This window comes from Panthera uncia, chromosome A2 (genome assembly GCF_023721935.1).
Source record: "Panthera uncia isolate 11264 chromosome A2, Puncia_PCG_1.0, whole genome shotgun sequence".
NCBI classification, from domain to species: domain Eukaryota; kingdom Metazoa; phylum Chordata; class Mammalia; order Carnivora; family Felidae; genus Panthera; species Panthera uncia.
The window spans coordinates 150,873,739-150,945,319 of record NC_064816.1 but is presented as its reverse complement, the minus strand read 5'-3'; the positions used below and the strand labels follow the sequence as shown (position 1 = coordinate 150,945,319).

The window sequence follows — 71,581 nt, the reverse complement described above, 5'->3', positions numbered from 1 at the left end:
CCCCAATATCATCCCTGCTCCTTAGGATACCCTCCTGGAACCAAGGCTGTGCAATTAAGCTGGGCCTTGGAAGACAGGAAAAGGTTCACAACAGTATAGTAATTAATTCCAAGTCCACACTGGCTGAAAAACTGAGAACTAGCTCTCTATTCTCTCTTCCCTCCCCAATCCGTCTTGCCGTATTTCCCATGATGCCACAATGAAATGACATCGTAATGAACTACCAGTAATAAAATCCCAGAGATGCCCTGAATCTGATATGTATTACTTTCATTATACAATTCCTTATAAGGGACCAGGAAAGTCCAATCCAGTTTTTTTTTTTTTTTCATCAGCTGACTCTCTTGTTCAAATATGGAATGTTCCAGGATCTGATTCGTATTTATTTCCATTACACCTTTTTATTGCTACAAGAACGATACAAATGTAATCATTTTATTTCCCTCGGCTCTTACCTAATCCTGTAAGAAAGATTGGGTTGAATTTCCAGGAGTTTAAAATGCTTTGAAAATTCATCCTGTTCCTTCTCAAACACAGTGATGTTAGTAATAATCACTGGAATTGAATATGTTTTCAAAATTCTATGTTTGCATCCTGGTCCAAGTCATAAATCTTTCTAATATAATCTTGATGTTATCTCTGTGATCCTTCCTAATGAGATCTGTGACATTAACAACGTCTGGGTCTTCTAAGACAAGCACCATTAAAACAAATATTGCATATCTTCAATTTCCTCTGCTGAGTAATCCTATCTACAAGGTATTCTCATGTTTTGCCTGTTTCCTTTGTAATATGCCCCATTTTTCCTAAGACTTTGCTAAGATTCATAATTTTATATTTATAATATGTTTTTTAAATTATTTATATATTTTATACATAATAGACATGTCTTTTAGGCCAGACTATAGCTGGGACTCACAGAATAATTTTAGTGTTTTCAACTGATCTTTTAGGCCTCCCTGTCAGAACTATCCAGATCATATGTAGCCATTCTTTTTTTTTTTTTTTTTTTTTTTACGTTTTATTTATTTTTGATAGAGAGACAGGGCACAAGTGGGGGAGGGGCAGAGAGAGAGAGACTGAGACACAGAATCTGAAGTAGGCTCCAGGCTCTGAGTTATCAGCACAGAGACTGATCCGGGGCTCGAACTCACAAACCACGAGATCATGACCTGAGCTGAAGTCAGACGCTTAACTGACTGAGCCACCCAGGCGCCCCCATATGTAGCCATTCTTACAGGTATGGTTCTGAAGGTCATCCTGTCTTTTGGGGAGACATTCCAATGTGTCCCCTGAGGTCCTGTACTATTTCCTCTATTAGGATTCTTTGGGCCCAATTATCTGATCTGCCTCAGAAACAAGAACTCCTTTGAGAGCAACTGAACCCCAATGCCTTCCCTTTTCCCCTTAAATCTGTCTTTCCTAGCCCTCCAGACTCCCTTTTCATTTCACACGAGAATACGAAGTCTCCTAAGATTTTAGCACTTCTCCCAAGAAAATCGCTTTCTTTCTCTAGTTGAGTAAATCTGGATTTTTAATTTTGTTTGCAGTAGTTTGAAAGTGGTTAAAAAGAATTTGATGCCAAATTTCTTGTGTTTGAATCTCCCTTCCATCATTTCTTAGCTGTATGACTTTTGGAAAATCACATTTCTTCCTCAATTTTCTTGTCTGTAAAATGGAATGTACTAATTGACTGTTTTCAGCTTCTAGAGGGATGCCCAACATATATTAAGAACCATATAAGAACTTTCTACTGTAAATAGTCTTCCTTTGTTCCTATCCTGGTGGCAAAGAGGAAAGACATGTAATGTTTCATCGAGGCTCTTAGCAAATTAAACTCCCTGTGACATTGTTCCGGCCACGAGAGTCCTTTTTAAAAAAAAAATTTTTTTAATGTTTATTTATTTTTGAGAGACACAGAGACAGAATGCGAGTGGGTTAGGGGCAGAGAGAGAGGGAGACACAGAATCCGAAGCAGGCTGTAGGCTCTGAGCTGTCAGCACAGAGCCCGAGGTGGGGCTCGAACTCAAGAACCGCGCGATCACGACCTCGACCGACTGAGCCACCCAGGTGCCCCACAAGAGTCCTTTTAATTGTCCTCTAAACTTTTGCTATAATTATGTTGATTGATTTGGGGTCTTTGTGTATACGTGATCTAACTTATTTCTCCCAGAGTGTCCTCCTAATTACTTTTTCTTTGAGAGAGAGGGTCTGGCCAGTTATGCTTCCTATTGCATATGACAAAGTATTTCTGTCTGAGAGTTCACCGGTTACTGGTAGTTCACTCTCTCTGACTTTCAAGAAGGTCCTTGGAAATATAAATTCTCCCATGACAAGCCACCTAATGAGGCTATTTCAATAGGTACCTTCTCACTGTCTAAAAGACTTAGTATTAGATTTGACCTTGTATTTTTAATCTCTCAACAGTAAATGGGGAGTTTGTCATCAACCAGGATCTCAGAAAATATCCAGACAAGAGTTCTTGCCATTTTATAGCTTTTTGTGTAATGGAGAGCCCGGAGCCTGGAACTGTGTCATCCAAAATACAGATTCTGCACTTGATTTGAGGAGTAGGGAAGAGAAGAGTTCTATTACTAAACCCAAATAAATCTGTTGGATGTTATTAATACATAAATTCAAATAATCTACATGGAAAACTAAAAGAGCATGACTTTTTACATGTGAAGGCAAATAGTCCTTTGTATTGCGTTTTTTGGAAAAAGATTATTGTTGAATTTGTAACTACGTGTCAAAGAATTACCAGGGATGATGAACTGTCTCAGTAAAAGATGATGGCCACACTTAGGCATGACTCAGAGACACTAGAAATAGTTCATAAGATTTGATACACAAGCAGGAACTACAGAGACCACGGTCTATTCAACTCCTAATGAGATATATCTCTGATCACTAACATTGGACACATCGCAACATTTGGCCACTTAGTTTTAAATAGAGATAAATAGGGGTGCCTGGGTGGCTCAGTCGGTTGAGCGTCTGACTTCAGCTCAGGTCATGATCTCACGGTTTGTGGGTTCAAGCCCCACATCGGGCTCTGTGCTGACAGCTCGGAGCCTGGAGCCTGCTTCTGATTCTGTATCTCCCTCTCTCTCTGCCCCTCTCCTGCTCATGCTCTCTGTGTCTCAAAAATAAATAAATGTAAAAAAAAATTTTTTTAAAGAGATAAATAATGGCAAAAAAAAATTAAGCCTCTCTTTACCACCCCCCTGGGTTCTTTCTTTTTCTCCATTGTGTAGCCATTATTTGGAGGTCAGTAAGTCTATCTCCATCTTTTTCTTTTACATTTTTTTTTTTGCATATGGGTTTTTATCCAAAGCCAACAGTCAGAATAAATGGCTATAGGTGTTGAAAGCTTTTATGTACTTTTCATGGATTAATTTATCTCTTAAAAAACACCACAAGGCACTTATCACAATTATTCCTGCTTTAAAGATGAAAACATTGAAACGATGAGACATGGAGTAATTGTGCACATGGTGACATACTTATTAAATATATAAATCATGTATGTGATGACTAAGTCACCAAGACTGACAACAGGCTTTGTGGTAGAGCGAACAGAAGGGGAAGGAAAGGGCTGATGGCAAAGAAGTCAGTGCAACACTCAAGAGTGATATTCTAATGCTATATTGTGTAAAGGAGCCGAGTTTTAGGGCAGATGAAGAAAATAGTCTGGGAGCAGCAGGGAAGGGCCAGAAGAATAAAGAACACATGAAATCAGACACGGAAACAGATTCTGTGTCAGTGTAAACACAATAGAAACGGAATTTACTTTTTCATGGTTTCCATCATAGAAGTCAGGACCCTGGAGGAGCAAAAAGTGGGACAGCGACAAGTGGAATTTGGCTGTATATGCAGAACTCATTCATGTAACCCTGAATTTCCTTGGGCAGTCAAAATATAGTCATCTTTGCACCAGTTGCCAAAGATGCTTTAATAAGGGGTGAGAAAGGATCAGTACATAAAATAAGACCATAGAAGAAAGTAATCATGACCATGCAGAATAGAATGGGAGTTTCTGGCATAAATCAGAAGAAAAATATAGGTTTGGGTGTTCAGGATGTATGATCAGGGAGGAAAGCAGGCAAAAAAGTGTGTACGGGTCAGCACACTTTTAGATATTCGGTGTGGACTCCATATTTATTGTTCCAGAGCAGGGCAGCTGAACAGGCCCCACCCAGCCTCCAGCTGGCACTGGCCTCTGCTGTCTATCCTCCGTCAGGCCTGGGCTCTCTTTTGGCAGGACAGAGACAAATAAATCCCAAGATTCCAGGAGTGGTAGCTTGAATCTCATGTATGAACCTGGCTGCTTTACCTATATTTGTGATGTTCTTTGAATGCAATGAAAAGGCCCCACATAAATGTTAAGTTGTATTAACACTAAGGAATGTCTACAATCACAGTAAAGAGGTTTCTGTCACCATCAGGAGAACTTGTGGTGGGTGGCAAAATTCTAGAAAAGAATGAAGAAGACTGAGTAGCTCTGAAGACACCCATTGGCAGGAGTGCCCACCATTCAGATGGGGATGGCCAAGGCAGGAAGGCAGGGAAGTCTACCGGGTGGGTAATTAAAGTTTATCTTACATGTGTGGTGAGTTTTGAGCTCACAATTTGAGAGGAATCCCTGAAACCCATTTCCTATGTCATTTCCTACGTAAGATTTTCTACGTTGATACCTTATCACTTTCTGTCCTTGTCGTGCCTCAAACCCACTCATTTCTTTCGTGAAGGAGGAGCAGGAAAGACCTTTACTCAGGAGGGAGAAGGGGAAGCGAGGGTTTCTGCACAGTTTGGGGACGACTCTACAGCACTGTGTCTAAACTGCTGGCACACAGGTATGTGGCCGAGTCTCCAGGTTCTGTGCGTTGGATCTCCAGGGTGGAGGATGATTTCTCAGGCATCTTGGCTGAGAAGCGGTCGCTGGGCATTCCCGAGTCATCTATAGAAACTTGATTGTTGAAGTAAACCAGCTGCTTCAGTCCTTGCCCTGAGGTCTGTCTGTACCAGTAAAGGGAAGCATGGCCTGAAATAGGCTCACATCTCAGAGTTACTGTTTGTCCCTTCGTTGTCACCTGGTGCCTGGGTGTCTGGGTGACTCCAGCATCTGTGGGCTCTGTGGAAGGGCACAGAATAAGAAAAATATTGGAGTCACAACAGAGAAACCCAGAATGAGGATGCTAAATTTTCTGGGGACTCACCGACCCCTAGGAGACAAAAGACCCCAAGGAGACAGATGGCCGGAATGTTCATGGCAGGGTGACAAACACATGTGGAACAGCCCAGACCAGGGCCCTTGTGAGCATGAGTGGAGCAGTGAGTTTGGGGACAATCTATCTCCACAAGATGTGTCTGTCAGTGACATCACTAAATAAGCCACCCCCCCCTCCAAGTCAGAAGCTCGCTTGAAGTGAATCGGATATACCTGGACCCAATTACGATCGATGCGAGAGACAGATTCACACATCCAGAAGCTACTCACAGGTTTGTTTTGAAACTATCAATTCATAATGCCCTCTCTATACTATGTCTTCATTAGAGTCTGCCAACTATTCCCATTTGAACCTACACTCCACGTATTTAAAGATAACTGCATGGTCTCCCTGCAAGCTAGCTTCTCTGCAAACTCTCATATTCCCCTCACTGGTGGCTAAAGGCTCCTGGTCATATGACCAGGATATATATACACACACGCTCAAAACCATCCATCAGTTAGGAGCTGGGCTCTGAGCTCCCCAGGAAGAACAAGAATACTAACTGCATGGTTAGGGCTCCAGGGGCTGAATTGATGCTCCCAGAACTGATTGAATTTGAAAGCTCTTATTTGCAGTGAAAAACTGAGTTTATTCATCCTTGAGCTCTATTAAATTCTCAAAGCCCATAGGATAGAATCTCCCGTATTGCTGTCTGCCCACCATGAAATAAGTGAAGGATTTTCTTGTTCTTCAAGACTTGCAAATAAAATTCTCTAGAGTTTATTTAAATATTATTCTTGGGAGTGTGTATGGAAATTTTCAGGTGTGCCCAACAGAATCACAAGGGTCCCAACAAGAGGAAGAAGGAGTCAGATCAGGGTGATGTAGTGTGAGAACAGACTCGACCGGTCATCGCTGGCTTAAAAGATGGAAAGTGGCTATGAGCCAAGGAATGGCAGTGGCTTAGAGGCTGAAACAGGCAAGGGAACAGAGTGTCTCTAGAGCCTCTAGAACCCTGCTGACTCCTTGATTTTAACCCAGTTAAATCCATTTTGGACTTCTGACTTTCAAAACTGTACGATAATGAATCTTTATTCTTTCAAGCCACAAAATGTGTGGTCGTTTGTTAGAGCAGCCTAGGAATGGAATACATTACAGTGTCCATGAGCCTTGGGCAGAAGAGGCAGTGGCTGGATACAAGATACGGGCAGGGGAGAGACTGACACACAATCACACAGAAAGAACTTGAAATCAGGCCGAGGGAAGTCCAGGCAAAGCCTTCTTATCTCTCATCCCCAGACATCATTTGCTTTCAAGGGACACATGGGAGTCTGGGGCAAATGGCAAAGTCAGCACTACATTGTGGCCTCTTCCTGGTGAGAATGAAAGACCCTGGGGAGAAATTCTGTTGTTCTGGCCCACCCCAGTCCCTGCTTGAAAAGTGGATCTGCTGGTGGCATCCCTGTGACTGCCAGCTCCATGGGGCGCGGGTCCCTCTGATGTGGTACAAAGTAGCACCTGCAGGTCTCCCTGCTTTATCCTCTGCAGAACCACAGAGCAGGTGGGCTGGCCGGGGCTGGTTTGGGTCAGGCTCGCTAAGACTCCTCTGACACTCAGCTTTTCCCAGAGCCCAGAACATGCAAGCCTCACCACCCCCAGCTCTGTGAGCCGCCACATCGTCAGCAAACCACTGCAGGCATGCTTTCTGTTCAGAGCCCAATTCAGAGCAAAAGTCATCTCCACAAAATAGAGGAAGAAGTCTTGGTCTCTAGTTCCTTCATTCTTAGCCAGCATTCAGGGCATCTGCAGCTCCCTGAATCTAAACCCAGCCCCCTGGTTTAACTCTTAAGCCCCCTCCTTCCAGGGAGCTTGTTCAGCCCCTCCAGACTCTAGATGACAGCGAAGCCACAGTGCCTCCTAGTGGCCAATGGACGGAAACAGCACCGATGTGCTCTCTTGCCAGGACGTAAGGGGAGTTGTGCTTTGTGTCACTGAGTACAGGGAGTATGGGTGTTCTCATTTGCTTGCCTTAGAGGGTCAACAAATAATATAGTCTTATAACCACCTGAGAGTTAGACACTGGAGTCACACAGGTGGAGATGATAATGCCTTTTCTGATTTGGTAAATAATGGGACTCAGATGTGAAACCCAATGGGCTGGCTAGCAGTATACCGAATCAGAATTTAACCCATTTTCTCTTCCCTCCACACTGCAGGCTACCGTGTATGGAAAAGAAAGTTCTCCACTAATCTTAGTGCATGTTGAGAAACCACCAAGGAATTGATCTCTTCCCTAGGTACTAGGAGGAAGCCACAAAGATGAAGAGAGACTAAAGAAAGATGAGGAAATTAAACAAGATCATTCATTTCCCTTCCCATAGAGAAAGCTTGGTAAGGAATAGGAAGATTAGAATGGGAGAATTACTTTAGGGAAGCGTCCCAAAATGGGGAATGTGGAATAAAGTGTTGTCCCAGGAGACTGGTTTAAGTGGGGAAGACAGAGTCACTTATCAGTTATTCTCTCAATTCCAACCACTGCTCCTGGGAGTACTCATGAAAAAACAGCTCAAAAGTGTCACGACAGCACCTCAGTTAAATGAATTCCAAGTCCACTTTGTGCTGTCTGACCAAATCTAAATATTCACTCCCTATTTTGTTTTCCATCCTGCCACATGGTTCAAAGGCATGTCAGAGATTATGCGATAAAAGTAAAAAAGAACATAAAAATACTCCAATAATAAAATGACAAAAACCAAATGTCTCAACTTGATTGTAAATACTCTTTAAGTTCTTTTTTCTTAAAAAATTTTTTTAATGTGTATTTATTTTTGAGACAGAGACAGAGCGTGAGCAGGGGAGGGGCAGAGAGATAGAGAGGGAGACACAGAATCTGAAACAGCTCTGTGCTGACAGCTCAGAGCCTGACTCAGGGCACGAACCCACGAACTATGAGATCATGACCCGAGCAGAAGTCGGATGCTTAACTGACTGAGCCACCCAGGTTCCCCAATACTCTTTAAGTTCTTAAAAAATTCTCTGATTGAAATTAAAGTTTAAGTGTTACATCTCTATGCCACGTAAGTCAAATACAAAGAAATTACAGACTGAGAATCTAACATGAATGAATTTTTATTTGAAATTCCTTGACCTCAATCCTGTAATTACAAGTAAGAGTGCTCAAATCAATCCTTCTGTTGTTATCTAAACAGATGAGACAAATAACAATATCAAAAACCTCAGTTAATTAATGTCCCCCCAATATAGTGAGAGACACAAGGCTGGAGCCTTGCAGAAAGTGAACAGCTGAAGAGGAGAACATAATAACTTCTTTGCCTCTGGGGTCACTTGCCTACCCTCACTCAAGACTCACGAAGCTGACTCACAGGCCAGGAGAAGTCAAAGTCCAGAATGTATCAAATGTGGAACATTAACAGAGTCAATGTAAAGATGAGCGAGAGAGGAATCTGTTCTCTAGGTGATCCAGGCCACCTCGGGCCTTGACTTCTGAATCAGCAGCCCCAGGTTGTTTATACCCACATGCAATGGGCAGAAGCAAAATGAAATTCTCTCTGGAGGAAGATCCATCCATCCTAGACAAGAATTTATTTCTACAAATCTAGTGTCTGGCACAGAGCCAAAGAGAATCAGGTTCATAAGGAAAAATACAAACATCATGGCTTGGGAAGCAGCAGAAAAAATCAACAAAAACAGCCCGACAAAGACGTTAGATGTGAAAATTATCAGGCAGACTCTGGAGCAACTAGATTTCCCAGGTGTGAGGAGACAAAAGACATGTTATTAGGGTAATCGTAACCATAAAATATAGCAAACGAACAAAGAAAAGAAGAGACCAACAAAAAACCAGACTCTCAAATATAGAGAACAACCTGGCGGTCACCAGAGAGGAGGTGGGTGGGGCGGTGGGTGAAAGAGGTGGAGGGTAGTGAGAGTACACTTATTAAGATAAGCACTGAGTAGTGTGTAGAATTGTTGAATCACTGTTGTATGCCTGAAACAAATATAACACTATATGGTAACTATATATATATATATATATATATATGATTTACACACTTTTATATATAAATAAGTTGATATATTAAATATTTATAATATAAATATACATAAATATATAGACAATAAATTTATAAATACAAATATATAAAACAGCAGACTAGAAAAAGAACCAAATAAAAATTCTGGCAAGGATATGGTGGATAGTGGCATTCATCAATGACTGAGGTTTTCTCAGCCACGTAAATTGGATGAAGATACGGGCAGAGGAGGTGATACGGGCAGAGGAGGTGATATAGGCAGAGGAGGTGAAGGGATATGCAGCAGTTAAACGGACATAACTGATGAGTTGCCTCTTGGTTGGATAAAGAAGGAAGGGAAGCCAGCAGGGGCTGAGGGGCAGGGAATTTCAGGGAAATCTCAATTAACTGCTTTCCCGACAGTTCCAACCAATGGTTCAGAAAGCTATCCAGTACTATCTTAGAGAATCCAGCAGAATTTGTAGTAGAGGATATGAATCTCAACACAAAGGGCATTAATTAGAGAGTTCATCAGAGGGCGTAAGTGGGCAACTGTTTCAGAAGTTCTCACTAAGGAATATTGAATGCACGGTGGAGCTATTTTAATGTACTAAGGCAGACAGCTGGCAATGCCCTCAAAGCCCCTGAGCTGACTGGCTCAAGCCTGGGCACAGTGCTGAACTGTGTTGGTCACTTTGAAAAGTTACAGCACTCTGGAGAAAGAATCCGTTTTAGAGCTAAGATTTGGGACCAGATGCCAGGATATCCGTTTGTGTGTGTTCGTTTCAAGTTGGGAAAGGGCTGAAAAGAACAGCTGAAATCATCATCATTACCATCATCATTAACAACATCAGGAAAACAGGAAAAAGATGCTTTCCAAGCACACGCTGCGTTGAGACTTCGATGCAGAAAACTTCCCACAGCAGAGGAGAAGCTGGAGAGCAATTCGAATCATTTAGACGGTTTTAAGAACCACAGAGGGAGAGCCTGCTACTCACTCCTCTCGAAGACCCTCCATCTGTATTATTAAAGTTTATTGTACGTGTTTGGTGATTACATATTTTATAGGGGAACAGTCATCACTGGCCCCTGGTGGCTGAGTGTGTGACTAGTCACTTTTAGTTTGGGATCCTTGAGTTGTCACCAAGAGGTGCTTCTGAACCCTGAGTCATAATTATTTTCGCACAACATTTTCAGTCCTTATGTCTCAAATAAGCCATGTCTTCCCTTTATATGAATCATAACTTATCTCTGCAAAGCTGCTTCTATCCCTTGCATAATGAGGAATAAGGTAAGGCCTCTGTTCAGAGCCTCCAGGAGCTGAATAGAGAGAAGAATCATAATGTTTTGTGCACAGAAGGGAAGGGCCTCTGTGATGCCATGGCCAAGGTGCTGGCACAGAAATACACAGCCGAGAAGCCCAGCTCAGAGGCCAGATCTCGAGAATAAAGTCTATTCCTTTGGGCCACTCTGTAGAAAATCGATTCTCAGGCAACTGTGAATCATCTAACATGGCCTCATCCCCAAACTGAATCAGGAGCTCCAGGCCCTGTCCCAAGGTCTGTCAATACCAGTAAAGGGTTCTGTGGCCAGAAATAGGATCATACCACAAAGCGACAGCCTGTCTTTTTTTCTGTGATCTTACGTCTGGGAAACTTCTCCATCCAACCCTCGATGTGCGTCCTGACCACCGCTGGTTCAGGGCCGCTGGGCTGAGGTCTTTCATCCACGGCTCAGGGAGCCTAGTGTAACTACACCACCTGCACTAGAATCAGGCTAGTATTGGACGGTGCTCATGAGGTGACAGTGTTCATGAGGGACAGCATTTGTGAGGGACACTTCTCATGAGGGTAAATCCTTTCAGTTCCGTCTGATTCTCTTGTCCCTCCCATATTAGGCAGATGCATGCTGTTCAACCACAAGTTGGGGACACGCTTCTTTTCTTCGGTCTACAGTCAATGAACTTCCCACTTTGTGAGTTTTTCACTAACCTTCAGGATGCTTGGACTCCCTTGGCACAGAGAAGCCTATACATTTGCTGAAAGGCCTCTTGGCATTCACCACTGGCTAAATTTTGTGCTCATCTCAGAGACATAGAGCTGTTTGTCCTCAAACTATGAACTGTCTTGTCTTTCAGGACGTCTTTTCAATCATAGCCTGTCTCCTGTGGGGAAAGTGCGCTATAGGGCTGTAAGAGGTCTTCTCTTACACTTTTATTTTATGGTCACTATAGGATATAATAGAGATTAAAAATGAATATGGGGCGCCCAGGTGGCTCAGTCAGCTAAGCGTCTGACTCCTGGTTTCAGCTCAGGTCATGATCTCACGGTTCATGAGATCAAGCCCTACATCAGGCTCTGTGCTGACGGTGAGGCGCCTGCTTGGGGATTCTCTCTCTCCCTCTCTCCCCCTATCTCCCCCCCAAATAAATACATAAATCAATGAATATAATAAATACCTACCATCACACTAAAATAATGCCAATATTATGGGATCTTAAGATTTTTCCTCCCACTTTTCACCTGTGGGAAAGTTGAAAGAATAGTAAAACAAACAGAATAATAAATGGAACAACAATACCAGTTGTTGACATGTTGTAACATTCGTTTTATCTCTTTGTATATATTTTACCTTTAACTTCCGGAACATTTTATCCTTAATAATTCAATTGGCCTCTCCTATAAAAAGATGGCATCGTCCTACATAATCACAAATGCCATCATTACAATTAAAACAGTTAACATTCACATAATATCATTATCTAATATACACTTCACATTCAGCTTTCTCTAGCTGTCCCCAAAGTGTCCTATTTTATAGATTTTGACTTTTTTCCTGGGACAAAAATCAAAGATCAGTTATTTCACTTGATTGCCAGGTCTCTTTAGTCACTTTTAAAATAGGCATGTCTGTCCTCAACTTTTTTGTTTTTTATGACCTTGAGATTTTGAAGAGTCCAGGCCAGCTGACTGGTAAAATGATCCACAATCAGAATTCCTCCATTGTTAGATATTGTTAAATATCTATCTATTGTTAAATATCTTGGCAAGTACACACTATAGATGATCTGTAGATGATGCTCCCGGTACTTTTCCTGCCCTAGATCTGGAAGAATCAATTTCAGCTCTGTTCTTTCTATTGGGGAATAACATTTAGAGATCAAATATTTGGCAACAGTGTTGCTCATTGGTGCTGGAAGCACAACCACGAGGAAAATAAAACAATTAGCCAGTTGGCTTTTGAGTTGTTTCCTAGACCCTTCCATGGATAGAATTAGGAACTATATCATCTTTTTTTTTTTTAATGTTTATTTTATTTTTGAGAGAGAGAGTGTGAGCAGGGGAAGAGGCAGAGAGAGAGAGAGAGAGAGAGAGAGAGAGAGGATCCAAAACAGGTTCTGCACTGACAGCAGCAAGGCCCACAGGGGGTCGAACTCACAAACCGAGAGATCATGACTTGAACTGAAGTTGGTGCTTAACTGACTGAGCCGCCCAGGCGCTTCAGGAACTATATCATCTTTAAAATCATAAGTTCATACCGGGGGCACCTGGGTGGCTCAGGTCACGATCTCACAGTTTGTGAGTTCAAACCCCTCATTGGGCTCTCTATTCTAAGTGCAGAGTCTGCTTTGAATCCTCTGTCCCCACCTCTCTCTGCCCTTCCCCTGCTGGTGCTGTCTCTCTCAAAAATAAACATAAAAAATAAAATCGTAAGTTCATGGGGCGCCTGGGTGGCGCAGTCGGTTAAGCGTCCGACTTCAGCCAGGTCACGATCTCGCGGTCGGTGAGTTCAAGCCCCGCGTCAGGCTCTGGGCTGATGGCTCGGAGCCTGGAGCCTGTTTCCGATTCTGTGTCTCCCTCTCTCTCTGCCCCTCCCCTGTTCATGCTCTGTCTCTCTCTGTCCCCAAAATAAATTTAAAAAAAAAATCGTAAGTTCATACCAATACCTCCAATTCAAATCAGAACAGATTTCTTCCTCATCTTTCCCTGTTTTTTTGTTTTTTTTTTTTTCATTATAGCTCCCTTCTCTTAGTAGGAATCCTGGTTTCCCACAATATCAGTAAATTTACTCTTCTGTGTCTTCCACAGTATACTACAAATATTTCAGAAGTACCACGTGCACTAAAAACATTGGGAACAAATCTCCCAAGTGAACTTCATCGTCAATCTCATTTAGCCTCATCACAGTAAAAGTGCTAACATATAAAGACAAAGAGAAACTCTGAAATGAAAGACAACCAGACAAAAAAGACATCACTTCCAAAGATTTACAAATGGCCAATAAGTACATGAAAAGATGCTTAGTCATCAGGGAAATGCAAATCAAAACCACAGTGAGATTCTGCTTCTCACCTACTAGGATGGCTGTGGAAGGAGAGGAGGAGGACGAGGACGGGGAGGAAGAGAAAAACAAGTGTTGGTGAGTATGTAGAGAAATTGGAACACTTGTACGTTGCTGATGAGAATGTAAATGGTGCAGTTACTGAGAAAAACAGCTTGTCAGTTACTCAAAAAGTTAAACATAGAATGACCATATAACCCAGAAATTCTACCTCTAGGTGTATGCCCCAAAGAATCAAAAACAGGAATTCCAACAGATACTCGTAGGCCAATGTTCATTGCAGAATCACTCACAATAGCCAAAAGGTGGAAACACTCCAAATATCCATCAGCTGATGAGTGGATATACAAATGTGGTCTATCTATACACCGGAATATTATTTGGCCGTAAAAAGAAATGAAGTTCTGATACAACATGGACAAACCTTGAAAGCGTTATGCTGAATGAAAAAAGCCAAACACGAAAGGAAGGATATTGTATGTTTCGACATTATATGAACTATCTAGAACAAGCAAATTCATACAGACAGAAACTAGATTAGAGGTTACTAGGGCTTGGTAGGAGGGAGAAGTGAATGGGTAGCTATTGCTTAATGAGCACAGAGTTTCTGTTTGAGGTGATAAAAAGTTTTGGAAAAATATAGTGGTAGTGGTTGCACAATATTGTGAACGCATCTAGTGTAGAGTAAGAGGGTTTCCACTAATCTATATTTTTACTTGAATTTAAGACTGTTAGTCTTTTAAAAATTTTCCAGTCTGATAAGTTTGAAGTCATAACTTATTTCAGTTTGTGATACTTTGATTCTAAGCAAGGTTGAGAATCTATCCACATGTTTAGTGGTAATTCATGTTTACTCTTCTGTGAATTACCTAGATTTTTTTCTAAGTTTATTTTGAGAGAGAGAGAGAGAGAGAGCATGCACACTCATGCACAGGAGTGGGGGAGGGGCAGAGAGCGAGGGAGAGAGAGGATCCCAAGCAGGCTCCATGCTGTCAACACAGAGCCTGACATGGGGCTCAGTCTCACAAACCATGAGATCTCGACCTGAGCTGAAATCAAGAGTTGGACACTCAACCAACTGAGCCACCTGGGTGCCCCTGCGAATTACCTAGATTAAGTATTGCCATTTTTATTGGGTTTTCTTTTTTATTAAGTAATAAGAATTCTTCATTCTTTCTGGATACTATTAGACAAAGTCAACTATGCTACAGAAAACGAAAGAGATCCTAACATTTCAGTTGTTTAACTCTATGAAGTTGTATTTCCCATGACTGTAAAGCCCAGTGTGCCATGGGCAGCTTTCTTCAGTGATTGTCCACCAAATTATGATCGAGTGAGCCAAACTGCTTCTAATATTATCATTAGACAATCTATAACTTGTGCCTTTCAAGTTCACCATGGCATGGGAAAGAGACACGAAGAACTGCGCAGAAAGCAGTTAACACAGCCTGAGACGGTCATGCTCAGAAAGCCTTATAAGATGGGCCTTTGGCTGGCATCCGGGAACTTAGCAGGTAGACAGTTATCTGTACTGATACCGACTTTTCCCAGCTGAGAAGGATGCCTAGACTGTTAATGGAAACACACAGTTTATGCTGAACACCATAAACTTCTGGGAAACCACATTTTTAGTATGTGGTGGGCAGTGGGTGCCTATATAAACAGCCCCCAATAAAAACTTGGGCGGGAGAACCTGGGTAGCTCAGTTGGTTAGGTGTCCAACCCTTGATTTCAGCTCAGGTCATGATCCCAGGGTCCTGGGATTGAGCCCCTCCTCAGGTTCTGCGATAGAGGTGGAGCCTTCCTGAGATTCTCTCTCTCTCTCTCTCTCTCTCTCTCTGTCCCTCCCCTGCTCATGAGCATGTGCACGCACTCTCAAAAAAATGTTTTTTAAGATTAAAAAAGACAGTAAGCAAGCAAACAAACAAACTTGGGTATCAAGTCCCTAAGGGGCTCCTGTGGCAGAAACATTACTGCCTTTTTGTTGGGGGAAAGTGTGGGCTCTGTGTGACGTCTCCAAGGAGGAAGAGAGCATAAGAAAATTTGCCTGTGGATTCCTTCAAACTCTGCCTGTGTCTTTTCCCCTTGTGATCTGCCACTGACTATTTACTGTGTCACCAATAACTCTTAGCCTTGACTACAACTACATACAGCTCTTGTGAATCCTCTTAGTGAATCTCCAAACATGGGTGTATACTTGGAGACTCCCAACACAGAGCCGCAGGATATTTTACAAGGCAAGCCCTGGAATTGACTTAAGGCATTTTTATACACATCTCCTTGTTCAGAACATGGTTGTAGGTCCCCAACCCCTCAAGTGCAAGTGAGGCCGGGAATCCCAGTGGTGAGGCTGGGAATCACCGGGGAGCGGGAATGGTGTCTGTCATATGGATTCCTCATCATTTGTTTGTACTTCTCCGGTCTTTTCCCAGGCTGTGCCTTACCTTTTCATTTTTATGGTGTTTTTTGATGGAAAAGAGTTTAATTTAATGCAACTGAAATTATAGTTTTCTTTGTGGCTTGTGTTCTTTTGTGTCTCCACTTTAAAAAAAAAAAAAGATCTTTCCTCAAATAAATGCCTAAAAATGTCTTTCTTAATCTCTTCTAGTAAAATTTAAGTCTTACTTTTCGTAGTTAAAAGTAGACCTGAAATATATTTTCATATGAGGGATGAAGTAGAGATCCAGGAATAAGAGGGAGGGACATATGTTTCGTGAAGAAATAGCCTGTAAAAAACAGATCCCTACGGTGGAGAAGAACATGGCGTGTATGAGGAAACAACTGAATGTACATGAGTGTGGACTGGGCAGAGAGAAAGCCGGGGGAAAATCGTCCAAGCTGATGGTGGAGAGGCAGGGGCAGGACAGACATTATAGGACCTTGTAGTGCTATCTATCGCCTCACAGAAGAAAGGCAGCCAGGAGCAGAGACCATATGAGTGAAGGTCTATAACTGTAAGCTGAAGGGTAGTAGAGGGTGGGGAAAAGAGTGAGGAAGTCCCTGAAACCCGTAGCGGGAGAGAGGAATGTGGGGGCTCTGAGATTGTCGAGAGACTCTTCATGTACCTCAACTCAAGGTGTATTTTTCTTTCTGCCAGCAGAAAGAGAGACCAGCAGGAGAGAGAAAGAACAAACCAAGGATGTTAGGGTGACTTCCAGTCGGGGTGAGACTGGCCGAGGGATGGACGGCAACACTGGATGCTGGGGTCTGGGCCAGGCCTTGCGAGCTCAGGGTAACTCAGTGCTTCTAACCACTCTTTATGTGCAGAGAGGAGGCAGCTGTGTGTCACTGTGGAGTAACTATTGGCACAGAAGTACACAGATGTTTGGGAGGAAGTGGCCGATTCCAGTACGAGGGGGAAATTCTCCATATTTTTTCTAGAGACAGTGTACCCATCAGGGACATCTCCTCTGTTAATGCTGTCAAAACCGTTTGAATAGTAGATCAGCTTCAGCCCGTGCCCCGGGTCTTGTCGATACCAGTACATATAATCATAGTTCTCAGTCTGGTCACATTTTAGAGTCACCCTCTTTCCTGTCCCTGTGACCTTGTATCTCGGGTTCTGGGTGATTTCAGCATCCATGGGTCCTGTAAAGGAGAGTGATACAGACTGAAGTCATCTCTGGAGGAAGGCTTGTGTTGGGTGTCGGGGACTCCAGGGAATGGAGCCGTCCCGTACTCACCTGCCCACAGGAGACAAAGAACAGCCCCAAAGAAGAGCCTGGTGGCCATTTCTGGTGGAGGGCAAGATCTCCTGTCTCCCAGTTTTGTTTTGGGGAAATAGAACTGGGGTTCTCGGTCACTCCGTGACATCACTGTCCTTGACAAATGCTCAAGTTGCAGAGCTACCCTGCCCCACCCCTTCCCCACAGGAGCAAATCATTAACATATACGAAGTTGAATGTCTCAGAAAGGGAAGGATTTGTAAGTGTGCTTTTTGAAGAAGTCTCACAGGTGTATATGCTTTTCCTCTGCCTTTTAGTAAGGAAACTCGTTCTTCTATGAATAATGATATAATTCCTTACTTGTATATTGTAGCAATTTTTCATACAATTTCTGTAGACTAAGAAATAGTATTATAATGCTCTTGGTACTTTTGTGACTTTTCTGCTCAAAATTTGCCTCCAAACACCTTTCACTAGTCTTTCTCTTTGCCTTAACTCTGGATAATTGGGTGTCAGCCTATGGTGTTTGTTTGTTTGTTTTGTTTTGTTGTTTTTGTTTTGTTTTTTGGTTTTGTTTTGTTTAAAATAACCCTGCCCGGAAAGTTTCCAAAGTATCAAGGTCAGGGTCGTTGGAATTTGAAGAATTATTTTATGTTGTCTCACAGATCACTGATCGATGGGAGCCCTGCCATCTGTATCTAGGTCTTTGTGCTGTCATGAGTAGGATTCCTCCTTTGTTTCAGAGGAGGCCACGGGGCACTGGACCACTTCAGTTCCATGGCTGTGCTTTCTTTGAAAAAAAGAGGGAGCTCATTAGCCGCATGGATGAGATACTCATCGAGCAGTACACACTCTTGCTTGATGTTTTGTCTCCATTCAGGAGGTCTTGCACCCACCACATGGGTGAATATTGATCCTAAATTTGCTGTAGTGTAAAACTTATAGGTAGTCAACACCAGTATGTAGTGTTATTTCGTATGTCGGTTGTTTCTCGGTGTGAAGCTTCCCTATTTCTGTGACTGCATGTCTTACATACTCTTGGTGGGTAATTCCTACAGTCACACAGTAACGAGAAAGGACATGGAATAAGAAATCAGACACGGGTGGAGGCTGTGTAGTACCACACAGAAAGGCTTGTGGCTGGGGCCTGGCAAACCCAGGAAGGACTTTCCCCTCTATGCCCAGGACTCAGTCCCATTAGCCTAAGAACCACACAGCAAAGAAACTTACTTCCCATGGCTAGGTCAGTGCAAAAAGGGGGAGTTTTTCCATTAGGACTCACATTCTTGGGCGTAGGGTACATGGAATCCCATAGATCTAAGGATTGTTCTTACGATAAAGTATGGTCCACCCAGAATATCGGTATTCTCAATGATACCTAATTTCTTTAGGGAGTTAAGCATTTACCATGAATATTTCTTCTCAAATTTATTTTTAGATTAGTTAAATATTGAGTCACGAATTCATCACAAAATTTGCTAAAAATATAGACCTCATCTCGAAGCTTTGTCTGTGTTTTTGTTTTGTTTTGCACTTGTGTTTCCCAAACACTGGAACACTTCATACACATGGTGAACAGTCAAGGGTGGGCTGTCTGTGAAGTTAATGAATAACTTCGGGCCCTTCTCATTTGCCCAGGACCTTTCTAAGACTTAAAATAAAAATTTCTATCCTCTTTTGCAAAGAGCACCCTGAAATGTATAAGGTTTAGGCTCTATAAAACCTGGATCTGCTTTGCACTGGCATTCAATAAGTATTTGTTGAATTCATGAAGAAAGTCCAGGCAGACTCTCCTCCTATAAACATAACCCTAGTCTATTCAGTTTCTGATAGCTTTGGAGCTTCAAGGGAGCAGAGACCCATATGAGTCTGTTGGGAGTTCAAAATAAACCGAAATGAACTGGGAAAAGATTCATTCCTATATGTTACTATAAGACTTTGAACGGATGGATGGCAATATGAATGAAAGAAAAATGGCCGTCTCTTCCAAAGGGAAAGGTCTTGTGATGGTCACTTCATTCCATCACTGTCAGAGAGAAGGAGGATGAAACAGGAGAAAGGTACAATATTGAGGATGTGTTGGGGCAAGAGGAGACGGATTGCACTGGGACCTTCTGAGAAGCCCATGAAATGCCTCCCTAAATTTTCCCCCTGAATGCGGACACTGGAGCTTTCATGTCTGGGCTCGTGTTGCTTCAGGAGTATCGGCACCCCTGCGGCTCTGGCTGCCCTTCTGTACGGGCTAAGCGGGCTCCTGTGATGTCAGACGGCCTTGGGGCAGAAAGCAGAGGGATCCCGGGATGCGTATGAGGGGTGCCGTCAGCACAAGGTGAACAGAGGCAGACTTGCATGAACGTACTGTGCACAGCAGTGGAGGCTGAAATCAGAGGCGGGGCAGAAGGCACTACAGGCTCCACCATACCGGACTCTCTTGAATGAAACTGTCCCTTTCTTTTTTAACGTTTATTCATTTTTGAGAGACAGAGAGAGACAGAGCACAAGTGGGGGAGGGGCAGAGAGACAGAGAGAGAGGGAGACACAGGATGCGAAGCAGGTTCCAGGCTCTGAGCTGTCAGCACAGAGCTCAACGTGGGGGTCCAACTCACGTCCGGAGCCGAAGTTGGACGCTTAGCCGACTGAGCCACCAGGGCACCCCTGGAAACTGTCGAAACCGTCCCTTCTATCAGACCTTTTATGTGGCCACCGAAGCCACAGCCTTTTGGAAGCACCATAGCTTCCTGCATATCAGACTTAATATCAAACGCCAAGTGCCGTCATAGGCCTCATTCTTGCATTCCCTTAAGTGGCACCTTTTTGCAGTGAATTTCACATAATAATGTTCCGACGACTGTATTTACGTTTCAGATGACTTTGTGTCTGGAACACAGGTGAGTCAGGCAAGAGTAATCCGTGCCTGCCTTATGATCCCACAATTGCACCCAGTAAATAATTGTGCCAGACCAGAGATTTATCAGAGTTAGCAGAGGAACTAAGACTTCTTGGACCTACACTTTGTCTTGGGGAATTTGTTTTATTTTTTTCCTTGCATAAAGTCTCTGCAAGACACATATTATTGGCGTCAGTTTACAAGTGGGAAAACCCAGCCAAATATTTTCCCGGGTCGCCCGTCCAAGGCAGGTCAGAATACGAACAGACAGAAAGTAATAAGCATCCGAAGTCCTCCTCGGCAGGTAGCCTCCCAGCTGAAAGGTGAGTCAAGGACTGTGTCAGCGCCGGTGTTTCTGAAAGGCACTTTTGGGCCAATGTTCCAGTCGTGAAGATGTCTCCCTCTACCAAAATGCAGAAGGGGCAGCGGTAGGGTCGGCGTGGCCTAGGCTTGTGTGCTCATCTGCCATCTGCGTGCTGTGCCTCCTTCAGCAAATCACCTGAACTCTAACAACCGGCATTTTCACCTGCAATGTGGGTAAATGGTTCTATCTCACATGGGTCTTAAGCAAAATAATTGAAATAATGTACTTAAGTATAGGGCACCTTGGGGCACCTGGGTGGCTCAGTCGGTTAAGCAGCCAGCCTCTGCTCAGGTCATGAGCTCACGATTCGTGAGTTCGAGCTCTGCACTGATGCAGGATGCACTGATGCACTTTCTCCACAGAAAGTGCGCACGTAGCCTGCTTGGGATTCTCTCTCTCCGCCCACTCTCTGCCCCTGCCCCACTCGTACTTTCTGGTTTCTGCAGGTACCGACCTGGGCAGAAGTCACAGTTTCAGCTTTTCTGACCGAAAGGGCTAGGTGTGGGAGCGAGCGGCAGCCTCCGGAGACCTCCCCGCCTTCCAGAACTCCCAATGGCTTAAAAGCACTCCTCCCGTGTTAGCTCTCGTTCTGCTTAAAATTCCCAGAGAGCTCTTGTTTCCTTGGCTGAATCCTCTGATAGGCTGGGAGCCCCCTAGTCACTTAGCTCCTGTACTGAGGGATACCCTGGCCCCACTCTAGTGGAACTAAGACAGGACTAACACAGGACAAACACACACTCTGGCTGGAAGCTAGTCCTAGAAGGGGGGAGGCAATAGCCACGGTCACCACACATCATGACGTGCGACCTCCCCACCACGGCTCAGCTGGTCCTGAAGTGGAAGAGACGGTGCTCTGCTACGTCATAGTGACCAAGGCCCAGGAGACGCCATGGAATTTTAGGGAAATGTTGATTTCAGAGGCACAGAGACATAGATTTGAAATACAAAATCTTTGGAAAGCCCACGAGCTACTGTTTCTTTCTTATCTCTAATAGGGCATCCGGAGAATTTCCTCATCTGTGAAACGGACACACTAACGTCTATCTTGCATTAAAACACGTATCGTACGCAGACACTGTAGCACAAACGCAGCAGCTCCTCACACTGGCTAGAGACCGTGAGAATATTCACAGAATCTGGGCCCCAAAATGTTCAGGAGTGCTCCGGCTGAGCTCAGCAAGGCAGAGTGCTGGGAAAAAACTGGAAGCATCCCTGGAAGTTGGCTGGGGCCCCCTTCCCCTCTCTCTCCCTCTTACATCCTCAGCTGGGACAGGAAAGTTTGAGTACGGAGAGCCAGTCATGCTGCAGGGCTGTGCCTAAGCTGCTGGCACACAGATACGAGGCTGAGTCTCCCAGCTCCAAGGAGCTCATGTTCAGCTGGGAGCTGTAGTCACTGAACTGTTCAACAGAGAAGCGACTGGGGAGGTTTCCTTTCTCTCTCGTCTCCTGGTCGAAGAGCTCAATGAGGAACTGGGGGCCCTGCCCCGGGGCCTGCTGGTACCAGCTCACACTTCTGTGTCCAGACATAGGACGGCATTTCAGGACGGCCTTCCCTCCGCTGCCTTTGACCAGGTGTCTGGGGGACTGGGTGACTCCAGCACCCGCTGGACCTGTGGAGGAAGGAGATAGCGGCTGACAACGTGGCCCAGGAAGGAGTCTGAAGATTCTAGCAGCAGTTCAGGGGGTGTCCCACCTGAGCTCAAGACTCACCTGTCCCCAGGAGACAGAGGGCCACACAGCAGAACAGCTGGATGCCCCTGGCTGACTCAGGCAGGACAGGACCCGCCATCTTCCTACTCAGGGCTCCGGTCTCCTCCCTTTTCTCTGTTTGGAGGGCTTGCCTGTGACGTCACTGTTCTGACGTCACTGTCCTTGTGTAGGCTCTGGCAGGCACCCTGCACTGCCTGGACGGGCTCAGCGGATGCACGGCCCCCTCCGTCTTGTCCAGAGGCCTACTGGGCAGGCGTGCTGGCCGTGCTAAGCCGGGCCGGGCAGGGTCGGGCCAGGTGGCCATCCCCCGCAGCTTCTCTGTTTTCCTCTGTGCTCCTCTCTCTGCACCTGGCTTGGATTATGCAGGCTGCCTCCCTGAAACCGGTCACACTGCACCAGTGGAGGCTCCAAGAGATGCCTTTACACCAAGAAACGTGGAGTTCGTAGCTCCCTGTTGTGGCATCAGTTCACGTGGGAAGATTCTGATCAGCCCTTCCCGTTCCAGCACTAACTCCAATTCACCCGCTGTCTCCTGATGCCCACCAGGGCACCGCTTCTCCTCAATCCTCCCTCTCCCAGCTGCTGCCGTCAGTGGCTCCCTCAGTGGACCCGCAGCGCCCCCAAGTGGCCCAAGCAGGCCACGTACTGTCAGAATTGGGCCCCAGGATCCGCTAGGGCAGCACAGCTCTGGGGGATTGGACGTTCACCTGTATCAAGCTCACCCTTTGCACGTGTCCACGTGGGAGGCATGAAGCAAACCTTTTTCCAAGAAAAGAATAAATATTCTAAATCTCATCAGTTAGTGTTCTAGGAAAGGGGATACCAGCCAGTCATTGGATGCCCGCTGCCCTGGAGAGGGATAGGACTTTGGGCAAAGTGCTGTCTTTAACCAAAGAGAATTCCTGCAAGTGGCTGACGGTAGAGTTCTAGCAGCCAAAAAATCTAAGCAGCTGGGGAAATAAACCCATCAATCCCATGAAGAGGGAAGTGCCTATATATATACTCTCTCTCTCTCTCTCTCTCTCTCTCTCGAGTATATATATACACTATATATACTATAGTATATATATATACTCTCTCTCTATATAGAGTATATATATATACTCTCTATATATACGTATATACATATATATACACATATATACGTATATATATGTATATACATATATATGATATATATATACGATATATATATATAGAGAGAGTATATATATATATACTATATATATAGTATATATATATACTATATATAGAGAGAGTATATATGTAGAGTATATATATATATAGTATATATATATAGTGTGTGTGTATATATATATATATAGTGTGTATATATATATAGTGTGTGTGTGTATATATATATATATATATATTAAATACCCTGTTCACATCTTTTGCTATTTTTTAAAAATTGAATGACTTGTCTTTTCATATTATTGGCTTCTAGGAATTCTATACATTGTGGATACCTGTCCTCTCTCAGATAGCCATCTATCTATCTTAATATCTTTTGATGAACAGAAGTTTTAACTTTTTGATAAAGAAAAATTTACTTTTTCAAGAAGAGAACATTTTTTTGTCCTCTTCAAGAAATCTCTGCCCACTTCAGGGTCAGGGAGCGAATGTGCTATGTTTTCTTTCAGAAGCTGTATCGTTCGGAAGCTGTAGAGATCATTGAGGATATTGACCCGGCTCATCATAATTTTCCTTTACGGCAAGGCCAGTAAGCTTTTTCTGTAAGGGGTCAGAGAGCACATGGCGTGAGTGTGGTGCACTAAGGTCCCCGTTCTCACCACTCAGCTCCACCGTCTTACTGCAAAAACAGGCAGAGACGATCTGTAAAGGAAAGGGCATGGCTGGTCCTCCAACAAAACTTGCCTTATGGATACTGAAATATGAATTCCATGAATTATTGTCTGTCACAAAATATCATTCTTTTTATTCTTTTTAACCATTAAAAAAATGCAGAGACCATTATTGGCTTTGGGGTCACATAAAAGCAGGCAGACAGGGCACCTGGGGGGCTCAGCTGGTTGAGTGTCTGACTATGGCTCAGGTCATGATCTCACGGTCCCTGAGTTCAAGCCCCTCTTTCAAATATAAATAAACATTAAAAAAAAGTTTAAAAAAAAATGGTAGGCAAAGGCCATGTTTGGGTTGTGGGCCTTAGTTTACCCACTCCGAATTTATGGTGTGGCAAGAGTGTTGAGATTCATCCTTTTTCCATGTGGATTTACAGTGTCTCTAGCACCATTTGTTGGAAAGACTGTTTTCCTCTCTGTGCTACTTTTAGTGTTTGGTCTGGGGATCACAGAAGGCCATCTTTAACTTATCATAGTCTACCTGCAAAAGCAGTAATTGTTTTCTTTTTATTCATACCCTTTATTAGGGGAAGGAAGTTTCTAATTCTCCTTATTTGCAAAGACTCTTTATCAGCAATGGATGTTGGATTTTTCAACTATTTTTTGAATATCTATAGAGGTGATCAGATGATTGTCCTTTTTTAGTATTTGATATGGTAAAGCACAATGATAGTTTTCTTAATTTTTATTTATTTATTTATTTTTAGAGAGATAAAGAGAGTGAAAACTTTAGAGAGGGGCAGAGAGAGAGAGAGACAATCGTAAGAAGGCTCCATGTTTAGCACAGAGCCCTGTGCAGGGCTTGATCCCATGACCCTGGGATCATGACCTGAGCCAAAATCAAGAGTCAGGCACTCAACCAACTAATCCACCCAGGATCCCCCATTGATAATTTTTTAAATGTTTAGCCAACTGCACATTACTGAGACAAACTCCACTTGGTCATGATGTGTTACCCTTCTTAGATATTGTTGGATTCCTTATACTAAAATGTAAAAGGATTGTTAATCTGTGATCATGAGGGATATGGGCCTGTAGTTTTCTTGCAGTGTTTTTGTCTCATTTTGGTATCAGAGTAGCGCTGGCCTCAGAATGAGTACAGGAGGGTTCCCTATCCTTCCATTGTCCCCCCAAGGACGACTTTAGTATTTTATAATTTATAAACACTTTATAGTTTCCCTTTTCTTTCACTCTTTGCCCCATGGTCAGAGAACATACTTTGTATGACTTAGATTCTTGTAAACATATTGACACTTATTTCAAGCCCAGAGTTTATAGTCCATCTGGGTACATGCATTTGCAAAAAAGATATATTCTGCTGCTGCTGTTGTGTGAAGTATTCTATTAATGCCAGTTCGGTCAAGTTGGTTCAGAGCGTTGACCTTACTGACATGCGCGTGTGTTAACTTGTTTAGTCAGTTACTGAAAAGTATTACAATGATGGTCTTAGTTGTGGACCTGCAGCCCTACCCATTTGCTTCAGGATTTTGAAGCTCTGTTTTTAGGAGCATAAACATTTATGGTTGTTACGTCCTCTTAAGAGATGGCCCCTTGGTCATTATGATATGAAGCTGCTTTATTCCAGAGGATCTTCTGTGCTCTTAAATTTACTTTGTCTGATATCAGTATTGCTTTCCAGCTTTCTTTTGATTAGTGTTATCATGGTACACCTTTTCTATCCTTTTACTTTTTACATTCTGAGTCTTTATTGTGCATTTCTGGAAGGTAGCATATGGGTTTTTTCATTCAATATCACAATTTATTCTTTCTAATTAGGGCCTTTAGACTATTTAGATTTGATGTGATTACTGATCTGGTTATGATCATGTCAATCATGTTGCTATTTATTTTTATTAGTCTTGTCTCTTCTTTGTTCCTTTATCCTTTTTTAAACATCTTATAGATTAATTGAGCATTTTCAAAATTATTTTATTTTTGTTTTTATTTTTTATTTAAATCCAAGTTAGTTAACATATAGTGTAATAATGATTTCAGGAATAGAATCTAGTGATTCACCACTTACAAAGAATACCCAGTGCTCAGCCCAACAAGTGCCCTCCTCAATGCCCATTGTTTAGCCCAACACCCCACCAGTAACCCTCACTTTGTCCCCTGTATTTAATAAGAGTCTCTTATGGTTTATTAACTGGGCATTTTTATAATAATTCCATTTTATCTTTTTTGTTGCCTTTTTAGCTATGTGTTTTGTCATTTTAGTGGCCCTAGGGGTTGTGGTATACAGTATTCAAGTGCTATTATACCACTTCACATAGATTATGAAAACCTGGCAATAATGTGACAATTATGCATTTTCTCCCTCCCTATCTTTATGGTATGTTACCATGTATTTTACTTTCATATATATTATAACTCCCCCCACGTTGGAATTATTTTGGCATATACACCCAATTGTTCTTTAAAGACATTTACGTTTTTAAAACCTTGCCTTTGGGTCATTACGCATTGGACTCCTTGAAGTTTCCCGGTAGCTCACCAGTTCCCTTCTCTCTCCATTTCATTATGAATCATTTACGATTACGCCTTCGAGACCATTCATCTTCTCTTCCATCATGTCTAATTTGCTACTAATTCCATCGATTGTGTTTTTCATCACAGAAATATATTTTTATCTCCAGAAATTTGATTTGGATTTTGACTTAATTTTGAACACATAGGATATAGTTATAGCAACTGTTTTAATATCTTTGTCTACCAATTTGTCATAAGGGGGTTTGTTTCTGTTCGCTGATTTTCCTCCCCATCATGGGTCATATTTTCTTGCCTCTTTGCATTCCTATAATCTTTGATTAGATGCCAAACATTGTGTATTTAACATTTTTAGGTGCTAGATGTTTCTATACTTCCATGGCATTCTTAGCTTTATTCTGTGATTCAGTTAAGTTACTTGGAAACAAAAAGCAAATAATTCCTAGCAGGCATTTACTCTTGAAGAATTTGGCAAGATTATTCTAAACATGTATGAAAACTACACAAGGGTAAGAGTGGTCAAGAACTCTTACTAAAAAGGAACAAATCTTGAGAAATTAGACCTCAAGATATCGAGCACTATTATAAAGCTATAGTAATCAAGACAGTGTGTTATTTGCGCAGGAACCGACAAAACAGACCAACGTAACAGATTAGAGATGTAAGAAAACAGACCCACACATATACAATGACTGATTTATGACAAAAGCGGTATTACAGAGTAGTGAGGAAAGTGTTCTTCAACAAACAGTATTGGGTCAGTTGGAAAAAACATATGGAAAAACATACTGACTCCTTCCCCATTTCATACACAAAGAATTAATCCCAGTTGGGCTGCAGATCTAAATGTAAAAGGTATGAAATAGAAAGAATTTAGAAGAAAATATAAGAAAGCATGATCATTCTGAAGTAGGCAAAGATTTCCTAAACTGGACACCAGAATACAAAATGGAATGATTTTTGATTAAAATTTTTTGTTTATCAAAAGATACCATTAAGAGAGTGGCAGAGCAACCCACAGGGTGTGTGCATATGTGCACGTGTGTGCATGTGCACATGCATGGGTGAGCATGAGTGTGCATGAGTGGGTGCATGTGCATGTGTGCACCAGCTGGAACCCTCCGATAGCCCTGGTGGGGGCATCATGTGGCAAAGCTACTTTGGAAACCTCAGAGTCCCAAATGGCTGATAAAACTGTCATTCAGATCTTCTCTGAATCACTTCCTTTTACCACCTTCTCAAGTGGAGTTATATTTTATGAAAACCAAGCTGGGCTTCTATTAAAAAAAAACTAGAGAAGAAAGAAATTAAACACAGAATCGTCAAGAAATAAAAAAGGAACATAGGAACATATGTTAATGTGCATTGTTGCGGCTGACGGTTGTTCTGGACAAATGATATCAGTGGCAATAGTTACTAAGGATTCTAATGTGTTTATCTTTATGGGTGGTAGCTACATATGGCCTTAGCGGTGTTCCATATTGGCTGGCCCACCCCTGGGCAGAGCATGGCCTGAATTAGTGACACTGAGTAATAGTTTATTATAAAAGTGCTGAAACTTCATCGTTTTACAAAAGACTATGTCACTATACCTGAGTCTAAGCTCTGACATTCTATCCCAATTATAGAATCTGTTTTTAAAAAGTTTATTTATTTATTTTGAGAGAGAGAGAGAGTGCTAGTGGAGGAGGGGGCAGAGAGAGAGAGAGAGAGAGCGAGAGAAAGAATCCAAAGCAGGCTCCTCACCGTCAGCACAGAGCCGGTGCGGGGCTTGAACTCACGAACTGTGAGAACATGACCTGAGCTGAAATCAAGAGTCGGATGCCTAACTGACCGAGCCACCCCAGCGCCCCTAGAATCTTGAACTGTATGAAGGAATCCCAGAAGCACAGGAGCCAAAATTATTATTACCCAATAGATGTTCCGGTATTTTGAAGGTTATTTCTTGACATTTTACTATCAGAAGAAGAGCCTAAGTCCCAAATCCACATGTTGCCCCTGATGAAGAAGAAGCAGGCAACTCCTTTGTGCGGGGATTCTGTGAACTACGAGAAGCAAGCACATGAGGTTGGTGAAGAGGAAGGAGGTGGCTGTGCCCCACTGTGGTAGGGCTGCTGGCACACAGGTACACAGCTGAGTCCCCCGGCTCTGCACGCTGGATCTGCAGAATGGAGTAGGACCCCTCGGGCCTGTCCACCTGGAACCGATCGTTGCTGGGCATCCCCGAGGAGTCTACTTTGTCCTTGTTTCGGAAGGAAATGAGAAACTCCGGGCCTCGCCCCACAGCCTGTCGGTACCAGTAGAGGCCAGCATGACCAGAAATTGGGTCACACCTGAGGTCCACGTCCCGGCCCCTCTTTGTGACCTTGTGCCGGGGGGACTGGAGGACACCAGCTCCTGTGTGACCTGTGGAGACAAAGTTGGGAACGGCGAGGAGGAAATCGACTGCAATCATTGCATGTATTTATCCCTCACGCTCACACACATGCGCTCACTCGGTTTTCTGAGGACTCACCTGCCCCCAGGAGACAGAGGGCCACGCAGCAGAGGAGTCTGGTGCCCATGGCAGGGTCAGGACAGGGCTAGGATGTTCACCACATCAGGTTCTCCTGAGCACGAGCGAGGAGGAGGGAGGCCCCTCATCCACACAAGGGAGTTGGCTTAGTGACATCACTGAACCTCACGTTCAGCTGCTATCAATGAGTTAAATCTAAGGTTCCAGCCACCTCGAGATGCACCATTCTATCCTGACCATTAAGGAAGAAAAAAGATGAGTGTCGCTCATATTCAGAAATGTTAAAAGGGAAAAAACTGTGAGGCATAGAATGAATGGAAACTGGTCATTTGAAAGTAGATGGACAGATACGCGGATTCCGTTCAGTCCACTGGTCGTGAGCCCTCTGGCCACAGCGCTCAGCTGCTGGTACCCCCACCGGGTGTGTGGCCTTCCCCTTGTCTTGTGACTTCTCCGTGTGTATGTGTGTGTGTGTGCATGGCACCTCCAACCTGAGGGCTGGAATGATGGCCTTATCACCTCCCTCCGCATGCTTCTATTTCGACCTCAGCCCTGTGTTTGCCTGGTCGAATCCACGGTTTGGGTACGGGACTTGTGGGGGCTGGGGCGGCCACATCTTTGTCCAGAAAACATTTCCAATTCACAGTTCAGAGCTGCGTGATGTCAGGCTCCACAGATCTTCCTAGCACTGCGTCCAGTCTGAAGATGGTCCTCCCAGTGACCTTGTGGTTCCTGCCCCTCCTCCCACACAAAGACGAACAGACTGTCCTGCATAATCTGGTTCCAGCATGTGTTAGCTCAGCCTGTGCACAAGGCCATCAACCCCCGCAAACCTGAGCCTCTTCATCTGTAAAGTGGGTTAACACCCCCTCACAATGTCTTATGAGGAGGAACTGAGAGATAGTGTAGTTTCTAGCAAGTACCCACCCCTTTCTCCCTCCGGTCTTGTCTTGTGAGGGGGTGTGGCTGGGGCTTTCAGACCTCCAGGACTATGAGTGATGGAAACACTGTATTCATCAAGAAGGAGTTGGAGTCGAGAACGTGGGAGCATCAAGAGGCTATTCCGTTCCCGGTCAGGGAAGCTTTTCTTCTGGGGCGTCTGGGTGGCTCAGTTGGTTAAGCAGCTGGCTCTTGGTTTCTGTTCAGGTCAAGATCTCGTGGTTAGTGAGTTCGAGCCCTGCCTGAGGCTCTGCACTGACAGCCCGGAGCCGGCCTGGGATTCTCTCTCTCTGGCCCCCACCTAAACATAACAAGTAAATAAACTTTTTTGTTTTTTAAAGGGGCTGTCCGATCACTTTGGGAAAGATAAATCAGGAAAGGTGTGAGACAATGATGACAGAGTCAACGTATCTGTCACCCCATCGTGCAATCTGAAGATGGCACCAAATAGGAGCCAGTTAGGTGTCTATCAATGTGGACAAATAGAGTCCAAAGTAGATTAAAGGGGGAAAGTATGCATGTGGCAATGAAGGTGCACAGGCGGTCCCACTTTTTGTAGATGTGTTTGGGTGGACAGGTTTGCATGAGCCCAGAGGAGACAGCTGGTAGGAAACAAACCGGGGTGTTCATATTGGTTTCCCACCTGAGGTAGCGACAGATAGAGGTGTGTTTGGAGAGGAGAGAGTGTTATTAACCTTAAATATCTTCTTTACACATTGTTGATGTTTAAATTACAAAACATAGCTTAACCTCATGACAACTTTACATTCAGACCCTTGATCGGGTTGCAAGACGTGTGGGGTCTAAATGGACAAAGTCCAGAAAGGCACGATCCATGGAACACATAAATGCCCATTTTCTTTGAATATGCCAAGGGGAGACTGTTACGTAAAAGATCACAAGCCCTCGGTGCACATGAATGGCCTCTCCCTGGCGAGGAAGGTGGGCAGTGAGGTTCGCACACTTGATGTTGCCTTTAGCTGGTGCCGACTGTGAATTTGCACGGCTCCTATCTCTGAAAGACTGACCACCGCCACGGAGGGGAGGTCCTGACTCCTCATTACAGAACAAGCTTTGAAGAATCCCTTGATTTGAAAAAGAAGGGGCATGAGCGCCCTCTAGTGTCTGCATTTCCAAACTCAGTAAAAATAAGTTGGCGTTTTTACAGGCTAGAAATGCTTTTTTTTTTATTTTTTTTTTTTTTTTAGTTTAGCATATAGTGTAGTAATGGTTTCAGGAGAATTTAGTGATTCATCACTTACACAGGACACCCAGTGCTCATCCCAACAAGTGCTCTCCTTCACGCCCATCACCCAGTCATCCCCCACCCAACACCCCCCAGCAATCCTCAGTTTGTTCTTTGCTTCTAATTCAAGCAGCATTGTTACAAGCTGATTGTGATGTTGTCCCAGGGTCTGTCAACAGGTCACAGCTTCCTCAAATAAAGTCTTTGCAAATGAGTGGGAAGAGAGGCTGTCCCCAGGGAAGATATTCTGACTCTGGTCTTTGTCAGGTTTGACTCTTTGAAATAAATAGTCTATTTTTGGTCTTCCCCTGCCTTAGGAGATGAAACTGTATTAGTCTTTAAAGCTTTGATGTGAATCATTCAGGCAAACTGGGGTTTCAGTCTCTCCTTGGGCCATCCTAGGCAAGCGGTTCATTATTTCCACCCAGAAAGACTCTTAGAATTCTTCAAGGACTAATACAGGGCCTCTCCCTATAAATGGAGCCTCTGAGTTCACAAACAGCCTTACTCATCTGGCAAAGGAAGGGGAGCCGGGCAAGGGTCCTGCACCCCGTCCACAACACTGTCAGGGTGCTAGCTGGGGGACGCCGGGGCGCAGGGTTGAGGGACCCTCAGCTCGGTGACTCTGGTGTTGCCTAGGGATACGTGGACGTGGACATCCATGCCATGGTTCAGGGTTTTAGGCTGGTTACTTTGGCCCCTAACCTTTCCCATGGGTATGTGTGCCTTGGGAATCACCCGCCCAACAGAATAGAGGAGCCATTTTTCTCTCTTCTCCGTCACCTTTGAATACCAGTGTTTGACATCCTGTTTCTGATCATGCTGCCATTTAGGGAGTCCAGGAGAGGCTTCCCTGGGACGACATCTTCCCTGATGAGGACAGGCCCACCTGTGTCTTCTGCTGGCCTGTCTGTGCAGGGAGGTGGCTGTGGGGTGACGGCTGGAACAAGAGGACACAGAGGTCAAGGATGGACTGTCAAACATGAGGACAACACCTGTGGCTGTGACAGAAAGTCACAGGCCTGTCGGGGATTTCTCCTTTGTGGGTGCGATACCATATCAGCTTAGCTCTGTTCGGGGTCCTATTGATACCTATACATATAGTGCGGACGACAACCATACGCATCTCAATGTCCCTTTCTGTCCCGTTCTTGTTACTTTGGGGGTCTGGGTAGTTCCCGTATCTGTGGCACCTGAGGTTGAGAGAAGCCGAAGCAGGAGACAGTGCCCAAGAGGGACCCTGATAAGGTAGACTCAAAGTAAAGGCTTAGAATAGGGCTTAGTGTGCCCCAGGACAGGGCTCTAGAGGGCTCACCGGCCCCAGGGGACAAAGGGCCACACAGCACAGGAGCCTGGTGGCCATGCAGAGTCGTAGCAGAATGGGAGATGAAGGGGACATTTCTCCAGCCTGGGTGTTGGGGAAATAAGAGCTGGCTCTCAGTGGAGCCAGCCAGTGACTCCCTCATTCACCTCCTACCTTCGTCTACCCTCAACCACCCTCCACATCCAGACATAGACCTTCACTCATATGGTCTCTGCTCCTGACTGCCTTTCTTCTGTGAGGTTATAGCATTATAAGGTCCTATACTGTTTGCCCCCCACCTCCCCCCTGGCTCTCTCTGTCTCAGCCACACTCAAGCGGGTCCAGGTTTCTCCTTGCACGTGCCGTGCTCCTTTCGTCCCTCAGAATCTTTTGTTACAGGCTATTTCTTCTGCCCCGAATGAATATATGTCCCTTTGTCTTATTCCTGGATCTCCACTCCATTCCTCACATAGAAATATATTCCAGGTACACTTATTCTTTCTTGTGAAACGTAAAATTGTCACTTTCCTGGAATAAATTAAGGAAAATACTTTCAGGCTTTCACTTAAGGAAGAATTTGTTTCGTGGAGACGCCAAGAAAACTGTCATTTCAACTGCATTACATCAAACTCGCGCGCAGCAAAGCACCCCGTAAAAATGAAAACGTAAACTACAGATTAGCAAAAGACATGAGGAATGTGTACAGATGACGAGGAATCCGTGTGGAATTATACGTCCCCCAGAGCTGCCACAGAACAGGCCACGATGGTGCATGGACTTTCCACCGCGGCCCAGCGGGGCCGCAGGGGGCCCTGGGGGTGCCTGGGCCTCTAACTACTGATGGGGAGGCTCAGAGGCTATGGGTGGGGGAAGGGTACGTGGGGGAAGCTGGGGCTTGAGAAACACAGACAAGCTGACTTCCCAGTTCTGCTTCTTCTAGACCAGGAGACACGTGGGAAATGACTTAGCCTCCTCACCTCTCTTCATCTACAAAGAAGGTAGAGGAGTATTTGATGTGGATGATCGTCACAAAGCATTAAAACGTAGAATATATACAAAGGATCTAGCCCACGCTGAGGGCTCGGTTGCCCCTCTTATGCTGGAGTCACCCAGGACTTGACAAGCGCCTGGTGCTGTGGGGACAGATGTGGAAACGCTCAGTGCGCATGTGTGCCCGTGAGCCTGGGTTCTGTGTGGGTCGTGCTCTGAGCTCAGGGGGATGCAGGAAAGGTCTTCGAAACGACTGAAAAGCTCCCCGGAAGGAGTGAACCCTGGGTGGAAGCCTGTGTGCTCTGTCGCTGTTGGAGCAAGCAGGGAGGTTTGTGCACAGAAGGCTGGTGACTCTGCAGGGCTGTGCCAAGCTGCTGGCACAGAGATACATGGCCGAGTCCGTCGGCTCCAAGGAACTCACGTGCAGCTCAGAGATGTAGTCTTGGAACTGTTGCCCTGAGAATCGATCCGGGAAGTTTCCTTTTGTTCTTTGTGTATATTCAAAAAACTCAAAGATGATCTGGGGACCCTGATTCAGGGCCTGTTGATACCAAGATACACTGGAGTGCCCAGAGATAGGGGAACATCTCAGCGTTCCTTGCTGTCCTCTTGCTTTGATCAGGTATCTTGGAGTTTGGGTGACTCCAGCCTCCATTGGCCCTGTGGGAAATGCAGACACAAAATGAGCATGGGAGAGAGCCTGATGGCTTACCCAGAAGGTAAAGTGGGGGATTCAGGAGTCAGCCAGCTCAGAAGACCGATGCTTGTCCTTGTTCACGGGACTCACCTGCTCCCAGCACACAAAGCATCACCCAGCAGAGGAGCCTGGAGCCCATGGCAGTGCCGTGGCTCTTGTGCTCAGGGTTCTGGTCCTGATGGGTAAGAGCTGAGCTCTCGGGTTCCCTTTTCCTGGCTGGAAGATGATTCTGTGATGGCACTGCCCTGTTGGCATCACCCCATGGACAGCAGGGCCCGGCACACCAGACTCCCCTCTCAGCCTACAGGCAGGAAGGCGGGCCCACGGGGCTGCGCTGATGTTTCTCTGAGGCTGGCCTCCTCTGATGCACCTGCTGACCACCCCTCCCCCCCACCGACCCGCCCTCCCTACCCCACCTCTTCTCCAGCTGGAGCTCGCCCACCATCGCACCGGCTGGGGTGACGGGCTGTGAGTAAACTCTGTCCCCACCCTCCCTGCGTGTCCTCAAATCCTCTGTCAGATGTTAGGTTCGAACCAAGCTTTGTCTTTGCGTGTGCCTTTCCCCGACAGCATTCCCAGCCCCTCGTCCTGAGTAGCTGGTGCTGCAGAGTCACCACGATTCAGTCCATCTGATTGGATCCAGAGGGGCCTGGGTTGCCTATCAATTACTAGGAGTGAAGATTCCCCAGAAACCATTCCGTGACTTTATCGGCTTATAGCACAGGCTTAGCCATCCTGGGGTTTCTCACCCTCGAGGCAATCCCGGGTGTAATGTTCTGGATAGTTTATGTTTATCCCTTCAGATCCACCCTGTCCTAAGAGGCTGACCTCTATGGATGATACTTACTGGGGTCCTTTCTTTTCGACCTTGCAGTTGGGTTCTGTGTGTGGGACATAACGGCAGGGGAGAAAAGGGGACGGGGTCACCGACTCTTTGCAAGATCTGTTCCCTCAGCTCCCTTCTCGGGGCTACGTCTCACAGTCAGTTTTTTTCCCTGCCAGAGGCCACAGCACCAACAGGCTTAGCCACGGCGCCTGAGTGTCCAGGGACCCACACGTGTCATTTCCTTGGGCCCAGTTGGCTCAGGGATTAAGAGCCACCCACTTACCCCAGTCCTAGGATGATGCTTCTTCCCTTACTAGTTTCCCTTAGCCCCGCCACACCTGTGCACTAATAGACATAACAAGGGAGAAGGAGGTCTGGAGACGGTATTTTGGCTTAAAAAAATAAAGCAACAAAAGCCCAAACATTCTGCAATTAGCTCTGCTGAGATACTCAGCAGAAGCGTAGAGAAACGTGAACATGAAAACGAACAGTGTGACTCAGGGACAAAGAATCCAGAGGCTTCAGGGAAGAATGACTATATTCCTCACCTACTCTCACCTAGGCAAGTTCAAGGCAGGCCAGTTTCTTCACGTACGTGGTAGACAGTATGGTGCTCTGGGGAGATCCCTCTTCAGGACCCTCACTCTGACCCCCCCCTCCACCATGGTTTTTGTCCTTCACGGGACAGTGCCCTTGGCTTTTGATTTAAACAGCAAGAAGGAAAGAAACACACATTTTAAGGTGAGTGAGAAAGGTTTGAAATATTAGACACATGTTAGATATTTGAAGGCTAACAAGAACACTGGAATCTCAAAGCAGGGATGCAAAGGCAGGTAAGGTTATTAACCAGTGATTTATCACGATACTGGTTCGTGCAGGTGTGTGGCTCATTAGGCTCACTCGGCTGTCGCTGTGAAAAAGAGAGATCAGTGCATGCAACTCTGGCTTGGTTTCTGCGATGTAAGGGCAATCTAAGAAGTTCCTGGTGGGAGAGTGAAGATGGTTTGTAAGGTTGTATCAAAAGAATGTAACATCATTGAATTTACCCTAGTGTGGGTAATGAGACTTTGGAAGGACCCCAGGGAACAGGAAGGAAGCATGGATACCAATGGATGGGAGATCCCAATAACGTCAAGGAACAAGAGGGATAAGAAGCTGTGGGCAGAGAGTGGGGTCATTACCTTGTGATTTTGGAGGTGGAGCATTTTCAGCTGATGACAGAGAACAAGGAATGGGGCAGCCACAGCAAAGCAGAGCAGGAAATAGAAAGGAGAGACTCGGGGACCTGGGTGGTTCAGTTGGTTAAGGGCCCAACTCTTGATCTTATGGTTCATGGGATCAAGCCCCACATCAGGCTTTGCACTGATGATGTGGTGCCTGCTTGGATTCTCTCTCCCTCCCTCTCTGCCCCTCCCACACTCATGTTCTCTCTCTCTCAAAATAGACAAATAAACCTCAAAAAAAAAAAAAAAGGAGGAAAAGACTCAACTTTGGGGTAGGCAAACATGTTTTAGACAGGATGCAAAGGGCACGAGATGGAAAAGTAAAAAAAATACATAAATTTCTTTTTTTAACATGTTTTATTTTTAATTTTTTTAATGTTTTATTTTATTTTTGAGAAAGAGAGAGAGAGAGAGAGAGGGAGACAGATGACCCAAAGCAAGCTCCGTGCTGACAGCAGAAAGCCCGATGCAGGGCTTGAACTCACAAACCTTGAGATCATGACCTGAGCTGAAGTCAGACGATTAACTAACTAAGCCACCCAGGTGTCCCAAAAGTAAAAAATTGTAAATGAGATTTTACAAACATGTAAAACTTGAGCTTATTGAAAGGCAACATCAGGCAAGCACAAGGCAAAGCCACTCCAGGAAGACAGACTCGGCATATTCAATGGTCAAAAGACTCCTATCTAGAACATAAAATATCTCCCACAAATCCATAGTATAAAAACCACCCAATTTTTAAAAAATGAACATATATAAAAGCAGGCACTTACAAAAGAAAATAGGAACATAGAAATGGCCCAAAAGCAAACATCATTACTCAGTGGTGAAATGTAAATGAGATACCACTACATTCCCCACGGAATAGATAATAACAAGAAGATGGAGGTCACCAAATGTTGGTGAGAATGTGGAGCCAGGGGACCCCCATCCCTCGATAATGTAAATTGGCCACTTTGGAAAACTGTTCAACTCTTTCCAATGAAGTCAAATGTGTATCCACCCTGCGAATCAGTAATTCACTCTTTTGTCTATACCTGAGGGAAATAAATGCATTTATCCACAACTATTTGCACAAGAATGTTCAGAACAACTTTATCCATAACAGCTGAAGACTGGTACAGGCCTGGTATCCAAGCAGAATAGAATGGAAAAACAAATCTCACTACATTTATACAATGGAATACCACACAGTAATAAGAAAGAATAAACTGCTAATAAACACAACAACGTGAGTACATTTCAAAAATATTAATTTTTGAGAAAGATTAAAGCCAATTAAAAAAGAGCATTCATTATATGGTTCTATTTATGCAGCTGTCAACCTAAATAAAAAGGAAAACTGAGGCCAGATCAAAATTGTCAAAAAGATGAGTTTGGGGAAACAGCAGGGGAAGTACTGTTCAGGACAGGAAGACTGAAGCAAGCTCCAGGGGAGTCCGCCGAGGGTTGGGGATGGGCTGTTCCCATGGGCAGGGGATGGGGAGAGGAGAGAGCTCAGTTAGGTCTGTTAAAATTGAAAACAAAGGGAGACCAGCTTTGAAAATACAGACAAAAACAAGTCCAGTCAGGCAAACAAAGCTCAATTCAGCTTCTTTTGCAAGACCAACATGACCTGGGTCATTTCTCATTTATGCCTCTGGAAACCATAAGCAAAAATTTCCCGAGGGCGATATGAGGCAAGTCCTGACCAACTCTCTATTATTAAGAAAATTCCAACATTAACAGTTTTCTATAAATGAGGCATTTATGGGAAATCAGTCTCTCAGTCCTTACATTTTGTTTTTCTGAGGGTTCACATGCATGAGATTTTTTCAATTTATATCCTCTGGTCCCATTTTAGATTGAAATTACTTCACATGAAGTTCAAGTATAGGCAAAACATCAGAAAAGTGGTTAGCTCTGGGAGAGAAATTGATTGGGAATGAGCATGAGGAAACTTTTCTTGGGTGATGGAAATGTTCTTTATCTTGATTTTGGTCAAGGTCGCACTGGTGTATACATTCGTCCAAATTTACCAAGCTGTACCTGTATCATGTGTTAATTTCAGTATTTTACTCTCTCTTAATTATACTTTAATAAAGCGTTACTAAAGCATAAGTAACTTTCATAAAAGGTGGGAGACCTACACAATTTTATGCTTGCATTCCACATAGTCCGATTTGGAAATAAATCACACGCAAATAAGAGAAGACAAGACCACTCACATACATGAAATACTGAAAATGTTAGAAGTTCTCCAAGAATGAAATATATAAGCCTCCAAATTTGGCATCAAAATAAGCCTGACTAACAAGTTTGTTAAGAAACAGCTGAGGATCAATGACTGAGATTTCGAGGGTCAAAAACTTAAAAAAATATCCTCCAACGCTTTAGAAATTCCACGAACCCTAAAGTGCTGTAAGCCCCATAGTTTGGGAAATTGGTCATTTGTTAGTTTTGCCACCCAGCATTTCATTTCAGCTTTCAGCAGATTGTCCCATCAGTGAGTTAATTTTTTGCCAGGCAAGCAGCCTTCTCCCCTCTCTGTGAGCACGTCGTGGGTGAGCCTGCAGCAAATCACAGGTACAGTCACCTTGTCCAGAGTGGACAAGGGCAGTGCAGGACCACACCCTCATGCGGTCTGCACTTCCTGTAAAACCCAACCATGGACTGTCCACTTTGGGAGTTAATGGATGCCAAGCCAGGCCACATCGTTCCTGGGTTCGGACTTTTACTTACAGGGACCCAAGGAGGGAAATGGACTGTGGGGAGAATAAGATGATTGCCCAATATCATTTTGTAATATTTTACAAGAGAAACCCTGAGGAGCTTGTGGATTTCAGTGTAAACCAAAGAGATGGTAAGAACTCGGTTCCTTCCTTAAGAATTCGAACCTTCCCGAGCCCCAGAAGGTTCAGAACACTAGGCGACAACCACAGACAGAAACTTAGTTTGTAGTCTCTTTGGCTGTAACGCTGCTGTTTAAAGCCTTTCACATTTCCCCTGAGCGGGAAATTTCCCCTTATGTGTTTTATAAATTGTTATTAACAATTTTTTTTTCCTCCAGAGAATTTTTGCAGGGTATGCAGTGTTTTTGAAGCCCGAGATTTTATGTAGTAGTTTTAGATCTGGAGAATCCCAGACCATCCAGGGAGTTTCAGCCTGCTTAGCTGCTTTCTGCTTTGTTCCTCTCCATTGAAAAGAAAGTGAAACACACATTTCATGTTAGATGCTACTGTTTCTGTGCTTGACTCAATTACCAGAATATTCCAGATCGAGTGGAATAACATTAGGTGCTATTTGCTTCTACTTACACACCCCCCCTCCTGTAGTGATGGACCTCAGTTCACACCAAGTGTCCCTGGAAGAAGGCCCCTCGGCCTGAGATCCCATCGCTGGGAAGTCAGCGAAAGCCTCGAAAGCCTCAGTAAGGGCTGTTATTTCCCCTCTTGAGGCAAGGCCTCAGGCAGGAGTATCCTTCATGCCTCCGGCTGAACTTTTTGTGCAGAGAGCAGCTGGCCATGCAGTGCTGTGGACTCACTGCTGGCACAGAGGTACAGAGAGGTCTGGTTGGTGCCGGCAGCCTCCAGGGTCAGAGAGAAATGCTCCTTCTTCCCTCGGGAGACCCTGTACCCCTTCTGGGACACCCCCTTTGACAGAGCTGCCCGTACTACTTGAATAATGGATCAGCTTCAGCCCCTGTCCTGGGTCTTGTCGATACCGGTGCATTGCAAAATGGTTCTCATCCTGAGTACATTCCAGGATCATCCTGGTTCCTGTTTGTATAATATGGTGTCTTGGCGTCTGGGTGATTGCAGCAACCACGGGGCCTGCGGGAGGGGGAGACAGAGGGTCGAGGCAAGGCTGAAGGCGTGATCTGAATCTGCAAAACAAAGGGAAAGGCTTGGAGCTGGGACTTGGCAAAATCATGGCTCGGGGTTCCAGCTGAGTCCAGAACCCACCTGCTCCCAGGAGACCAAGAGTCACACAAAAGAGGTTGAGGCTCATGGCAGGGGCAGGGTGAGAAGGGTGCTGTCCCAACTAAATGCGGTCATCCGCAGGACTGGGAGAGCGAGCTTGGAAGCTCTTCAGTGGACAAACGGGTCTGCCTGGGATGTCACCGCCTCCCACCTCTCCAACTCTGCCTGGCCCAGGGTCCCTTCTGACTTGGCTCAGGAGGGGTCAGCTACTCCTCACGTAGACGTTGCTTAGCAAGGCCTGCAGGGGCAACGGGGTGTGGCCACGGTGCACTGAGTTTAGGGTGCACCCACCCCCTTGGTTTCCCATACTCCTCTGAGACAGTTGCTCCTCTGTCTGCACCTGCCCCTGACATCAAGCCTGCCTCATCCAAATCCTTCAACTGTGGAGCTCATTAAAGTTTAGAGGGACCTCCCACCTCTTCCATAGCTGTAGGTAGCCTAGCAATAACGGAAAACTTCAACATCTGCCTGGTATTGGATCCACGCCTGTTTTTCTTAACCCTCTCCCTCCCCAGGCTGCTCTCCCAGTCTTTTCCGAACCCCTCAGATCTCAGTGGCATCACAGTGCCATCTTGTGGCCAGTAACTGAAGTTGCCTCATTGTTTCTTCTGCAATGGCCCAAGGGAAGCTGGGAAGTGTCTGCATAGTCAACGGGGAGAATATTCCAGAAGTAGTGTCTTGCAAACTTTTTAAATAAAAACATTTTTTAATGTTTATTTACTCTTGAGAGAGAGAGAGGGAGAGACAGAGCACGAGCGAGGGAGGGGCGGAGAGAGGGAGACACGAATGTGAAGCAGGCTCCAGGCTCCAAGCTGTCAGCGCAGAGCCCAACATGGGGCTTGAACCCATGAATTGTGAGATCATGACCTGAGCTGAAGTTGGACCCTCAACTGACTGAGCCAGCCAGGAACCCCAGCATCCTGCAAATTTTATGCTCAACTTCTTTAAACCCTAATCCCAACACCAATCCGAACCTTGACTCTACTCCTTTGAGATGCCATGCTTAATCTCCCACCCTCATTCTACTTAACTGCTGTCACACATCTGGCAGCGAGAGTCCAACCAAAATCTTCTCCCTTAAAACTATCTCCTGAGACGGAGAGGGACAAAATGGGAGGAATGGAAGAAAATAGTATTTAGTCTAAAATAGGAAGAAAAGTATGGGAGATGAAATATAAGAAGGCTCGTTTATCTCTGTTACTAAAAGTAAACAAAAACGCCCCTCTTCCACCACCAAGGGGGCAATCAACCAACCGTACCTCCAAAATACAGATCAGCTGAGGACTAGGAATATAACGAGACTACCTTCACAATGGGGTCCCGTGTGTGCAAATAAAAAGTAAAATTGAAATATAAGAAAAATATGGAACATCTTACAAGACAACAGGCAATCATGGAGGATACAGCGTCTAGTGGGAAAATAAGGATGAACGGAATCAAGGTGAGCCAGGGACAGGCGACACTCAATGGAGAGCTTGTGCAATGTGTGTGTCCTGATTTAGGCAGCAAGGAGGGAAGATGGGACTGCCAGGGCCACGTGGAGAATGGTGGCACAGTTGGAAACAGGGCCTGGGAAGGAAGTCTCTGGCATGGCCTTCCAAGGATAAGGGATTCCCAGTTGGGCCCTAGCCTGGCTCACTTCTGGAGACACAGGGAAGCAGACTGAGCAGTGCTTTGCTGATGCCACATTAAAATAAAACCAGGATTGGGGCGCCTGGGTGGCGCAGTCGGTTGGGCGTCCGACTTCAGCCAGGTCACGATCTCGCGGTCCGTGAGTTCGAGCCCCGCGTCAGGCTCTGGGCTGATGGCTCGGAGCCTGGAGCCTGTTTCCGATTCTGTGTCTCCCTCTCTCTCTGCCCCTCCCCCGTTCATGCTCTGTCTCTCTCTGTCCCAAAAATAAATAAAAAACGTTGAAAAAAATAAATAAATAAATAAAACCAGGATTGAGGTGCCCGGGTGGCTCAGATGGTTGAGCATTGGACTCTTCATTCCAGCTCAGGTCATGATCTCACGTTTTTGTGAGATCGAGCCCCGCATCGGGATCTGCTCTGACGGTGTGGAGCCTGCTTGGGATTCTCTCTCCCTCTCTCTCTGCCCCTCCCCATTTGTATGCCCTTCTCTCCCTCTCTCTCTCTTTCTCCCTCTTTCAAAATAAATAAATAAAAATGAAAAAAAAAAAAAAAGACCAGGAAAACTCTCTTCCAAGAACACCCATTCTCTGGGGAAACAAATCTCGTGTCCTGAGACACCACAGTTTCTGATAAGTGGATTTGGGATGATTGTAACTCCCTTACCAGCTGTGAAAGGCTCAGGGCACCTCCATCATTGCTGAGTCTATGACAGTCTACCCCAGACTCAGGGTCCTGGACTATCTCTTAGGACACCCAGAAACTCATGTTCCATGATTCTATGAGCTCTGACCATGGCTTTTGACTTCATAGATACAAACCATAGCTTCACCGGCAGGTGAGTGGAAGATGTTATAACTGCATAATTATTTATATTTATAACAAGTAACATATCATGATATATAATGCAGCAAATAAAATAAGTAAAAAGGAAATAGGGGCATTATTATCAAGAAAATATCCTGTCTTCTTGAATCAAAGAATTCAAGGGAATTTTTTTTTCAAATGAAAAGGACAGTGAATCAAAGAAAACACTGCGTCTCTAAAAATTGGATTCACTCAGGGCGTCGAGGCGAGCCTGGGGAAGCTGTTCAAATGTGCTGCACTCTCACTACTAGGACCGCACACGTGGGAAAATGACGACAGAGAGAGAAAATGGCTTGTCCAAACTGGGCAGAGGATGGGACGTCTTGTCGTTATGATCCTTCTTGTCCCATCACCACCACGAAAGCAGTAAAGACCTGGCTTCATACAGGAAGACAGACTTGCTCCTGTGTTGCTCAAGCTTCCAAAGTTCAGGGACAGAGAGGCTTTAGAAGTAAGAATATGGGGGTGCCTGTGTGACTCAGTCAGTTGGACGTCTGACTATTAATTTCGGCTCGGATCGTGATCTCACAGCTTGTGGGTTTGAGCCCCACATTGGACCCTGCGCTGGCAGCCTGGGGCTTGCTTTGCATTCTGCCTCTCCCTCGTTCTCTGCCCCTCCATGGTCTCTCTCTCTCTTTCTCTCAAAATAAATAATTAATAATGAAAAAAAAAAGAAGTAAGAATATGTCAAGAATGACACAAACTTCCCAGATGGAGAGAAGGAGGCACCGCCCACTACACGGAAAGCCTCGGGTCTTGCAGAAGGACCACTGTGTCCCTGTTGTTCAGTCCTGGCCTTGGAGCCCGGAGCCAGCCCTGGGAGTCTTGCAACCCTATGGGCCATAATTATTTGATCCACCCTCATTTACATTCCCTTCAGGAGTTTAGTGTCTTTTTCTACCCAAGGACAGCTGAGAGCTGATATCCAAATCTACTTCTTGTGATTGGGGAACGATGAATAGGAACAGCCTATTTACGGTCTTCAGGTGCAGGGAGAGAGAAGTCTGAGGTTGGTGAAGAGGAAGGAGGTGGCTGTGCCCCACTGTGGTAGGGCTGCTGGCACACAGGTACACAGCTGAGTCCCCCGGCTCTGCACGCTGGATCTGCAGAATGGAGTAGGACCCCTCGGGCCTGTCCACCTGGAACCGATCGTTGCTGGGCATCCCCGAGGAGTCTACTTTGTCCTTGTTTCGGAAGGAAATGAGAAACTCCGGGCCTCGTCCCACGGCCTGTCGGTACCAGTAGAGGCCAACATGACCAGAAATTGGGTCACACCTGAGGTCCACGTCCCGGCCCCTCTTTGTGACCTTGTGCCGGGGGGACTGGAGGACACCAGCTCCTGTGTGACCTGTGGAGACAAAGTTGGGAACGGCGAGGAGGAAATTGACTGCAATCGTTGCATGTATTTATCCCTCACGCTCACACACATGCGCTCACTCGGTTTTCTGAGGACTCACCTGCCCCCAGGAGACAGAGGGCCACGCAGCAGAGGAGTCTGGTGCCCATGGCAGGGTCAGGACAGGGCTAGGATGTTCACCACATCAGGTTCTCCTGAGCACGAGCGGAGGAGGAGGGAGGCCCCTCATCCACACAAGGGAGTTGGCTTAGTGACATCACCCTCTCTGTCCATCCCCTCAACCTCAGGGAGAAGGATTTATGTTGTAATATACTTGGATGACTAAATAAGTATTTGTAACCTCCTTTCTGTTTTTGAAATTTATTTATTTATTTTTAATTTTTTTTCTAATATTTATTTTTGAGAGAGAGAGAGAGTGTGAGCAGGGGAGGGGCAGAGAGAGAGGGAGATACAGAGTCTGAAGCAGCTCAGCCTTCGATGTACGGTTGTCAGAGAAGTTTGTCCTTATGATACCAGTACTTTAAAACCGATTGAGAGAAAAGTCTGGAAAATCTAGAACAGAGATACACCAGCTGTGTCCGCCATTCCCCTGGAAACAGGTGTGCCCAGAAAGGGCAGGCCACCCAGGGTGACCTTGAACAGGAACATGAGTGGGCGTCAGCCATTGCAAGAAGGAAGGACTCATGCCCAGTGCAGAGGAACTAGCCCTGGATGTCCCTGAGATGGGAAGGGACATGGCAGAATTGAGGGCCTAGCAGTGTGGCCAGAGCCGAGGGCCAGCGAGCTGTGCGAGCTGGGCCCGGAGGCAGCTAGAGGACAGACCCAGCAGGGCCTTGTTGGGGCTGCCCCTATGGAAAGGCTGGGGGGGAGCAGGGTTCATACCCGGGCATCGGAGAGCAATGCACTGAGGTGCCAGGGGGAGACAAGGAGGGGGGCGTCTAGTTAGATCTGATTTCATAACACATTGTTAATAACACATTGTGTTGTTTACCCAGTGCAAACAATTTCCATCCCGGAAGCGTCAGACTTAGGCAGGGGGTAAAACAGTCAGAGCTGGGGAAGCACCTTCGCAGCCAGCCAGGCGGCTCAGAGCACAGACAGACCAGAGGTGGAGACACAGCCGCCTGAGGTCTGGTCAGGTCCAGGCCAGGCTGTCAGTGCCTTGCAGACGGACCTCAGCCCACACCGAGGTTCACTCTGGGCGCTTGGGCCCCTCGGGGCTCTGGGGCTCGGGTTGGGGGGGGTGCTGGGAGTGTGCCGAGGGCTCTGCTGAGTCCCGGGGTGCAGGCCCTCCCCCTGCCTTTTTTTGTGCAGAGAGGAGACAGCTGTGCGGCGCTGTGCCATCACTGCTGGCACAGAAGTACACAGATGTCTGGGAGGGAGTTGCAGACGCCAGCGTGAGAGGGAAGTTCTTTGTATTTGACCTAGAGACGTTGTATCCGTTGGAGATTTCTCCTCTCTCGGTGATACCAGCACTGACGGAGTAATGGATCAGCCGCAGCCCATGTCCAGGGTCTTGTCGATACCAGGACATGTAGTCGTGGTCCTTGTCCTGTTCACATCTCAGCGTCATGTTCTGTCCTGTCCCCAGGATCTGGAATCTGGGGGTCTGAGTGATGCCAGCATTCACGGGCCCTGTGGAGAAGGAGACAAAGCTGATGCCACAGACACCACAGAGAGGCTTAGAGCGGGGACCTTGAGATTTGCACTCAGGAAAGGGACGCTGCTCAGGACTCGCCTGCCTGCAGGAGACCCAGGGCCACACAGCACAGGAGGCCGAGGCTCATGGCAGGGGCAGGGTGGACGGAGGGCTCTTCTGGGAATGTGTGCTGAGGGACGGGGAAGGAGGCTCTCAAGGGAGTCGTTCTGAGACGTCACTCTTCCTGCCTGGGCCGAGCCAACCCTCGCAGGGGGCCGCAGCCCTTCCCCAGAGGGTCAGATAAAAAGCTCCACGTACACGTGAACAGCTTAGGATGGGAAGAAAGGACTTGTCTGAACTGACACAAGCCTTCACTTTTTTACGAAACAGTTTGTAACCTTATGTAATGTTTTCCTCCCGTGATAGAATTCTTCATCGATGCACTGGTTGTGTGTGTCTGTGTCTTTCTGTAGTGCTGAATTGGGGAAAAATCATTAAGGGCTTCCTGATGCCTTTTATGACTTGTGCGTCCCAACTCCTCCTCCAAGTATCCGTTTCCGCTTTGCTTAATTAACCAGCGTCCTGTTAACATCCTTCCGGCGACAATTCTCCTGATACTGGGTTTCCAAACCTCAAGGGCCGGCTCATCAACTCTTGGGGAACCGTTTTGCTCTGTTTCTTACCGAGTCAGGACACCTGCCAAAGGTGGCAGAGCACCCACCTCCCTCGTTTGGGCTGAGACAGCGGCAAGCAGAAACACGTCGCACCTGTGAGTGACCTTTCCTCGTGGCAGGACGATGGCTACTCAGTGGTGCCGATGATGTGTTAGCACAGAGGTATTCACGTGTGTGAGGGACTGTGGGGAAGTGGCCGCCTCCAGGGTAAGTGAAAAATGCTCTGTTATTTTCATCTGAGACATGCATTCCACGGGGAATAGCTTCTTGTGGAGAACGGCTGGCATTAATTAAGTAATAAGGACAGCGGAGCTCAGAAACGATCGTGTTGCCCACAGTCCCCCACTTAGAAAGACCCCACACCCCGGCTTCAGTGCTCTGCTGTTGTGATCTTCAAATTCTTAATAATATCTGAACCATGAGCTCTGCAAATTATGTAGCTGGTCCTGGGTATATAATTTTGTGTTTCCTGTCTGTGGTCACCTTCCTGTCTGCTGGTTTCCCTTTAGCATGGCCACATGTCTGGAGGCTCAGTGAATCAGCATCTCTGGGGCCTTGAGAAGGACACAGGCATTAAAGCTGGAACCCAAGGGGAGCCTGATGTTATAACCACAATGTCAAGCCTTGAATTGAGGCCATGCAAACCTGTGAGCGGGTTTCGCGTCTGTGCCTGGGACGTCACTGGTCCAGGAGACAGAAGAACACGCAGTGCAGAATGGTGGCAGGCCAGAATGGAAAGGGGGATCTTCCAGTCCAACGCTTTTGTTTTGAGGGTTCGGCACTGGGTCCAGACAAAGGGGACCCTTCTTCCAACATGGAATGACCTCTCAACAAAGCCACAGTTGCCCGTGGTCTGCTCAGCCCCAGCACACAGTGTGTGAACATGAAACCCAGCTATGTATGCATCTGACAGGAACTCAAAATAATGTCCTTGGAGATGATGAATTTGTGTCAACACTTTATTATAAAATAATTTGAATGAAGGGGCACATGAAAAAAGAAATGAATTCAAATAAGTAAATTTTATAGAAACAGCTGCAAACAGCTAGAAAGAGCTTTCGGTGATCCTTTTATCAAACCATCTGTCTCCAGATAGAATTGTCCCTGACATGGATCAGGTATCTCACATGATTTCAAGCACTCCTTATTCATAGAACTTTCTAGAAGCACCTCACTCTCTTGAATATTTATCTGTGAATTATTGTAATGGGTAGAGACTTGAAATGCCTATTAAAAAGATGCCTAAGCAAAATTAATCTATAGCAATAGAAATCATATCACTAATTTGTCAGAGATGGAGAGAGGTGTTTGAAAGGAGCATGAGGGGACTTTCTGGGCGATAGAAATGTTCTGTATCTTAGTAGGGTGTGTATTACATGGGTACATACATATAAATTGCAAAAGAAAACCATTGCTCTGTTCATTTAAAGTGTGGAATGTTTATTGTATATAATTCTTATGTCAACAAAGTTTATTTTAAAATGGCTGAGAAAGGATGTATGTTACATGCTCTAGATAATTTCAAAATGAATCATCAGGCATAAATATTACCATTTCTGTGACAGCTATAGGAGTTTTAGGTAAAATGTGTCCATATCTACCTTTGCACATAGGAAATGGTGGAAAAAGCTGTCAGAGATTAGCACAAGGAATCAATATATCCAGATTCTTATTATGTGCTAGGTACTTTGGCTTATTAAATTTTATTAGTGGTTTAAAAATATTTTTAAATGTTTATTTATTTGAGAGAGAGAGAGAGAGAGAGAGAGAGGGAGGGAGAGAGAGAGGGAGAGAGACTGGAGGAAGGGCAGAAAGAGAGGAAGACGCAGAATCTGAAGCAGGCTGCAGGCTCTGAGCTGTCAGCACAGAGCTCGATGCAGGGCTTGAACTCACAAACCGTCAGATGGTGACCTGAGCCAAAGTTGGATGCTTAAATGCCTGAGCCACCCAGGCACCCCTAAATCTTTTATACAAACCTAGAAGTTAGTATGATGGCTAATTTTATGTGTCAACTTGGCTGGGCCACAGGGTACACAGACACTTGGTTGAATATCATTCTGGGGGTTCCTGAGAGGGTGTTTTGGGATGTGGTTAACATTTACATAGGTAGATTTTAACATTAGGTGAGAGTAACATTTTAGACAGTAGAGTAAAGCAGATTGCCTTCCATAACGTAGGTGGGCCTCATCCAATCAGCTGATGACCTGAATAGAACAGAAAGACTGATTGTACCCCAGGTAAGAGAGAATTGTCCAGCTGCTGGCCTGCGAATCGGAACATCAACTCTTCATGCTCAACAGCCTTTGAACTTGGACATCAGCTCCTCCTGGGTCTCCAGCATGACCAGCTCAGCTCGCTGATGTTGAACTTACTGGCCTCCCCAGTTGTGTGAGCTGATTCTCTGTAATAAATACGTTACATACACACACACACACACACACACACAGTCTGTTTTGTTTCTTTGGAGTACTCTGAGTGATGCTGATAGATATTATTAGTCTCATTTCCTACGTGAAAATTCTCAGCCCACCATGTCAAGAAGGTGGGTTCTGGTCTTGACGAGCGGCTTGTATTGGAGTTGGAATTAGAGCCGGGCACACACGGCGCCAGCCGGAACTCTTTCCCACACACCTTTCTCCCGGGTAAACTGATCTCTGTCAACGATGTCATTAGAGCTACCCAGGCTGAGAAGAACAGGCAGCAGCATTCTGGTTTTGAGGGCAGATGTCCCCACGAATATGCGTGATAGCAGAGAGTTGTAAACAGCGCTCAGGAGGCAGTCAGAAAGGGGGGGCGGTTGAGTCCCACATCTGCCCCTCACCAGCTGATATTCAATATGGTCAAGTTCTTTAACTTAAGGGCAAATCCCTTCATCTCTAAAATGAGAGCAGTCATTGCATTTGCCTCTTAGGCTTTTTTTTTTCTCATCATTAATTGAAATTTTGCAAATAAAGGACTTTTATTTGGCATACAGTAGGTTGTCAGTAAGTAATAGTGTTATTTTCCTCTGTGAGTCTCTCCTGCTGCAGAATTGAACCGTGGTCGTGCATTCACGTACCCAGCACTTGCCGTATGGTGATTCTCCTACACTCGGGTGACAGGTGAATCCAACAGAAATAGTCAAATATTCAAGACGAATATTATGCATTGAATACTGTAGATGCTAAAACTGTCAAAGACAAGAAACATACTGATTTTCATTTTGCATTTTATGTGATACGGTATCTTGTACAAAGCAAGGGACCCACAACTGTTTGGGTCTGTTCCTCTTCCCAGGAGGAGGTTGTGATAATCACATATGGATGCATGATCTTTCCCGTCCTGCTAATGTGGACCTGGGAAGGGAAGCCAGATCAGGGGACAGTTCTGGGCGGGGGAGAACCACAGGTGTTGAGGAACAGAACTGAGTTTGATTTCTTGCTCTGAGACCCGGGAAAGCCACTTCTCCTCAGGTAAACGGGTAAAATAATACTTAACCTTGCATGATTTCTGTGAGCATTAAGACGTGTCACACACATAAACAGCAGAACAAGCGTCTGGGAGAGGCCTGTCTCTTTAACAGGACAAGAGCCCACTTCCTGAGCTGGGAGGGGGCGGATATTTTTGTTCAGTAGGCTGTGGATCATGTGGGGCTGTGTTAGGGCTGCTGGCACAGAGATAGAGGGCCGAATCCGTGAGCTCCAAGGAGCTCATGTTTAGCTCAGAGTGAGAGTCAGGGAACTGTTGAGCCGAGAATCGTTCCGGGAAGTTTCCTCTGCCTCTCTCTTCCCTGTTGTAATACTGAATGAGTAACTGGGGGCCCTGGCCCACGGCCTGTTGGTACCAGTACAAAGACAGGTGTCCAGAGATAGGGAAACAACTCAGCGTCACTTGCTGTCCCCTTGCTTTGACCAGGTGTCTTGGAGTTTGGGTGAGTCCGGAATCCACTGGGCCTGCGGGGGAGGAGGGAGAAAGCAGCCGAGGGCAGAGCTGGGAGGATGCCTCCTGCTGCGGCCATCATCAGCAAGCCTGTATTACTCAGGTGGCAAACGCATATCGGAGGCTTCCACGCGGTGCCCAGGACTCACCTGCTCCCAGGAGACAAAGGGCCACACAGCAGAGAAGCCTGGAGCCCATGGCAACACTGGGAAGCCAAGATATCATCCAACTCAGGGGTGGGGGCCCCGGGGGTGAGCAGCCTAAAGCTTTGAACCTCCCATTTCCCTGAAAGGAGTATTTGCCTATGACGTCACCACTCCCACATCGCCACTCTGGTGACTCTGCAGGGCTGTGCCGAGCCCTGTGGCTCTGAGAAGTTCATGTGCAGATCAGAGAGACGGTCACACAAATGTCACACTGAGAGCTAACCTGGCAAGGGTCATTTTGCTCACTGTAACTCATCCTAATAGGCAAAGGAGAGCTGGGACCTGACCCAGGGCCGGTGGGTAACAAGATCCACTGGGGCGCCCAGAGAGAGGAGAACATCTCAGTGTCACTTGCTGTCTGCTTGCTTTGATCAGATGTCTTGAAGTTTGGGTGGCTCCAGCCTCCACTAGGCCTGTGAGGGAAGGACACAGGGGTTGGGGAACAAACACGAGAGGGAGCCCAATGGTGCCACGCACTTAGGTGCTGTCATGCTTAGAGGAGAGATGTCCTACCTGGACAAGGACACACTTGCTCCCAGGAGATAAAGGTCCACATGGAGGCTGCAGCCCACAGCCTGCAACGGGGAGGGCAGAACCTGACAGCTTTCTCCCCGCTCAGAGTTCTGGGTCTCAGAGAGCTGAAGATCTGGGCGTCCCTTCTCTGACTGGAGGTTAGGCAGTAATGTCACTGCTCCGATGTCATTATCCCTCCTGGTTCCCATGAGCCTCCCTTGCCAGGTCCCTGGCTACGCCGGTCCAGGAGCTCTGCTTTGTTCCACAAAGCCCCTCACATGAAGGGCAGGGCTGGGCGGTCTACGCTAGCTGGGGTTAAGCCACAGGCGTGTCCACAGCTCCTCAGCTTTTCCTTTCAGGTGGGTGTTCCTCTACCTGTTCCTGCTAGGGCAAGGAGTCTGCCCCCTCCCAGCACCACACTGCACTTTTTTCCCCTTGAAAGCTCAGAGAGACTCCCTAATGACTGCCGAGCTGAGGGTTTGGCCCCCTGATGGGACTGCACAACCTCAAATTAGTGTTGATAGCATTAAGCCTTGTAGTGGAAAAGAGCTCCAAGCAAGGCTTTCCTTAACCCTCCTGGTCCCAGTTAGCTGGCTCTATGCCCCTGCTCTGCCCAGCGGTTCCACAGTGCCCCCATGTGGTCTACTGGGCAGTAATCAAGAGATTGCCTCTACCGTAATGTGAGTCCTGGGGTATGTTTAAATTAGAAGCTATTCTGGGGCACTTGGGTGGCTCAGTTGGTTAAGCAGCCGACTTGGGCTCAGGTCATGATCTCACGGTTTGTGAGTTCGAGCCCCGCGTTGGGCGCTGAGCTGACAGCTCAGAGCCTGGAGCCTGCTTCGGTTTCTATGTCTTTCTCTCTCTGCCCCTCCCCTGCTCATGCTCTGTCTCTGCCTCTTAACAAGAGATAAAGGTCAATAAATTAGAAACTATTCCATCCTTTGTCTATTGCACTATTTTTGTTTTCTGCCCCCACCCCCAGCAGACCAAAAAAAAAAAAAAAAGGTCAAAAGACAGCCCTAACTACATTGTAATAAAAATAAAGGTGGCAGGAGGAAATGTTTTGGTTTTGAGAAAATTCCCAGTAAACCTAGCCTAAGTTAGATGGCGCTGCTTAAGGAGGAAGCATGGCCGAGATCACCCAGAGACAGCCTGTGTCTGATTGCGGATGGAATGCCAAGGAGTTTAGGATGACAAATAATTAACTGACGTTGTTTTTGCTCTGCTGACCCCAGACAGCTCGCTCGAGGCAGACCATTCAGACAGGTCTCTTTGCAAGGTGTCTGGTGATCAGCTTTCCCCAAAATAAAGGAAACAATACTCACTGTTACTCTATTGCTAGAGAATTTCTTTCTTTCTTTTTAAGATTTTATTTTTAAGTAATCTCTACACCCAATGTGGGAATCAAACCCACAACCCCGAGGTCAAGGGTCTCTTGCTTTACCTGCTGAGCCAGCCAGGAGCTCCTGGAGAATTTATTTCTTCCTCTTCTAATCTTACTCTTGTAGAAACGCTATTTTTTCCTCTGTTCATTGTTACCAGAATGCCCATTTGTCCACATATGATTGCATATGTGCATGTGATTAAATTTCTCTAAACTTTCTTCAATGCCCAAGTAGGAAATAAATATTCTAACCCTCTGTACAGAATGCTAGGAAGGAGAAGCAAGCCAGTCTGGATTAATGTACAGTAAAATATAAATAAATAAACAGGAATTTGGGAAAACAGAATCTGAGAAAGTTTAATTCCTAAACCAGTTAACATCCATCCACTTGCTACTTTCTTAGTTCACTGCCAGCATAAATTTCTTTAAACATTTACATTTGACCTAAGTGTTGCTAAATTTTATTTATTTATGTATTTGTTTGTTTATTTATTTTTAAATGTTTATTTTTGAGAGAGAGAGAGAGAGAGACAGAGACAGAGCAGGAGTGGGCGAGAGGCAGAGAGAGAGGGAGACACAGAATGTGAAGATTTCAGGCTCTGAGCTGTCAGCACAGAGCCAGATTTGGGGCTGGCACTTACAAACCGTGAGGTCATGACCTGAGCTGAAGTCAGACGCTTCACCGACTGAGCCACTCAGGCGCCCCAAGTGTTGCTAAATTTTAAATAGTGCAATTTGTAGAGGCGCCTGGGTGGCTCAGTCGGTTAAGTGGCTGACTCTCGATTTCCGCTCAAGTCACGATCTCACGGTTCGTGAGTTTGAGCCCCACATTGGGCTCTGTGCTGGCAGCACGGAGCCTGCTTGGGATTCTCTCTCCCTTTCTCTGCCCCTCCACTGCTCACTTGTGATATCTCTCTCAAAAAAAATAAATAAATAAGAACACATTTTTAAAAGAATAGTATAATGTATAAAGTGAATATGGACTAATCTATTGAACTAGTCCAATAGTCCAATAGTCTATGGACTATTCTAATCTATTTCTTGACTTTCTAAATCCATGGCAAAGCACCATGTCAGGTGCCACTGAGACGAGATCCTTGGTGCAGCTGCATCTGGCACTGACGGTCACCAGCTCCAGTGCCAATGAGCTATGACCAGGGACCCCTTCTCAGATGCCACCCAGAGGTGGAAAATCCCAGCCAGAGTGAATCTCCATGGATATAAACCAGATAAAATTATCTCAAGCCCAGATGGCAATGTTCTTTAACTGAACGCTTTTTATGAATTTTGTGCACATGAAACTCATTAAAACCTTTTATCAGAGCAGCTGATGCGTCTTCTGGAATTTCTGACGGTACAAAGGGAGAAATTTCCACACCAATACATAGAAATATAAACTATTGGTATAAACCACACTAAGAAAATATATTTTCTGCTTTAAGGAATACCTGGCATGTTTTTATTCAATTAGATAAAATTCCTGGATTGTCAATCAATTCTTTTTTTTTATTCTAATGTTTATTTATTTTTGCGAGAGAGAGGAGAGAGAGAGAGCGGGAGAGGAGCAGAGAGAGAGGGAGACACAAAATCCTAAGCAGGCTCCAGGCTCTGAGCTGTCAACACAGAGCCTGATGCGGGGCCCGAACTCACAAACTGTGAGATCGTGACCTGAGCTGAAGTTGGACGCTTAACCAACTGAGCTACCCAGGCGCCCCGCCAATCAATTCTTAATTATAAATAAAAACCAAACAGAATATATAAGATTGCTTCAGAGATGCCAGAGACCCTATGATACATAGCCATTATATTTCAGACAAGAGAAGCCCAGCTGATATTCTAAAGATATATGAAATATGAAGCATTGGCTTCTGGATCCTTCTAGTATTGCAAACTGGCATCATCTCCTGCCTTTCCCTCCCCCAGAGGAACCTTGTGGGGCACAAGGCAAATAGAAATACTAGAGACTATCCAAAAACCAAGCGAATATTCTGGAAGGACTGAAGCCATTTTGGGCTGGACTCCAAAAGAAAGATAACCAACTGGACAATATATAGCCCCAGAAAGTGAATTATTAAACCATATGAATCAAGAATTTAAAACAAGCATGACAAATATGAAGATGTGCAAAATAAACAGGAATGTAAAAGATGTTAGCACATAAGAACACATAGGGCCAACTTATTGGAGGTCTTAACTGCAGCATACCTCGCATATTTTACATCAGCATGTCCAAGTGTTTTATTATGGGGAAGAATGTTCATGTTACCTGATGCTCTAAGAGAAACGAATGCCTCATATAAACACTGAGAGTTTTTGTCCAATAGGAACTAATATTATTTTCCTAAAGTAATGACTCATTATCAGGGTTGGGTTTTTTTTCCTGTTTTTATAAAAATAAGATTTTGGCTAATACATTTATAATCCAGATAAGACCTGGGAAATTCTCTCTTCTGGAAAAACTAGGTGGAATTTCCTAGAGCTTATAAATTGCCTAGGGCTTCTAAAAGCTATAGAAATCCAAAATCCTTCCCGAGATTTCTGACCATTCCCATGGACGACTGTTTTCTTCTGGTCTTCTCTAACCTTGACTATAAAGCAGAGGTCTTTTTTATTCCTTCAACAAAATCATGGACATCAAACATTGGAGAGTTTAGTAGAAGTGATGAAGATTTGGGGAGGGCTACAAAGGAATCACGTGAGGCAGAACACTGATTTTCACCACTTCCGTCCCATCCTTAATCGAGACCGCCCCTTCCAAGGCTTTCCAGGGTATCCAGTTCTTTTACGTGCATGATACATGTTTTCTAACTTTTAATTTACAGTGTTTTTTACTTTTATTGTGGCGATAAAATATATATACCATAAAACTTACCATTTTCAAGTCTACAGCTCAGTGGCATTAACTATGTTGACATTGATGCACAGCTGTCCCCACCATCCCTCCCTAGAAATTTTTCATCCCAATTGAAACTTTGTATCCATTAAACACTAACTCCCACCCCTCCCCCACTCCGGGTCAGGACCCGCCATTGTACCTTCTGTCTCTATGAATCTGCCCCCCCCCCCCCCCCCCCCCCAGATACCTCATAAGTGGAATCATACACTATGTGTCCTTTTGTGACTGGCTTATGTCACTGACCATAATGTGCTCAATGTTCACCCATGTTGTGGCATGGGTCAGAATTTCATTCCACTTTAAGTCTGAAGAATATTCCATTTCATGTGTATATCACATTATGTTATCAATTTATCTGTTGATTGGATGGGTTGTTTCCACCTTTTGGCAATTGGAAATAACGTTGCCATGAACATTGGTGTGTTGAGATCTGTTCAAATCCCTGCTTTTGCTTCTTTGGGGAATATATCCAGAAGTAGAATTGCTGCATTAGGTGGTAATTTTATGTTTAAATTTTTGGGGAACTGTCATACTATTTTCTTTTTTTTTTTTTTTTAATTTTTTTTTCAATGTTTTTTATTTATTTTTGGGACAGAGAGAGACAGAGCATGAACGGGGGAGGGTCAGAGAGAGAGGGAGACACAGAATCGGAAACAGGCTCCAGGCTCCGAGCCATCAGCCCAGAGCCTGACGCGGGGCTCGAACTCACGGACCGCGAGATCGTGACCTGGCTGAAGTCGGGCGCTTAACTGACTGCGCCACCCAGGCGCCCCTGTCATACTATTTTCCACAGCTATTCCAAAACAGCGCACTCTTCTATCTTCCATCAGCAATGCAAAAGGGTTCCCGTATCTTTACCACCTCATCAACACTTGTTATTTTCTGTCTTGTTTACTTACTATTATCCACACTAATATTATCCTTCAATATTATCCTTTAACATTATCCGCACGAATAGGTATGATGTTCTTGAATTTTTGAAATTAATGGGAGTGCATAGTGAGGTTCTCTTTTATTTTTACTGCTGCTGTTATTTTAAGCATACTATTTTTCAAACCTCAAGTCAAGTCAATATTGGTCTCCAAAATTTTGGCAGGTAGACTTCATCTATAAAATCCACTCTGTACCTTTTTGAAAACTAGACAGTCTTTCCTCACATGAACTGGACATCAGAAAAACACGATTCTAGCTTGGGTCTTGCTACAGTCTGTAAGTAAGGATCCGGTGAATCAGATTATGCCTCGGGGACAAGTCTTCATGAAGCGAGCACAGGTCACATGCTAGCCCCTGGTCACCCCACAGCTCACCTGGAGTGTGATTCTACAAGAAGTAAAGAGCACCAACTGAAATTCAACAGGGGCTTGTTTAAAATTTGCAGCTGGTGGGTGAGAGGGGGCCGGAAAGGGCTTCTGGGCTTCCTTCTGTGTAGGGCAGGGGCCTCACGAGCGAGAGGCCACCTGCTCTTTCTGAGCTGAGTGGCTGTGACAGTGCAGTCTTGTGGAATCACAGACGAGCACGGAAGTACAGAGAGGTCTGGTGGGTGCTGGTTGACTCGAGAGTCAAGGGGAAATTCTCCCTATCTTTTTGAGACATGTACCCCTTCCCGCACATCTGTTTTGACCATAAGGTCAACACTATCTGACTAATGAATCAGACTTAGAGTTCAGTCCACAGTCTTGTTGATATCAGTACTTTGAAAAATGTTTCATTTGTTAAGAACATTCAAAGGTCAGCCTCTCTTCCATCTCTATGATAAGGATCTTGGTATCTGAGCATCCGCGGGTTCCATCAGAGAAGGATAACTAAACTAAGATAGAGACAGGGAAGCGACAGTTGTCCAAATGAAGGAAATGCCCAGGATCTGGAATTGAAAAGCCCACATCAGGAGTGTGCTTCTATTTCCTGGACTCATCTGCTCCCAAGAGATAAAAGTCCACAAAACTGAGAAACCTGGTAGCCATGGCAGGTCAGGGAGTGAGGGACTATTCTCCAGCTCAATGCTCTGGCGTTCTCAGGGAAAAGCTAGCACTCTGAGCCTCTTCACCAGCCGATAGCCAGGTCTTCCTGGGATGCCAATCTTCCTACAGGTTTTTTAGGTCCAGAATCTCATTTGGCTCATTCTTCATTTCTTTCTTATTTCTACAATAGGGCATTGCCCAGTGGAACTGGGTTCAGGGGACAGGTTCACACCCTAGTTTCTCTGATTTTTCTTTGAGGTTATTACTCCTCTGTGTACACGTCCCCTGGGGATCCAGTATGCTCCTTCAAACTCCCTCACTGTCCTCCAGTTTTGAGAGACTCCCCACCTCCTACAGAAAGCTATATTCCTGTTAAAAAGGGAAACAAGCCCCAAATGGAGCCATTTGTCCCTGGACAGCAAACGAAGACTTAACTACAGTTTCAACCTGTCCCAGGAATGTGATCTTTAACAGTCTCTGAAATGTCCTGATCCCTGAGAAGGAGGTCATCTGCATGATAAAAACTCTGTCTTCCCTTGCCACCCAAAGGTGTCCTGTCTTTTGCCCATTTTTAATTGGATTATTTGATTTTTTGGTGTTGAGTTATATAAGGTCTTTATATATTTGTGATACCGACCCTTTACCGGGGAGGTCATTTGCAAACATCTTCTTGCCTTCAGTAGTTTGTCTTTTAGTTTTGTTGGTTGTTTCCTTCACTTTGCAGAACACTAACTCGAAGGAATACATGCATCTCTATGTTTATCGCAGCATTATTTATAATAGCAAAATTATGGAAGCAGCCCGAGTGTCCATTGATAGATGAATGGATAAAGAAGAAATGGTTTGTGTGTGCATACACACACACACACACACACACACACACACACTGGAATATGAGCCATAAAACAGAATGAAATCTTGCCATTTGCAACAACATGGATGAATCTAGAGAGTATAATGTTAAGCAAGATAAGCCAGTCAGAGAAAGACAAATACCATATGACCTCACTCATATGTGGAATCTAAGAAACAAAACAAATGAGTATAGGGGAAAAAAAAGAGAGAGAAAGACAAAGCAAGAAACAGACTGTTAACTATAGAAAACAAACTGATGGTTGCCGGAGGGGAGGTGGGTGGGGGGACGGGTGAAACAGGTGAATCTCGGAGGAAGAGTCCACTTATTTTGATGAGCACTGAGAAGTGGATAGAACTGTTGAATCACTATACTGTATACCTGAAAGAAATATAACACTGTATGTTAACTACACTGGAATTAAAATTAAAAAAAAAAAAGAAGAAGAAAGAAAAAAGAAAGTACCCTGAACTCACATCACTCTCCTTTCTTTTGCTAATAACTTCCTTTCCCCACCCTTCCTTCTAGAACAACCTTAGATTTTGTACAACTCCTCGGAGCATCGCCCTACTTGCTCAATGGGATGCTGCCCCATGCATTAACTGCTTAATAAAGCCAGTTAGATCTTCAAATTCACTTGGGTTGAATTTTATTTTTCAGCACTCGTATTCTTGTAGTGGCTTAAGTAATTAATCTGCCTGACAAATTACAAAGCCTTTCTAACCCCCTTTCCCAGTCATCCTCTGCTCTTTCTGCCTTCCTGCATCTTCTGTGTCCCATTGGAACCACAGTGCCTTCTTTCAATAAACTGAAAGTGTTTATATTGTCAGCTGTGCCAGGAAGGTTTCCAGTAAATTCCCTGGATCCCATATTCTCATTGTCGCCGGAGCCCTCCCTGTTTCCTGTGTGGTATTTCCCAGCAGAATGTAGTACTGACTCCAACTCCTTTGAATGACTGTATTGGCTTCTTCCCCACGTTCTACTTTTTTGCCCAGTGCGAACAAGGGAAGCAAATGGAACTCACATTTCCGACGAGAAGGCTAAATGGTATCGCCATGTGGGAAAACGGTGTGGCCCCTTTTGATAAAGTGAAATGAGTACTTACCATATAATCCAGCAATCTCACTCCTGGGTATTTAGCCAACAGAAAATAAAAGTATATGTCCACACCAAAGTCTCGTACCAGAATGCAATAACCCAAATCTAGAAACAACCCATGGGTCCATCAACATGTAAGTAGATATACAGATTGTGGCAGGGTCACACAATAAAAAAATACATAGGATAAAAAAAGAATGAATTACTAATACACCTAACGATAAGGATGAATAACAAAAGCACGTGTTAGGTGAAAGATGCTGGTCGCAAAAGAGCGTATGATTCCATTTATACGAGTTCAAGAACAAGTACATCTGATCTATGATGATAGGCATGGAGCAGTAATTGATTACCTGTCAGATAGGTATCGACTGCAAGAGGACTGAGACCAAGAGGTGATGACGAGTCTGCATCTTGGGGTGGTGTTGCTAGTTTTTCCATTTGACAAAATGTATATAACTAACATTTATATTATGCATTTCACTTCATGTAATAAAAGATGCATCCCGCGATCCAGTGTCAACAACCATTAATATATTTTTGTATCATTCTTCCAAACAGAATTCTTTCTAAAATTACTTGTGAAATCTACATGTTATCAGATGTTCACAGAACTCCCTAAACTGTCCTTAAAAAAGGAAGAACACATATTCGTGCATATCCAAAAGGCACCACTTCTGGGCATTAACCTACCAATGTTGAAGTGCAGATGTGTGCCTGGCTTGATTGCCTACAAGTCAATCAAGACTGACTAGGGAGCCCCAAGATTTACTGTTTATTGTTCCTGAATCACCTTCCATCTGAGGCTGAACCCAACCAGGGTTGACTCCTGAAGATTTCCATCTGCTGAGTTGCATCAGGGACTTGCATTTCTTCCCAGATGCCAGGAAAACTGGCCTTGTCTGCTGCTTCCGGGGGTCAGGACTGGGGGAGATGGGGTGTTTGCCACAAGATACCATCTGCTGCCCTGTGCTCTGCTTTTGTAACCATTGGTGCAGGGTGTCCTCCCTGGTGCCCTTGTGCTCAGCCCTTAGTGGTTCCTCAGGGAATAAGGGACAGTGTCCTCAGGGCCATCCTGCCAGGGAAGTCCCCCAGCAAAATTCCCTGGGGGACCATGGCCACTGTTCCCAGGACCATTTCTCTGGCTCCCCCTCCTACAGTTCTCCTCTTCATTTTGCATGTTCTCTCCATGGCGTTTCTGTCTTCGCAGCCCCAGCACCCTTTCTAGAGGACTTGGCTGCTTCATGGCGTGAAGGAGAGTTCACTGCCTAGGGAAGGCTGAGCCCTGATTCATATACGGCCCTGTGACTCATTCCTCCTCTAATGCCCATGGGGTCCCTGCAGCGCATTAACTATACTTTCCGTATCTTGGGGTAGGATATTGTCTGTTTAAAGAATAAATGAATGGGGGCACCTGGGTGGCTCAGTTAAATGTCTGGCTGTTGATTTCTGCTCAGGTCATGATCTCACAATTCGTGGGTTCGAGCCCTGCATCCAGCTCAGCACTGACAGTGCGGGACCTGCTTGGGATTCTCTCTCTCTCTCTCTCTCTCTCTCTGCCCCTCCCTGATCTCACACACTCTCTCTCTCCAAATAAATAAAAAACTTTAAAAAAGAATAAACGAATGAATTAGTAAATGAATAAATAAATAGGTGTATAACCAATATGATAAATGCAACTAGCCTTGAACGCTAATGCTGATTTATCTAATTGAAAACTTAAGTCTATCTGCCTTATTCCCAAGAAATATAGTATCTCCCTCATAAAGTGTCCCCTACATCATCCCTCCTGCTGCTTGTTCAAGAACCCTCGGGTCTTAGCTTCTGAAAAGTCAGTCCTTTACAGGTTCCTCTGTAGCCTCATCTGGTCGCTCACTTGGCCATACTTGTCCCACCCTTGGTTGGGGTCCACAGCCACATTCCGTGGCACCTGACAATATTTCCTTAATACCACAGCCCCGGATATCCCCGTGCAAATTTCCTATTCTGCAAATTAAAGTTAGCTTCTGACCTCTGCTCCTGGGAAGACGCTGCAGCCTGGCCCCCCGCCCCTGTGGGCAGGAAGGGCTGCGGGAAAGCCTGGGGGCAGAGCAGCCTCGAGTTCGGGGCAAGGGCAGGAAGCACCTGCAAAGCCATGGATGAGCTGCTGGGGCAGGGGTGCATGGCTGGGTCTCTCAGCTGCTCTGCCAGGATCTTTGGAGCAAGTACGATCTGTCAGGAGTCTCAGCTGAGAATCAGTTCTTCACAAAGCCTGTCTTCTCTGAAGGAAGCTTGTTACAGATGGAAATCAGTAACTCCGCTCCGCTTTCCAGGCTCTGTCGGTACGACAGGCGGTACAAGTGACCAGAGACGGGCTCACACTGCAGAGCCATGCTCTGTCTCATCTCTGGGATGTAGCAGCTAGGGCTTTGGGTGACTTCTGGGTTCTTGTGCCCTGTGGGTGGAGACAGAGGCCAGAAAGAGAATGAGGCAGAAGTTTGGAACCGGTCTTAGATAAAGGGGGTGGGAAAGGAATGTCCCCCACACTCTCAGGACACACCTGCTCCCAGGAGAAGGTGATCAAAAGTCACCCAGCGGAAGATCCTGCTGCCTGTGGCAGGGGGCAGGGGGAGGGGAGGCCTCTCCCCTTTGGGCATCTGGACGTTAGTAACCCAGGAAGGAGACCCTGTGATGTCACAGTGTTGGGCGGCACCCGCAGGTTCAGGAGCACCCCTGCAGGAGGGAGTGGGAAGCCCTAGTGCCCCCCGCCGCCCATACGCGATGCCCCGGGGCTCAGCCCCTGGCCTTTACGCTCTACTGGAATATGGCAGCTGCAGAGGGACCCTCCGAGAGTAAGGGCCTCAGGGCACCAGGCCAAGGGTCCGGCAGGACCCGCTCTCCTCCCCGCGGCCACATCGCAGCCACAGTCCGGAGGCGCGTCGACTCTGTGACTCGCACTTCGGAGCCTGACGACTTAACGCTGGGAATAAAGGGACCAAAAAAAAGAAACAACCTGGGAGCGTCAGTGTGGAGAGGAGCCCACGTGAGGAGGAGAGACCTGAAACCTGACAGGACATTTCAGCGCAAGGGAAGGAGGACGGACGAGGACACTAAGTGCCCAACCCATTGTCCACTGGCTCTGAGCTGGCGGCAGCGGAGGCCCGTTTGCTGCCTGTGTGGTTTAGAGCAGGTGTCTCTGCAGATCTGAAGCTCCAGGTCGAGGCTTGAGTGAGAAGAAAAGAGAAATCGGAGAAGGACAGCTGGGTTACAGAATAAAAGAACGGGCGAAGACACACACACACTTATGTCTCGAACCCATTTCCCAAAGGCTGGTCTCCTCCTTCCCTTTGCAGCTGGCTTTGGCACCGGGACCTCACCTGGAAGCCCCTTCTCCGATTCCCCAAAGCTCAGTGCTGACCCTGAGTGTCGACAGCGATGACTCAGGGACCCCTTGGTTCCTGAGGACCACAGCTCAGAAACCGTGGGCCTGCCGGGTCGGGAGCAAGACACCGCCCGTGAGGACCCCGTTCTTCTCCTCTGGTCCTCTGTAGGGCATGATTTGTGGGGACACAGTGTTTGTTTAGAGGATCCCTGTCAAACCTTAAACCAAACAATGCACTTTACAGCAGGCTAGTTTTATTTCATGATAAAACAATCCTTAAAAAATACCGAATCCAGAGGTGTTTATCTCTTTCAACCAGTTGACAGGGAAGAGTTGCATTCAGGTAAAAGAAACCCCACAGTCTAAGGATGTGCTTTGATAAGAGAGTTGCCACATTAGTTGAACCGGCACGTGGTTTTTTTGGTCTGAAACTTTGCTCAGGGGTCCTCACTGCCCCCTACAGGAGAGAGGAGGGAGCCTTTGTGTCAGTGCGGGCATTGGACTCCCCAGGACACAGGGCTCCGCTCAGCCCTTGGGGTCCCAAGGTGTGTGCAGAACTGGGGCCATTGCAAGGGGCAATGCCAGAAAATATGGGGTTCAGCACAGACAACCCCGAGTATACGGTCCTGCTCTGAAACGCTGGGGGGCCTTCTCCCCTTCTTGCCTGTTGCGGGCAACGATCCAGGGCCATCAGGCTCTCTGGCTGATAACGCAGGATGTGGAGACCTGAAGAATTAGGATTAAAGAGACAGAAGGAAAAAGAATCCAGCCTCAAAGTGTCAAAGCCCGAGAAGAAGAGGAGCCTGCGCAAAGCTGAGTCCCCGGGTGTGCAGCAGAGAGTGGCCTCGAGGACAGCGATCCGAACCTCACGAGGGAGCCACTATCCTCAGTGGTAGGGACTGACAGGGCCCTGTGGTGAGGCAAGCAGATGTTCTGCAAAGGGGCTCGGAGCGCGTTGGGAGCTGGGACCAGGGCTGAGATCCAGGGTCTCACCTGGGTGGAAGGAACAGGCAGAGAAAGGTACGCGTTGGCAGGAGGCTTGGCAGGGCCGCCGCGGCCAGAGTGCAGCGTGTCTCCTGAAAGAGTCCCCGGGGCCACGTGCCAATCGATCGGAAGCTACCGGAGGAACTGGAGGTGGACCCTTTCCGTCCCGCACTCAGCCGCGGGCACAGTCTGGCCCCGGGCAGAGCCAGGCCACAGGCTGTGGGCGTCTGTGCAGGGAACTGGGCCTTGCCGCATCCAGCAAACCGACCGGCACGTCGTGGCCTGGGGTTTCTGTCTGTCTGGGGTCCCACCGGAGATGTCGAGCTGAGCCGTGGTCGCCCCCACGGCTCCCCGGCTGCACCCAGGAAGTTTGTGCACGGGGAGCCGTTGGCTGTGCGGGGCTGTGTCCTTGCTGCTCGCACAGAGATACACGGCGGAGTCCTCTGGCTGTAGGGCGGCCACGTGAAGGTGCAGGTGGGAGCTGTCTGAGCACTCGGGTGTGAAGCGACTGGGGACACTGTCATTTTCGGCGAGTTCCTTATAGTTGTAGGCAAACATGAGCTTCGGTGGCCTCTGAGCACTCTGTTTGTACCAGTACATAGCGTTATGTCCCAGACGTTGTTCGCACTTCAGGGTCCCCTTACTCCCTGTCGCTGCGACCAGGTGTTTTGGTGTCTGGGTAACTGCAGTGTCCCCGGGGACTGTTGGAAGAAAGGGGCAGAATTCACACAGAGAGTATTGCTGCAGCCCTTGGGACTTAGCATGGGATACAGGGGCTGCCCATCGGGACCCAAGACTCACCTGCTTCCAGGAGACAGAGAGCCACACAGCAGAGCAGCCTGAAGCCCATGGTGGAGTCAGGGCCAAGGTGAGCACCATGTAACTAGGTGTCCTGGGCAGGGAGCCAGGCTCTGGTCTCCTTGGCCTTGGTTGGTGGTTGGCCTGTGATGTCACCGTCCCAGACCCAGGGGGGTGTTTCTTCCTCCAGCTTCACACCTTGTCCTTGTACAGATTCTGGCAGAAGGTGGATTTGAATGGACTGGGATGCGTTATTCCTCTGACAGATGCTCCCCTGCTATTAGCTTCCATCCTCGTTTTTAGGCTCTCTCTCTATCCAGCTTCCTTCCAAGACCCCACTCGGCAACAGACCGTTTCCGCTTCAAGAGATCTCCTTCCTTCTCCGCTCAGTCATGCAGATGCTTCCCTCAGTGTCTAAGCCCCATGGAGCCCTTTTGCCCACCTCATGGAGGAGGGAAATAGGAGGGCTGTGGTTCCGTTTGGGCCCAGTGCCCACCACTAAAAAGGCAGGACTGGATGCCAGCCAAGAGTCACACACTGGCGGGGGGGGGGGGGGGGGACGAGGGAGCAGCCATCCTCTGTCCCAGCACTGAGGGTACAAAGCTTGGCTGGGCTGAGAGCAAACAGGATGCTCAACGAGAACAACAGAAGGCATCTGTGCAGGATGAAGGGAAATCAATTTGAAAATGATTTTAGTTTAGTATCTTTGAGGGACCTTCAACTGATGCTCCCAAATGACTCAAGGATGGAGCGCCAATTCACTCTTTTCCTCCTGACCCCTTCCCTCCCTTCAATCCCATCCCTTCCCTTCACACCCGCCTCAGTTTCAATGGCGCCACAGCTCCTCCTTGTGGCCAAGGCAGCACATTTCCCAGATTGCGGGCTTCGAACCAGCCCAGTGGCGGCGCCGCAGAGGGCGCCCTATCCCTCATTCCACAGATGGGGAGCTGGAGGGGTTGGGGCTGTGATGACACCAGATCCACGGAAGTGTGAAGACGAAAGATGCCTCTGAAACAACAAAAAGTGTTGGCAACGTTGCCGTTCATCCGCATACCTAGGACATTCAATTCCTACTCATTTTTCTAGCGGAATAAAGTCTATCAGACTTTCCGGGTGGCCCATAAAACAAAAAATGTAAGGGCAGTATGGGTGAGAGTTTAAGCAAAGGCGTTGGATATTCTCCTCCTGAACAGGTTACGTATATGAGGGGCCTCTAATTCACTACAGGTGGAGATATTCCATTCTTAGGCAAGAACCTAAAATTAAACTTAGTTAAAGGCTGGCATTGCTACTGTTGTATTTCTTACGCTGGACATCCACTGTAGCAAGAAGACACTCCTCTACAATGAAACCGCAAAAACTTGGGATTGTTTGGCTCCCAATAAGTAAACTTCCAAGGATTACAAAAGACAGTAGAATTTAAACTGAAACCTGGAACAATAGGTGGAAGAGAAAGGCGGGGTTGCCCTGAGAACAAAAGCGAACATAAGCATTTCCCAAAGCAAGGGGTGGGTGAAAGGGGAGTTTCGGGTACCTGAATTAGGGATGTGCCTGAAGGAGGAAAATGATGTAAAGCAAATCTGAGTTGCAGTGAAGAAGTAGAATGGTAAACGTGTAAGGAAATTCAAATAAACGTTATCTGTATAACGTAGAATAGTGTATGTTGCTTGAAGATCTAGAGAAAAGACATAACTGATCCCAAGACAGCTTGGATTGGGGCACAGAGTACTGAAAAGGAACCCCAAGGCTGAGTGTAAGGAAATCCTTTTTTTTCTTGTCTACTTCCTTATGTGTATGCTCAGGGTGGGACTCCAGAAGGCTGAGCAGAGGACACGTAGTAGGCTGGAGAGCTGAGCAGAGATTTCAGAAGGCACCCAGCTGGATGACATTGGCATTCAGACCCAGGTAAGATAAGAGACACTGGTGGATGTTCTGTGATGCCCATGGAGTCCGCTGAAAGGCCAGGCTCTAGTAATAATGACCGCATGCTGGGGCTCCCTACCAGGGAGGGCAAAACTGAAATAGATCCTAGCAAATCCTACATTAGAAACTGAAAGATTGAAACCTAATGTTCTTCAGGAGATCATAACATAAGCCAGAGCTTCTCTTCTGTATTGTCTATAATCTTTCAGGTAGAATATTTTATTTTTTTAATGTTTATTTATTTTTAAGAGAAAGAGAGAGACACAGAGTGTGAGTGGAGGAGGGGCAGAGAGAGAGGGAAACACAGAATGTGAAGCAGGCTCCAGGCTCTGAGCTGTCAGCACAGAACCCAACGTGGGGCTCGAACTCACCAGCCATGAGATCATGACCTGAGCCAAAGTGGGACACTTAACCGACTGAGCCACACAGGTGCCGCATCATGTAGAATATTTTCAAAGTCTCCGAGTTGTTTATTTCCTCCCCGAAACATCTCTCTTCTGATCCATACTGGTACCAGTGCTGTACCAAATACAAATTTGCTCATGTTATCTCGCTTAAGGTAGGGCCAACAACTAGCTACCGCATACAGATTTGTGTAGAAAGTCCTTTCAATGTTCAATGTCCTCTGCCACCTGGGTACTGCCTATTCTGGAGGAATCTTCAAGATGCTACTCGGTCAGACTTGGGAAGAATCGCCCCGGTCAGCCCTCCTGGAGGAGGAGTCTGTAGTGCACAAGCCTACCCCTGTGGGTGTTTAGGAGAACATAAGCAATCCAGAGTTTCTATTCTATATTGTCTTTCTTTCTCTCTAGTTTACCTACTGCCATGAACTTTCATGCTTCTCCAAATATTTTTCTATTCACCCGTGCACTCATTAATAATCTGAAGTTTCCTGTGGTCTTAGAAACGTTTGTCTTCACCCCACTTTCCTCTAGGCTTTTGCTCATGGGACAATTTTAGTGAATAGCGTGTTTTCGGTCATAATGTTTGTACAGTAAGTATCAGCAAACAAATTCAAGGAAGGGCTTCTTCCACCAGTTAAGATCTTCTTGTTTCTGAAATCCTGAGTACTTCCGTGAATTTACTGGAAACCCCTGCTCTAGCTGATAAGTAGAATTCTGGGAGACTTCTGTGGGCATAAATAAAGAAGAACCTCACCGGGTGTATGGGCAGCCTGTACTACAGACTGGAAACTCCAGTCTAGGGGTCTCACGGGGGTGAATGGAGCCTCAGGGTCAAGACATAGCCCCTTCCGCAGCTTCCTGGCTGGGCCAGGGGGTTTGTGCACAGGGAGGCAGTGACTCTGCAACGCTGTGTTGGCTGCTGGCACAGAGATACACGGCAGAGTCACCTGTCTCCAGGGCGCTGACACGAAGGTTTAAACGAGCTTTGTCAGGAGATTCAGGTGAGAAACGCCTTGGAACTGTTTCATTGTGAATGAGTTCCTTATTATTGTAGGCAAACATGATCTTCAGCAATTTCTTGGAATCCTGCTTATACCAGTACATAGCATCATGGCTCAGCTTTTGTTCACATTGTAGGAACTTCTCAGTTCCCATCTGTGTGATGAGGTATTTGGGAGTCTGGGAAACTGATGTGTCCAGGGGGGCTGAGAAGGAAAGAAGCAGAATTCAGACAAGTCCCAGGAGGTAGGCTGTTGCTGGACACCTGGTGAACACAGGCTTAGAGACTCAAAGCTGCATCACAGCACCTGGACCGAGGACTCACCTGCTCCCAGGAGGCAGAGGACCACACAGCAGAGGAGGCCGGAGCCCATGGTGGAGACAGGCGGAGACCCACCAGGGGTTCCAGTCCTCAGAGGTAAGAGCCAGGCTGCAGTTGTCCACACCCTTCCTGGTGCCCTGCCTGTGATGTCACAGACTAGAATGACTTCCCCATTCTTGGGCTCTCTTCGTTTTTCATTTCTTGCACTACTCCTTTCAAAGACATTTTCATTCCTACTCCTTTCAAAGGAGTTTGGAATTTCTGGGGGTAGTTTGAATGGGGCAGGCATGTTGCCTTAAGGATCTTTCTCTGCCGGGGCACCTGGGTGGCTTAGCTGGTTGAGCATCAGACTCAAGCAACAGAGTCTGGGATCAGACCACCAGACTCAACCAACTGGGTTGTGGGATCGAGCCCTGACTCGGGCTCCACACTGAACATGGAGCCTGTTTGAGATTCTCTGTCTCTCTCTGTCTCTCTCTCTTTCTCTCTCTCTGTCCCTCTGCTCATGCTCTTTCTTTCTAAAACAATAAAAATAATTTTTAAAAAAGGATGTTTCTCTGCCTCCCTGCCTTTTCCCTCCTCCAGATCTGGTCTCAGAGTCTGGCTAGTTTCTCTTCTCTGGATCTTCTTCACAATAATTCAGGGTGATCCCACTCAAATCTTGGCTCCCTTGAATGTCTGATTTTTGCTCAGCAGCCCCTGTATAATTCTGTACTGTGGGAGCTGTCCTGTGCACTGGCCTCTACCCACTGCATGCCAGTAGCACTCCCCAGCCCCAGCTGGGACAACAAAATGTCTCCAAAGTCACCAAATTGCCCTGGTGAGAACCACTGCCCTCTTGATTCCTTCCCTCCTTCCGCCCCACCCCCGCTTCAGGGTTCTGGAAAAGCCACAGCGCCTCCTAGTGGTCAGCAAAGCACACTTCTCAGACCTCAGGGCCCTCCGGGGCCAGGCTCCAGCCAGCCCTTAAGAAACCGAAATCAGCAAGGGCCAGGCACTGGAGCAGGGAGCTACGACTGCCACAGAGGCAGCACGCGCACGCACGCACGCACACACAAACCGGCGACACTGTCAACTAGTGGTGAAACTTCTTCCAAGACAAGTGGTTCCTTTGTTGTTGTTGTTTTTCATTGAACACAGAACAAGCACCAGGGAAACAGTAGTGAACAAAACAGAAACAACTACCATCCTTCCTGGAACTTTTAGCATGTTTTGTTTGTTTGCAGTCATTGAATGGCTACTTAGTGCAAAGCACGAGTAAGGCAATATGCTCCCTCGCATGATGCTTATACTCTGATAGGAGCAAAAAGAAATTCACAGACTACTCTAGACTAGAGATAGAAAAATCTATGCCATATGGAAGTTAGGAATCTATTCAGCAGTAACACAGTTAAAAACTATCCTTCACATGACTTCCCATTTCCTCTATCTATAAAACAATGAGCTGAAATAAATAATTTCCAGGTCTTTTCCCAGTTGTAAAATTGTATGATGCTGAGGCACCTGGGTGGCTCAGTTGGTCAAGAGTCTGACTCTTGGTTTCGGCTCAGGTCATGATCTCGTGGCTTCATGGGTCTGAGCCCCACATCGGGCTCTGTGCCGGCAGGGCGAAGCCTGCTTGGGATTCTCTCTCTGCCTCTCTGCCCCTTCCCTACTTGTGCTGTCTCTGTCTCTCTCAAAATAAATAAATAAATAAACTTTAATTAAAACGTAAGATAAGATTGTATGACACTAACCAAGAGCACCCCTAGATGTTTGCTGAGCTAGTGAGGCTTATGCACCCAGTTCCCAAGCACCTACCTCATCGCACCTTGTAGCTTACAAGTGAAGCTTTGCAAAGAAAAGAAAGAAGGGAGAAGGATAAGAGATCAACATCCCAGAGAGAAAGGATAATCTGAAAAATCACTTTTCCCTGACTGTTACTGCCAATTTAATATCAGCAGCTAAGAAGCTAAGAAGAAAGAGAAGTCTGAGAAGGGAGAAGCTTGGAGGAATCACATGACCTTACTGGTCTGGGGAGCAATGTCTGTGTTCAGGGACTGCCTAAGAGAAGGTCTCGGTGAAGACTGAGGCCTTGGGGCCTCAAGTAGGAGTGGGGATTGACTGCAAATGAGGACAAAGGAAATTTGGGGGCAATGGAAGCGCTTCAGAACTGATTCATGGTGATAGTTGGCCAGTGCATAAATTTATTTAAAGTCACTGAGTTGTACACTTGAAACAGGTAAATATTATGTTATGCAAATTATACTTTAATAAAGTAAAAATACTCCAGACATTTAGTTTGGAACCTAAATCATCACATACTAGGAGCAAAAGTGAACAGCCATCAAAAAAACTAAAGCTTAGCTTCAATCCAGCTCAATTATCAACCAGATTAAGAAGATCTGGGGCGTCTGGGTGGCTCAGTCGGTTGAGCGTCTGACTTCGGCTCAGGTCATGATCTCACCGTTTGTGAGTTCGGGCCCGGCGTCGGGCTCTGTGCTGACAGCTCAGAGCCTGTTTCGGATTCTGTGTCTCCCTCTCTCTGCTCCTCCCTTGTTCACACTTTGTCTGTCTCCCTCTCTCTCAAAAATAAATAAACATTAAAAATTAAAAAAAAAAAAAGATTTGCCTCTTCCAATATATCCTAGCTTAAGCAAAAAGGAATCCTCTCTACAGGAAAATATACCATTCAGTACTTGAGATTATATCTATAGTTTTTCATATACAATATCTAGCTTTCAAACACATTATCTATTGTGTGAGGAAACAACATCACATGGCCAAAAGCAAGAAGAGAAAACCAACAAAAGAAAAAGACCCAAGGGGTGCCTGGGTGGCTAAGTTGGTTAAGCATCTGACTCTTGGCTTCAGCTCAGGTCACGATCTCATGGTTTGTGATTTTGAGCCCCCACTGGGTTTTGTGATGACAGAATGGAGCCCGCTTAGGATTCTGTCTCCCTCTCTCTCTGCCCCTCCCCCACTTGCTCTCTATCTCTCTCTCTCTCAAAATAAATAAAACGAACTTAAAAAAAAAGAAACAGGGGCGGCTGGGTGTCTCAGTCGGTTAAGCGCCGCTGTCGGCTCAGGTCATGATCTCATGGTTCGTAGGTTGGAGCCCCACATCGGGCTCTGTGCTGACAGCTCAGAGCCTGGAGCCTGCTTCGGATCCTGTGTCTCCCTGTCTCTCTCCTCCTTCCCCACTCGTGCTCTGTTTCTCTCTGTCTCTCAAAACTACATAAACATTAAAAAAAATTACAAAAAAAAAAAAAAAAAGAAACAGAGCCAAAATGATTCAGATGGAGTTGTCAGACACTGATATTAAAATAACTGGTTGATAATATATTCAACAAAGTGAATGACAAATGGAGAATTTTAGTGGACAACTGGAAACTATAGTAAACATTTAAATGGAGACTGTAGAAACAAAATATACAAAATACCTATGATTAACAATTCAATATATGGGGTTAAAAGCAGAACAGATACAGCTGGAAAGAATAGGAAAAGTGGAAGATAAGTCAGATGGAGATATCGAGGCCAAATCATGCACAGA

General features: G+C 45.9%; 7 gene segments (V, D, J or C); all 7 read right to left on the bottom strand.

Annotated features, from left to right (window-relative positions):
- Positions 1–21,731: 21,731 nt before the first annotated feature.
- LOC125931020 (T cell receptor beta variable 5-1-like) lies at positions 21,732–22,310 on the bottom strand. The segment is given in 2 exon segments: positions 21,732–22,114; positions 22,215–22,310. Coding segments are annotated over 2 exon segments (429 nt in total).
- A 6,225-nt stretch (positions 22,311–28,535) lies between these two features.
- LOC125930483 (T cell receptor beta variable 7-8-like) lies at positions 28,536–29,167 on the bottom strand. The segment is given in 2 exon segments: positions 28,536–28,969; positions 29,079–29,167. Coding segments are annotated over 2 exon segments (483 nt in total).
- An 11,299-nt stretch (positions 29,168–40,466) lies between these two features.
- Positions 40,467–44,367, bottom strand: LOC125930482 (T cell receptor beta variable 7-8-like). The segment is given in 3 exon segments: positions 40,467–40,502; positions 43,803–44,107; positions 44,217–44,367. Coding segments are annotated over 3 exon segments (390 nt in total).
- A 168-nt stretch (positions 44,368–44,535) lies between these two features.
- Positions 44,536–45,928, bottom strand: LOC125930226 (T cell receptor beta variable 6-5-like). The segment is given in 2 exon segments: positions 44,536–45,751; positions 45,855–45,928. Coding segments are annotated over 2 exon segments (492 nt in total).
- A 15,548-nt stretch (positions 45,929–61,476) lies between these two features.
- Positions 61,477–62,186, bottom strand: LOC125930225 (T cell receptor beta variable 7-2-like). The segment is given in 2 exon segments: positions 61,477–61,689; positions 61,795–62,186. Coding segments are annotated over 2 exon segments (297 nt in total).
- Positions 62,187–63,732: 1,546 nt separating this feature from the next.
- On the bottom strand, positions 63,733–64,719 carry LOC125930481 (T cell receptor beta variable 4-2-like). The segment is given in 2 exon segments: positions 63,733–64,301; positions 64,402–64,719. Coding segments are annotated over 2 exon segments (618 nt in total).
- A 2,144-nt stretch (positions 64,720–66,863) lies between these two features.
- Positions 66,864–68,784, bottom strand: LOC125930223 (T cell receptor beta variable 3-1-like). The segment is given in 2 exon segments: positions 66,864–67,930; positions 68,050–68,784. Coding segments are annotated over 2 exon segments (660 nt in total).
- Positions 68,785–71,581: the final 2,797 nt, after the last annotated feature.